The sequence below is a fragment of the Microtus pennsylvanicus genome, chromosome 5 (assembly GCF_037038515.1).
Source record: "Microtus pennsylvanicus isolate mMicPen1 chromosome 5, mMicPen1.hap1, whole genome shotgun sequence".
Lineage (NCBI taxonomy): Eukaryota > Metazoa > Chordata > Mammalia > Rodentia > Cricetidae > Microtus > Microtus pennsylvanicus.
Window position 1 is genome coordinate 70,977,539 of NC_134583.1, and position 71,233 is coordinate 71,048,771.

A 71,233-nucleotide genomic window follows, 5' to 3' on the forward strand; every position below is an offset into this window, starting at 1 on the left:
ACCAAATTAGTGCAGGGTGGGTCTTCCCACTTCAGTTTGCATAATATAGCAAATCCCTTACAGACACACCCTGAGAAGTGCCTCCCAGTGATCTTAGAACCTGTCTTGTTGACAATCTCTGTAAACCATCACTGATTAGCCTAGGTCTGAGTCACACATCCACACGTGGAAATCTGTAAGTTGGAGGTAGGGACCTTGAAGCCTCAAGAAAATAGAGACAATAAGATCCCCGAGATGAACAGTTACCCCAAGATACAAGGGGCGTTCTTACCAAAAGTAGACTGGGATATTCCCAAGGCCAAAGATAACTGACTCCGCACAGCTAGCCCCGTGACCTTGAGTCACTTCTGTGCCTTGGTTTCCTCACCTGTGAAGGGAGAAGAACAGTGGGCCCTGTCTTTTCAGGTTGCTAAGCTGAAGTGAGTTATTATATAAACCACTTGGGACATAGTGAGGCCTGTGTGATGCTAAATACCACGTTGGGCAGCAGCATCTCTTCCTAGATTTCTATAATCAGCCTCCGTTTATGTTAGTTACTTTACTTTGCTTGCTTACTTCCTCATCAGAATGAATCTTCCTTTGGTTCTAAGTCAGGAATTTTGAACGCCTGTTATCAAGACAGCTCTTGTTTTTTTCTGCATAAAGTGACTCTGAAGCCTTCTGCAATTTTTACACAAGAATTTGAAGCAGCAGGGCGGTGGTGGCACACACCTTTAATCCCAGCACTCTGGAGGCAGAGGTAGTTGGATCTCTGTGAGTTTGAGGTCATTTTGGTCTACAAGAGCTAGTTCCAGGACAGGCTCAAAAGCCACAGAGAAACCCTGTCTCAAAAAAAAACTGAGAGAGAGAAAGAGAGAGAGAGAGAATTTGAAGCAATAATAATAACAGTGTTAGGGTAAAACTATTATCCCAGCCAGATTGGCTATCTCCTAAGTATAAACTCTAGCCATTTGTGGTTCTAAACACAGAGTCCAGAACTATGCTGAAGGGGATGAACCATATAAAAGCCTTAGAAGGATGTTCAGTCGGCACGTGTGCCTTCTCTAGGGACTCGTGGTCACCATCTCTGTGACACAGAGGCTGTCTTTAAGTCCTAGATCCCAGAGACCTTTTTCTTGTTTGCATCCTGGCTGCTCCAAGTCACTTTAGGTCACATGGCCATGCTGCCTGTGTGTGTCATGCTTGTGAACACACGGATGATAGCTGAAAGCACACAGATTGGATTTCACACTCGGAGCCCAGATCTAGCTTCACAGTCTCAGAAGCACTGTGCTGCCTATCTTTTCGTCAACTTGTCACAAGCTAGAGTCCTCTGGGAAGAGGAAATGTTGATAAAAAAAATTTGCCTTCACCAGACTGCTGTAGGCAAGTCTGTGGGGAACTTCCTTGTTTAATGATTGATGTGGGAGGGATCAGCCCACTGTGGGTGGTGCCTGCCCCTCCGTGGGCAGGGGATTCTGGCTTGTGTAAGAAAGCAAGCCCGTGAGAAGCAAGCCAGGAGTCACACTCCTCTATAACCCCTGCTTCAGTGCCTGCCTCCAGGTTCCTTTCCCTCTTGAGTTCCTGCCTTGGCTTCCTTTAGTGATGGGCTATGAATTAGACATATAAGCTAAATAAACTCTGTCCTCGACAAATTGCTTAGTCCCAGTCTTGAGAAAGCAAACACAAATATTCTGGGTGATTTTTGTTGTTTGTTTTTTGTTTTTGTAAGAAGAGTTTCAGGTCACGAGTCTATGTGGCTACTTTGGAGGATGGGAAATTGGAAACAGGCTGTCAGCTTTTCCTTAAGGTGACATGAGCAAAATTAGCAACTCTGTGAAGAGAATAGATACAATATTTCTCTCTCTGGCTTAGATTGGGTTAAACTGATGGGAGGCCACATGGGAATTAAAGAAAGCAGACAGGTATCTCCAGAATCAGAATTGTTCTTTAGCCAGAATGATTGAAGGGTCGCAGTCTCTCCCCAGAGTGGGGACTGTGTTTGGTTTGTGGATCCCTGATTAGAAGCTTCCACGGGTGTTGTCGATCAAGTCAACTTTCTTGTCCACAGCTTCTCAGTTCTCCTGAGGCTTTTGGCCATTAACCCTTCACTATGGTCCATGAGAATTCAATGAGGGACGGCAGATATAAAGTGCTGAGCCTTGACTCACGAAAGTTGTCCCCAAGCCATCTTTCCTCCTCCAACACACACACACACACACACACACACACACACACACACACACACGAATATGTGTGAATAATGCCAAGAGACTAGGGGCTGGCTTGATCAGTTCTCATTTGCTTTTTGGCTTTTTAGTTGGCTGCTTTCTGGTTATCTGCATCCCCATAGCAACCCCTGGCTTTGATCACCTAGGAGACAAATCTCTCGGTGTATCTGTGAAGATGTTTCTTGAGAAGTTTAACTGAGCTGAGAAGCCCTCCATGAATGTCAGCATTACCCTTCTAGGGGTTGGAGTCCCAAACAGTAAACAGTATAAAAAGGAAGTGAGAACAGGGTTAAAAAGAAGATGGATCATGGAGGCTAGTGCCTGCCTCTGCTCCAGGCTGGGAATTGCCCAGGCCCCCAGAAAGCCCTCCTCTCCTATATTCCCTGTAATTGGCACCTGTCCTGCTGTCAGGTGTTTGATCATACAGAGCCCCGTGGAATGGAGGGGTCGCCTGACCTCGCACCAGTGAGAGCCCTGTGTAGCTCCAGGTTGGTCTCTAATTTACCTCAGTCTTCCTGCTGCAGCCTCCTTCTAAATGCTAAAGTGAGGGGATTACAAGCCAAGACTCCGACACCCAGTTGCTAATGGCCTCTTCTAAAGGTCAGGCCATCCTCACACAGGCAAGAACGTACTGGTTGGAACTTGAACTGCCAGAGAGGTCCCACCTACTTCCCTGCTGAAACCCTGAGCTGGGGTAGTCACTCTGGCTGTAACTTCATGCTGACTTCCATCAGGAGCTGCTGAGGAATTTCTTAGGTTAGCTGCAAATTCCGAGAGGTGAGGGATGGTAAGTGATCACTAGTACAAAATTCAGCGCGTTGGGGACTCTATCTCCTCCTAGGCCCTCACTCAGCTGCACTTCTTTGGTCTTGTCTATACTCAGAACTTTCTCCTGGTGCTTAAGTCCCCCAACTCTAGGATCAAAATGCTCCCAGACATTTACTGTATTTTTCAAACACATAGGTGGAAAAAAAAAATCAGGTAGTCAGGTTAGAGCAAGGTAAGGAAATCTGTTATAGGCTTCGGATGCCAAGTAGGACATATTGGTAATGTCACTGTGCTATTTTATCATTCTTGGGAAACTGCTTTCTCAAATAATTACCAATTTTAATTGGTAAAGCCGGTGAAACTTTTGGCTCTTAATTGTCCGCTTGCAATTGGTCACCGCTTCTGCCCCTGTTTTCCCTCGCTGGTGTTCTTTTGTTCTTTTCTGCTAATACTTTCAGGGTTCTCCGAGAATCCTGTAACTGCAACTCTAAAATAACTTGATTATTATTCTCCATACACTTTATGAGCGCAAAGGCACTGTCTTCATTTGCATATCCCTACAGGTCTACAACAAACAGAGCCTGGCAATGGTAGTTGCTCCACATTAGCAAATCCGAGTCAGAAAGGTAAACTGGGTCTTCATTGTTTTGTTTTCATGATTTCCAGCAATCTGTCTCCCAAAAGGAAGAAACCGGTACGACTGACAGCAGAACCCTTCTTCCATGCGTAGCTGCAAAGGGCACAAAGCGTGGGACTCACTCGACTCTCGGAACTCTGGAGAGGGAGGAACTTGGAGAGTGAGATCCTAGACAGACACGGACTCTTGGAAGGAGGAACCTTGGATCCCACGGAACCAGACAGCGGCGCTGACGCGGCTACCCGGACTTTGGAACGGAAGGGCTGAGCGTGTCGCTTCCTGCCTGCCGGTGGGGAGGGCCGCTGTGCCGCCGGGATGTTACCCTACACCGTGAACTTCAAGGTGTCGGCGCGCACCCTCACCGGGGTGCTCAACGCGCACAACAAGGCGGCGGTAGACTGGTGAGGGCAGTGTTTCCGGCCGCCGGCCTAGGTCGCAGTTCGCGAGGGGACGGGGAAGAACACGGGGCTTCCGGTCTTCCCCTCCTAGACCGCCTCCGGTCACCCACAGCTCCCAGATTTTCTTTTAGCTGAGATGCTTTTGTTGTCATATAAGTCGCAAACGTCCCGAGTGGGCAATTCCTAGGTGCAAACACGGTTTCATTCCTGTGTTCTTTTCTCCGCTTCTTATTCCTTTGCTGTGCCCGTTTCCTCTTTGCCAATCTGGACCTGCGAGGGCTTCACCCCCTCTACTCCCTGTCACCTTATCTCTTCCCGGTCCTGTCTTTTTCTTAGCCACTCATGCTCCTCTTTTTCACTTACACCCATTCAGCAGTGCCCCAGACTCTGTCCTGTGCACCTGTGAGGTACAGCCCTCTCCACAGCCGGTTCTCTTTCTACAGTAAAATAACACCGAAGCTTTGAGAAGTATTAATAATGTGTGATTCATGGCTGTGATGCTGGGAATGTTGCTATGGAGGCCGAAACGTCTTCTGTTAATTTTTTTTTTTAAATCTGGTTGGAAGGACTAAGACGAGTCACTTATCCTAGGCACACTGCGGATTCTATGTTGTTATAAAAATAAACATTATTGGACACTGAATGAGATAAAGTGTGTACATACAAAGCCAGCACAGATTGGCTTACACATCAAAGCTCAATGTACACATCTTTTAGAACTGTCCGGTTAAGTGGAAACGACTCTTAAATTATTTGTAAGCTTAGCTAGGGCCTTATATAAATGGAAGGATATCATAAACTTTTGATTTTAACTAATACTATTAATGATGGTACATATGAATTAGAGTCATTTATGATAGGCAAGAGGAAAGTTCAGTTGCTTTGTTTTTTAATTACGTTTTAACATTGCTGTTTTGGCAGGGGCTGGCAAGGTTTAATTGCTTATGGATGTCATTCGCTTGTGGTAGTGATTGATTCCAATACTGCCCAAACTCTGCAAGTTCTAGAAAAACATAAAGCTGATATTGTTAAGGTAAGTTCAATCGCACATTAATCCCATAACAGTCTGCCTTAAGTTTATTACATCATCAGGTTCTCATTAAGTCATAGTTATGAATGTCAAACCATCTTTAAATACAGTTTCTAGGGCTGCCTAGCATTTACACATACATGACTTAATGTCCACCCAGAGTGCATTGCCAAGTGCTCGTTCTAGGGCATTTTGAAGAGGTGAGTGAAAACACCAATTCTGTCACTTACCGTCTCACTGACTGGTCCGTTAGTTTTGAACACTGACTGCCATGCGCTGAGCGTATAAACATGAACCTTCTTTGTGGGTGGGAGTGAGTCTCACTGTGGTTTTGATTAGGGTTTTCCCAGTGGATGATCACGAGCATCTTTTCACAGGCTTGTTGGCTGTTTGTGTGCCTTTGTAAAATTGTCTACTTGGATTCTTTTTCCGTTTTGAAATGTATTGTCTTTCTGTTATTAAGTTATAAGCCTTAGCGGTATGTTTTAAGGATGAGCCCCTCATCAGACAAACATGTGATCTGCAGACATTTTCTCTCATTATTGGATCTTCTTTTCACTTCTTTAGATGGTGCCTTTTCAAGAATAAATAGTTTTTTTGTTTTTTGTTTTTTTTGGTTTTTTCGAGACGGGGTTTCTCTGTGGCTTTGGAGCCTGTCCTGGAACTAGCTCTGTTCCAGGCTGGTCTTGAACTACCAGAGATCCGCCTGCCTCTGCCTCCCGAGTGCTGGGATTAAAGGCGTGCACCACCATCGCCCAGCAAGAATAAATAGTTTTAATTTTTATATAATTTATTCTTTCTTTAACATGTACATTTCTGCTATATTCAAGAAACCATGGCTTTCTCCATCATCAAGACAACTTACAATTTTGTTTTTAGCTCTTTATTTAGGTCTTTGATACATTTAAAGTTAATTTTGCCTATGATATGAGATTGAGGAAACCAGTATCAATTGGTTTTTGTATCTTCACTTATGTCCTATGATGTTGATAAACTTACCACCTCTTAAAACTAGTAATTTTGAGCTGGATTTTTATGCATCGATTCATGGTATCTGCTAAGGATCAGAGTTTAATTTGATAGTCTGTATTTGCTTCAGTTTTTTTCTTTCCATATTGTATTGGCCAGGACTCTAACTTCAGTGAATCAGGATACTAAGTGGTTCTTTTATCTCCTTCCTTAGCGTAGGGGAAGGCACCTGGTCCTTCACCATTAAGTATTATGAACTGTAGAGAGGTTTTTGGTTTGAGTCTTTCAGGAATAGAAGTATTGTCATCTCCACTCCTTCCCTTTCCCCTTTTGTCTTCTCTAGAGTTTCATTTATGTGTAGATTCAAGCTTCAGTTTGATAGTCTATTTATTTTGCCTGAAGAAATTATTATAAGTAATTTTTATTTAAAAAATACTCTCAAAGGATGTGGACTGCTGCATTGGTAATTGTATTTTCTAGTAGTAATTTTAGAATATCACTTTCCTGTCTTCTCGCTCACTAATCACTGGTGAAAACTTCTTGTCTTGGTTCTCTGTATGCAGTGTACCTTCCTGTGTTTTCTCTGTTTTAGTAGCTCAGGGTGCATAGTGGAGTTTTCAGAAGTTTATAAACTCCTTGGAATTGTGTAAGTAGCCTGCAGCACTGCACCTGTAAACATGCACACACATTTCTTGTTATTCCAAGTCATTATATTTCATGAAGTCACTTCAGACACTGAGTTAGGGACTACTAATACCTTGTTTCTTCTAAGCAGTCAAAATCCGATGAGCCTTTAAGCACACATTGTATCACCATGTCAGTACACAACCTTTGTGCACTTGTGTTTTTGTTGAAATTGAACTCATTACCAACAACTGTATCTCTGAGCAAGGGCACTTCACACTTTTTATCTGGTTAGGTACATTGTAACCTATTATACTTAGGTACAGTAAGCAGCAGTGGGCTGGGAGCATTTTAGACAATAACATTGCCAAGAAAAAGCCCAAATATGGACAACATAGCAGTAAATAGCTGTAAGTTGGACACTTATTTGCACCATGAGAGCAGAAGTAAGGATGCCTTATTTTCCACAGCTGGTCCCCTGCATGTATCGGTCAACTCTGCTTAGTCACCTGGCTGTCCTTCTCTGCAAATGCCCTCCAAGTATTGGCTTTGCATGATAAACACACATTAGCAAGAAGGGGAGTTCATGTTTGCAAACTGCAGATAGTGGAAGTCCACCAGATGTACCTGTGTGTAGACAGTACACACAATACACATGATGTTCAAAAGCAAATGTATATATACATGCGCAGACACAGACACATTTATTAAAAAGAATTTTACCTGAGGAGTGTAAAGATTAGTAAAATTCATATTCAGAAAACTTATTTCTGCCTTCTCCATAAGTTCTGTTATAATTTATTACTTTTCTACTTTGACATTCATTACACATAACTGTTTATATGTGTAGACATGTGTGCTTACCTATGTTTCTGTGTATATGAAGATTTATGATGTTTATCAGTTAAACACATTGAACAGCAGATTTAGAATCTACACTGAGGTTACGGAATAAAAGCACAAGGCCTCCATGGTGTGCTGTGTAGAGCTGGTAATAACACATCGTCCACTAACAGGGTGCTGAGAGAGAAGAAGGGATGGTTATGAGCACCGGCTAGCCAGGGAATGCTTTGACTTATGGTGACAACTCTAAGATGGACCTCTTACTCTGTGAATAGTCAGTGTTCAAGAATTTGATCAGATTTACTTTAGAGTTCTGGTAGACTTTTAATTTGTGTTTGTGACACTAGGTAGGGCTTGCACATGCTCACCATGCTTACCATGCACATGACCATTGAGCTGCATACCCAGCCCGTATTTCACTTAGTTCCAATTTTGAGACAGGATGCTGCTGCATTCCCAGGCTGGCCTGGAGCTTGTATCCTTCTTCCTCAGCCTCCAGAATATCAGGAATTATTAATGCACCAACAGGCCAAACTTTATTTTTATTTTTATATTTTAATGTACTTTGAGAATTAATGTATGTTGTGTGTGCATATACCCATGTTTGCATGTGTGGACACGCGTGTTTATGGGGCTCTCTTAGTTAGGATTTCTATTGCTGTGATAAAACACAACTAAAAGCAACTTGGGGAGGAAAGGGCTTACTTAGTTCAGCTTCTGGCTTGTAGTTCATCATGCAGGGAATCAGCTCAGGAACAAGAGACAGGAACAGATGCAGAGGCCATGGAAGAACACTACTGGCTTGCTTCTCATGGCTTGCTCAGCCTGCTTTCTTACAGCACTCAATCATCAATCAAGGCCAATCTGAAAGGGGCATTTTCTCAACTGAAATTCCCTCTGCTGAAGTGACTCCAGCTTGTGTCAAGCTGACATAAACTAGCCCGCACAAGAGCTGTGTGTGCCTGCCTAAGTGGTTTCTAGAGGTTGGCCCTGGAGGTGTCTTACTAGTTGGCTGTCCATCTTATGTATTGAGTTGGGGTCTCCTGCTGAACCCAAAGTTCATCAGTTTGAATGAAAAGTGTAGCCAGACAGCTTTCCTCAGACATCCCGGCCTCTTCCTCCCTAGCTCTTGGATTACGTGTTTTTCTAATTAGGATAATAATAAACACAAGGCCTCCATGGCCTTTTAAGAATAGAAAATATTCTTCTTAGTTATTCATGATTTTAGATGTTCTGCCAAAATTAGATTTTCGGAAAACTAAGTTACAAGATGGCTTGGAATTTTACCAAGCACTTGAGAAATTTTGGTTTCATACTTGATGTTAATAAAATATCTAGGCTATCCATCATCATTTTTCACATTTCAAAGGCATTATGAAACTTTTAATCAAATACACCACTTAAAAATAAATAATAAAGATGTCTTCATTTCAAAATTAATGCTAGTTTTCTACTTAGTCATACCAAACTATTTTTATCGTCTGAATGGTTGATGTTTTGGGAGATGATGTCCGATGCTGTATCCGATTTCTCCTCTAAACCAGGTTAAGTGGGCCCGGGAGAACTACCACCATCACATCGGCTCACCGTATTGTCTGCGCCTGGCTTCTGCCGATGTCAACGGCAAGATCATCGTGTGGGATGTAGCAGCAGGCGTTGCTCAGTGTGAGATCCAAGAGCATGCCAAGCCCATCCAAGGTGAGTCCCCAGCTCTGCGGAGCTTGGTGATGCACGCTCTTGGAAGGTCTTGTCGTTAGTTCTCTCCATTTAATTGCTTTTGTTATTTCCAGTCTAACTCTTGGAGGTATTTAGCCTATCTTCTGATAGGAATTTCACATTCCTTTCCCCTGTCAGTACACTTTGGGCATTATTTCCTTAAATTTTAACTGATTCATGCTATAGTAAAACGCATTAGTTTCAGTGTTGGGCTCAGCTATATTGATGAGACTCTTGAGCTATGGCAGCACAAACTGTCAAGTGCACTGTCTGATGACTGCAGTGAAACGGCTTTCAGTACTGATGATAAAGTCTTAGAGATCAACAGACTTTTGCTCATGCTCATAGCAGAGGTGCTTGGTTTTTTTCTTTTAATGTTATTCTTCTAAAACTATTACAGTGTTCTTTAGACTAGTCTTTTAGAATGTCTCCTGCTGGGCTGAAGCACATACACACACACACACACACACACACACACACACACACACACACGCACACACACGCACACGTGTGGGATATGAGGGGATGTGAGGAGGTGGATTTGAGTGCAAAAGTATATCCCAGTGTATGTCCGCAATGTGGAGGACAAAGGACAGTCTCAGGTGCCAGTCCTCAGGTGCCTTCTCCCTTGGGTTTGAGCAGAGTCTCTGGTTGGCCTGGATCTTTATCACACAAGCCAGGTTAGCTGGCCAATGAGCTTCCAGGAGTCATCCTATTTGCCCCCATCTAGCCATAGCAATGCTGCAATTACGGGTATGTGCAACCGTGCCCAGCTTTTTACATAGACTCTAGTGATCTGAACTCGGGTCCCCAAGCATGCAGGGCATGCACTTCAGTTACTGAGCCGTCTCTCTAGCCCTGCATAATTCTTTTGCTTTCTTTTTCTTAATTCTTATCTCATACAATACATCCTGACTGCAGCTTCCCCTTCCCAGTATATCAACCATACATGGCTAAACAAGTTGCAATAAAGACTGGATACAAACCTTCATATCAAGGCTACATGAGACAACTCAGTAGGAGGAAAAGGGTCCAGTGAGCCATCAGCTTCCAGATTTTGGCCATCCAGGCAGTGTCAGGCATGGGCTCCCCTCATGGCTGGGCCCTCAAGTTAGACTAGGTTAATCGAGATGTGAACCAAACAATTCATATTTATATAAAATTAGCCTGATAATGCATGCAGATCACATTTGGGGGGCGGGTATTGGATTTTAAGGGTTATACATTTGGAAAAGTATCAAGAACAAAGTGATCAGACATTTTGAGGTTTTTCTCTCATCTTTCTGGTGCAGATGTGCAGTGGCTGTGGAATCAGGATGCCTCCCGAGACTTGCTGCTTGCTATCCACCCACCAAATTACATCGTGCTCTGGAATGCAGACACTGGCACCAAGCTGTGGAAGAAGAGCTATGCAGATAACATCCTTTCGTTTTCCTTTGACCCTTTCGATCCCTCCCATTTAACTTGTAAGTAATAATTATTTGCAGAAAGTTAGTTTTAGGAAGCATAAAAACGAAATTAGTATTATATACATGGCATGCATTATCTGTCCTCAGTGACTTTTAAAGTGATCACTGGAGAAGCACACCTCCAGATAGCTGCAGTTCCTGATGTACGTAGTGAATTGTATCCCCACACCGTTTGCAGGTACTTTTATTGTTATATACTTATACTAGCAAGCCATTCATGAAGGGGAACTACTGCACAGTAGGGGCTTCCTCCCGGACCCCAGATTAGACACAAACCACACCCAAACACCTGTTTTAAGCAGGGAAGAAAAGTTAAAGTAGCTGCTTTCTGGCTCAGGCAGCAAACAGCAGCAAAGGATTTTGCAAGTGTAACTTAAGAAGAGGGGAAGGGGAATTCTGTGTTAGAGTGGGCTAGACTGTGGTGGTTAAGGAGATAGGAGACGAGGGAGAAAAGGGACAAGGAAAAAGGGGAAGGGGTATTTGTCCCAGAGGGACAAAGGACTATCTCTGGATAGAGAGAAGACAGACGTGGACATAGGCAGTTGGTGGTTTATAAAGGTAAAGGGGGAAACCCTGTGTTAGGATGAGGTGTTTAATTTTAATTAGGTATGTTAATTAGATGAGCCAAAGGGGCTTCTGATAGGTGGACTTTGGTAGTCAGCATCAGGAGGAAAAAGTAGCCAAATGAGGGAATAGACCTTGGTGGCTATTAGGAATGAAATCTAATGGTTTTTTAGCAAGACAGAGGGAATGGAGAGGAAGATCAAGGCCTGCCAAAGTCACATGCTCAAGTGGGCTAGTGTCCCTTCAATACACATGTTGAATTCATGGCTGAATAGTATTGGACTACTTTGGGACAGAGGGCTGCTGTGATCTTAGATCAGACTTAAGTAGACTTTGTTTAAAAAACTTGAGTCAGGAATTTTGTTTCATCTGTAGTCAAAGTTCTTGGTTTTAAAAACATGATTGCAGTCGAGGCTATTTCGTGTAAAAGACAAGCTCATGAGAATTTTTTTTTGTAGAAGTTTTTTGCTAACTTTGTGTTTTGTATATTAAATTATCTAAAGATGAGAATTGTTTTAGATATTTGTGTAGTTTTATTGTTTAAAAATACACTTTTTTCTATGATTCAACAGATACTGCTTTAGCTAGTATTCCTATTCTGGGAACTAAGATGGAGTTTCCCAGCTTCAGACTCTGAACTATGAATGGAGCGAATACATAAGTTCTAGTGTATTAAGAGATATTAAGTGGGGGCTGTAGGAATGACTCAGCAGTTCAGAGGATGGACCATTCTAGCAGAGGACCCTTGTGTGGTTTCTGGCACCCATGTTGATGTTGGATGGCTCACAACCTCCTATAAATCCAGCTTCATGGAATTCAACAACCACATGTATGTGGCACCCCTCCCCCCCACACAAAAAAATAATAAGTCTTTAAAAGGTGATAAATGGTATAAAGAAGATAAAATCCAATGAAGGAGATGGGGGAGGGATGGGAACTAAGGGTTGTAAAGTTACATTAGATTAATGGCCAGAATAAACTTTATTTTAGTAATGATCAGAGGCTTGAAGGAGGCAGAGGAGTTAGTGGATTTCAGTGATTCAAAATTCTGATTTTATCTATCAAAATTTATTGAGAGAGGCAGTGTGTTTTAGTGTGTCTATGTTGAAAGAGAAAGAAAAGTAAAGAGAAAAACTTGGCTATAAAAATAAGATCAGTACATTTTGTTCAGGCCTGTCTGTGTATGTACTTATACATACACACTTACCTATTGGTTTGCTGAAAAATTCAGTAAAAGGAACAATAGGTTCATTATAGTCAGTGTAGTACAATGGCCTGAAAGAAGGCAGCCAGTGAGACCTGGGAGGATGCATTTCAGAACCTGAAAGGTGGTAAGGACTAGGCTGAGTTCATTGTGTTAACCCTGTGTCTCTTATTTGACTTGTAGAGGCACTGTGTGAGTGTGTGTGTGCGCGCACACACACACACACTCATTGCACACATGTATGTGTGTATTATTAGTTTGAGAAAAGATCTCCAGATTGGCTTCAAACCCATGATTCCCTGGTCTCTTGACTGCTGGATTTCAGGTATCCATCACGTGCGTCCTGCCTTCTCTACTTTTCACGTGTCAGCTGCCACTTTGTGTTTACACTTGCACAGAATGTGCCGAACTTGTCATAACATTGCCTGGATCCCTGTGCCTACACATGTGTGGTTCCCTGCCGTATACGCAGTATCAGCCAGGGTGTGAGGGAGATGATTTTTCTAAGTCACAGGAAGGCTTAAGTTGTATTACTAAGTGTGGTGCTGAGATACTTTTGTCTCATGGATAGGAAATTTTGGTTGGCATTCTGCTTTGTGTGCAGGCATGTGTGTGTATGTGTGTGTGTGTGTGTGTTTTATATGTAGACATACAGATACAAACAAATACTTTTATCCTAAGGTTTAGGCTGTTCTTTTTAAAGGAAAAAGATACTTATTAGACTTAGTAGCCCAGAATAATCATAAAAATCTAGTGCCATCAAATCAAATATTTGTGCTTGGCTGAAGGTAACACAAGTTTTCTTTTTCTCTTTTTATCGTTTTTTTTTGGGGGGGAGGGGTTTCTCTGTAGTTTTGGTACGGGTCCTGGAACTAGTTCTTATAGACCAGGCTGGCCTCGAACTCACAGAGAACTGCCTGGCCAACACGAGGTTTCTTACATGTAATAGTCTTCACGTGTGGCTTGTATATTCTAAAAAAATGCTTGAATTATAGGATAAAATGGGAATGGAAGTCTATGCATAGATTTTTTTTTTTCTGAAAGAACCAATGTTCTTGATGCCAAAAATCTTGCAAAATCTTTTTAATATAAAATGTAATTCAGAGCCAGGCAGTGGTGGCGCACGCCTTTAATCCCAGCACTCGGGAGGCAGAGGCAGGCGGATCTATGTGGGTTCGAGACCAGCCTGGTTTACAAGAGCTAGTTCCTAGACAGGCTCCAAAGCTGCAGAGAAACCCTGTCTCGAAAAACCAAAACCAAACCAAACCAAAACAAACAAACAAACAAAAAAGATGTAATTCAGAATCTCAGTTTGGAGGCTTCTGGTGAGCTGTCATGGACTCTTGTTTCTGTGGGACAGCATTCCAAGTGGTCAGTATAGCATTGCCTACTCAAGCCTTAAAGTACCATTATCTTGCTTTCATGGGCTGGAGTAGAGCTGTGTGCTAACCTGGGTTGACCCTTAATCAGAGTTCTGCTTCTCTTGATACAGTACTCACCAGCGAGGGCATTGTTTTTATCTCGGACTTCTCTCCATCCAAGCCTCCCTCAGGCCCTGGGAAGAAAGTGTACATCTCCAGCCCACACTCCAGCCCAGCTCATAACAAGCTGGCCACGGCCACGGGAGCTAAGAAGGCTCTCCATAAAGTAAAGATTTTAATCACTCAGGAGAAACCTAGGTGAGTGCAGGGCAAAGACTGCTGTGAGCTCGCAGCTCTGCCCATTACTTCTGAGAAGGTTAATTTTGCAGCTACATTATGATAAACTTTCTCTTTCACCTCCCCTGGAGAGACTCAGCGTTCACTGTCCTCTTCAGCCCCCTGTTGTGCTAGGACCTCCTCACTGGGTTTATAGGTTAAAATTTAAAAAACATCCTAGTTTTACTTGTGAAAATAGGAAATAATTTTAAAGCCGTGGTCATTGGCCACATGAAGACTGGAGGAAGCTGGATTTTCACACTGATACACTTCCTCACTTACATGCTGGGCCCTCTCCCCGGTCAAGAAGAGGTGGACGTTTGTATGCGAGTGAAGACATTGCCCAGCGTGGCTGAAAGCTGGGGGCCAAGGATACTCTGACTATGAGCACATCTTTAACCTTGTTCAGATGTCACTCTCCCAGTCTGTGCATCAGGGCGTTAGAGCACTTAGAGACTTGTGACAGAGGTAGACAGACACAGTGTAGTGCCAGACCTGTCCCGTGCATTCAGAAAGTGTGAACTGGGACTATGTAAGAAATCGCAGCTGAGTAAAATTACAAGGAACTCTCTGTGTGCATTACAAATAGATTACTGGTGTTTGCTAGAACTACAATTTTATATTTTTTTATAGCTTTGGAAGTTTTCTTGGTATTTGTTTCGAAATCATCTTTAATATGCTAGAATTATTCTGCTTAGATTGTGAATAATTAATTGAATGAATCTGCTAAAAGATTGTGCTATAAATACATTTTGAATTTGTAGATTGATACTGCTTTTGTATATTGAGCCATAGTCTGATTCAATTTACTGGTAATGCATCTCCTATCCTTTGCTGAGATGGTTTAAGATTGCCTTTTTAGTGCCCTAATAGCCCTTTACATTTTTGTGGATTCATTGTCACAAGCAAATAATGTAATCGTTTAGCAGACTACATAGTTTTGTTGTGCTTGCTTTGTTTTCTGTCATGTGATCTTGAGCTTTGGAAAGAGCCTCGTGTCCCATAAGTGAACTGGACTGAATGCTTTCACGTCCGCATTTAGGATAGCATTAAAGTATGAGGACAGAGGAGAGGAGGTGCTGCCCCGTTCACATAGACGGCAGCAGTACTCCCAATTTGGTGGTTCTTGTCACCCTGAATGTTTTATGTTTTAAACCCAAGTCTGTATTTCAGCAATCTAGTGCTTCTAATTGCAAAGGAAAAATAAATCTGTCTTGTGAGTGTCAGTACTGCCACCATCTCATTATAATCAGAATTCTGTACTATTTACTTTATGTCACAGAGATTTAAAAACACGTGTGTCTGCCCAGCCCATTTGAGTTCTAGCAACACGTGAGGTCTATGTTTCAGATGCTAATCCCTTTTGGTCATTTCAGGAACTAGTTCATTCTTGACAGTTTTAATGTGATGGGGTCTTGATGCCGACGTTGATGATTCCTCTTTCATGCTTTTCTCAGTGCTGAATTTGTAGCTCTCAACGACTGCCTCCAGTTGGCCTATCTGCCTTCCAAAAGGAACCACATGCTGTTGCTCTACCCCCGGGAGATTTTAATCCTTGACCTGGAAGTGAATCAAACAGTGGGCGTGATTGCAATAGAAAGAACTGGAGTTCCCTTTCTGCAGGTATCTATCAATTACTATGAACGTTATTTAGCAAGCCCATGACCTTGCCAAAGTTATGTGTCCCCTTCTATCTTCTATTGAGATAGCAGTGATCTTACTCAGTGCCCCTTATTTCCTGCACTTCTAATTGGTTGGACTTAACTAAAAATTGTTCTAATTGGTGCTGAACTATTTACTAAACTAGGTAAGAGCCAAGCATGGTGGTGTATGCTTGTAACCTCATGTCTCAGGAGACTGAGACAGGAGGGTCACCTTTAATTCAAGGCCAGTCTGGGCTCCAAAGTGAGTTCCAGGCTAGCCTAGGAGACCTAGCAAGACTCTGTCTCAAAAATATATACACACACAAAACTGTAATTCAATTTATATAGATGTCAAGGACAAGTTAATTTTAGGTTTCCAAATAGATTTTTGAAATGTTTATTTCATTAAATCTTAGAGAAATATTTGTGTGTGTCTCCTATTTTGTCCATATTCTTCAAATATGAGCTGAGTTTCCTGACATATATTTAATGCTCTGTTGGGTTTTACAAACCAACCTGTTTCTGTTTAAAGGTTATACCCTGCTCTCAGCGCGATGGCCTGTTTTGCCTACATGAAAATGGCTGCATAACCTTGCGTGTCCGGAGGTCTTATAATAGTGTCTTTGCTACTTCAAACGATGAGCCAGGTGAGCACACATCTCACGGTGATATTAATGATATTTTTCTTCAAAATGGTCTTAGAAAGCATCTCATGGAATAGCGTTGATGACATCTCCTTGTCTTGAGAAAGTGCACAGAACGGTGCAAATGCCCAGCTTATCTCTAGACGTTACAGCAGTGCCTCCTTTGTGCAGCAGAGACAGCACTTTGTCATTCCTTCTGGACATGTGTGCAGGCCAAATAGATGTAACCTCTGTGACTGTGTCCTCTGCTGTGTTCCCTCTAGCCTTGCACTCTTGACCTTTGCTCAAGGATAGCGTTCACTGTAAACAGCAAAGGTTAGTTAGTCTCCAAGGCACCCCGTTGTCTGATCTTTCGGGGAGTATAATGTTTTCGTGAAATGATGTGTACACATAGATGGAGGAAATTGTATGGAGTGTGGGTGTTTCCAGACTTTAGAGACTACTGCCAGGTGTGGTCTGTAGTGTGCTCTTTGCTGGTGCTCTTTGCTGGGCTTTAACGTTCTTAGACACAAGTGTGGTGATTGTTGCTATCCTAGGATTACACTTGTACTTCTCATGTGCATTATCTAGAGTCTGAAGGAATTAGTGAGAGTGGACTGTGACACTGGTTTGGGCAGTTTGCACTAGTGACAGAATGATGTCCTTCTGGTTGAGGTTGTTTACACCAAAACAGGTGGTGTTTTGTCTGTGCTTCCTCACTGCCATCTGAAAGAGATGATTTTCCCTTAAGATCCAGATCCCGTTCAGGAGCTTACCTATGACTTGAGAAGCCAGTGCGATGCAATCAGGGTGACGAAAACTGTCCGTCCCTTCAGTATGGTGTGCTGTCCTGTTAATGAGAATGCAGCCGCCCTCATAGTGAGTGACGGCAGGGTCATGATATGGGAACTGAAGTCTGCCGTGTGCAGTCGAAATGCACGGAACAGGTGAGTGAATGCATAGGCTTGTGGCTTGAGCTTTGATTGTTGTCTTCTGTTTCAGTTTTTTATTTTATTTTATTTTATTTTATTTTGGTTTTCGAGACAGGGTTTCTCTGTGGTTTTGGAGCCTGTCCTGGAACTAGCTCTTGTAGACCAGGCTGGTCTCGAACTCCCAGAGATCCGCCTGCCTCTGCCTCTCGAGTGCTGGGATTAAAGGCGTACGCCACCACCGCCCGGCTGTTTCTGTTTTTTAATTACCAGAGTCATATACAAAGAGTTTTGTTTTTATAAAGTCATTATAAAGAACATATGTACTGGCTCACTAGGGTTATGTTCCGACAGTTGCTTCACCTGTGGCCAGGATTAACAACTGCCACTGTAAAAGAAAAATGCCGTGGCCTGGGATTGGTATTTGAGGACCTGATGTGTAATGCTGACTCTAAATGTGTGTAATCCTCTGATCACGGTGTCTCTGCAGCAGTTCCGGAGTGTCTCCTTTATACTCACCAGTGTCCTTCTGTGGGATTCCTGTCGGAACGCTACAGAATAAGCTCCCAGACCTCTCCCTAGATAATATGATTGGTAAGCTTGTTTTCTCCTCTAACTTGCACATAAGATGTTCTTTTGAAGTGCAAAAATTAATAGTGTAACTGACTTGGCAAGTATTGTAAAGTCGAAGTTAATATTCAGGAAAACTCAAAATGTGGAGATGTTTTTATGTTTTCCGTAAGTAAACCAGTGGAGTCTAAACTATTTAAGCATGAAGATATCTGGTGTGGCTTGGTTGGGCTCCGCAGTTGGAATCAGAAAGCCTGATCCTTGAGAGCCTCTGATCTAGATGAAAGAGACTGAAAGAGAGGATCACAGATGTCTGGATTCTGGGTGGAGAGCCCTGCTTTGCAGACCTCCCTCCTCGGGGCCTGCATGCTCCCTGAGCCACAGCTTAGCATTCATTGCTTGCCTCTTTCCCCTTTTTCTGTTGCTTGTAATTTAAAATTCAGCCAGTGTTGTTCTTGATCTAGCTCATTTAGGTGCTCTTTCTTTATAGTCCCTAGTAATGACCCACAGTGGTGTTTACTGTGGGTTTATCTCTCTCTTCTAGTAGGTCTTAATTCTACAGGAACAGTTCAGTGATTCAGTTCTGTATCCCCAGGACTGTGCTTTGTAGATGTGCAATCAAGATTCACCGAAAGAATAAATTAGCTGAACAGTATTAGAAAAGATAACACTTTTTTGATGTTTCTCTTCTGAAAATTCTTACTTTCAGCAGATACTTATAAATAAAATATTCAGTCATTGCATGATCCTGGGGCTAGGATATGAAAGGAAGAATAGGGACTTAACAGTGTCAAATGTTGTGACATTTGGAATTGTAAGACTTTATAATATGCCAAGCAATGTTGACATTTAATTCTTTCCAAATTATCAACATGGTTTATAAAGGATTTTCTGCATTGAATTTTACATAATGTAATGAGAATGGATATTACCTAGTGACTCATTTTGTTTATATGCCAGGTCACATACTACAAAGAACATTACCTTATTGATCATAGTAATCAAGTGATACTTTCTGTGTGCTTAGTACTGCACTAGTCAGCCCTGCAGCATAGTTAATATGCCTTCATGTATGTAGGGATGAGTCCCAGAGAAGTTTGCAAACATGACCTCACCCGCACAGCAGTAGATGGAAAACACCACATGTAAACCCTATCTTCCTGGCTCTGGGAAGGCACTTAAAAGTGGTCTCCAGTCCTATGTGTTCCATGGTTATCTGGGGCAAGACCCCAACCTTGAAGACCTTACTTGTGTCCTGATTCATCCTGTTGTAGAGCCCCTTGTTTAGTTACACCATCTTTTAGTTCTGTCTATTCTTCCAGACAAATCCTTATGAGGAAGTTTGAACACACTGACAAGTTTTGCAAAATTATTTGGTCATTAACAATTTTCTGAGTTAATTGAATTTATTTTTAGCATAAAACATTAAAGTAAAAAGAATTATGTATGCAAATGAACAAAACTAATCAGCACCATGAAGCCCACACTCAGGTGAATTTTTATGTTGTTTAGGTGTCTAAGTGATACAAATTAGCGTATTTAAAATGAAAGATAGAGACTGTCAAGCAGTTCCTTACAATGGAGTTTAAATGTTAAATAAATGAAGCTTTGTCACTTGCAAGCATTTTAATTAAAACTTTTAATTAAACTTATAATTTGAAACTCACTGTTTTCTAGGCCATAATGGAAAGCAATTCTGTGAGATATGGAGAGTGGCTTATATTTACTAAGTAAAGGCTGCTGCTCATTGAGGCCTAAGCTCATTTTCTTAGGGAAAATGCAAGAAACGCGACAGTTCCCAGGAGTCTGGTGTCCGTGCTATACCTCTCAAACCTGTTTTCCCAGTATCCCCCTGGTTGGTATCAATTGCGTGGCCAATCCCAAGGAATTGTTTTAACTGGATTAAACTAATGATTTTTTTTTCCTATGACTTCTGTAGACTTCAGAATGGTAGTACTAAAAAAGTTTATAACTTCAGTAGATTATACTCACCCACTCTCAGTAATTTAACCTCACAGTGTATGTGTGTATTCTTTGTTGTGTGCTTTTGGCAAATCCAGTGTTCAGTAGTGGTTTACAGAAAGAAGTTTGTGTGTTTTTAGCAGACAGTCTTGACTTTATTGTACTTAAATTCTGTTAGGATAGTTTTTAACTGGAGTCATTGTTTAATTTGTACATATAATGCATATGTAAATAATGTAACTTAACCTGTCAAGTTTGTAATTTCAGACATGTCAAGCATGTCCTAGAGGTGGGGCCACAGAATCAGTTCAAGGTTGTCCTGGGCTATACGAGTCAAGTCAGTCAGAGTACAGTCTCAAAAGGAAAAGGATAACTATCTATCTACAATGGTTTTTGTATGTGGCATATATTCTTTATTAATATGTTGGTTTATTTTACATACTTAAATATGAAGTATTTCATATAAACTATAGTTTTTGTAGCTATGATATATAGCTTCTTATTTTATTATTATATATAATTATTATTTATTATACTATTATTATAGCTTCTTATTAGAAATCACGAGTCCTTTGAGTGTTTGTGTTTACTAGTTTAATGTGTCTTACAAAGTCCCTCTGATTGAAAGCAGCCCCACAGGAAGGAAAGGTAGTGAGGTGGTGATGCATGCGCTCCACAGACAGTGCTCTCAGCCAGGCCTCCTGCTCTCCTCCTGCGGCCTCTTCTCTCCCAGGAGCCCTGTCTGAAGCAGTGTTTCTCTGAAGACACAGGTCCCTGAATTCTGGGTAGCAAGACCTACTCTTAAGCTGTTAGTGATGTGACTTATGATCCATGGGCAGCTCTGGGCTGTTGTGAGCTTGTTAGCAGAGCCCCTAGAGCAGTGGTTTTCAGCCTTCCTAGTGCTGCGGCCCCTTAATGCAGTCCCTCGTGTTGTGGTGTCACCCAACCATAAGATTATTTTTGTTGCTACTTCATAACTGTAATTTTGCTACTGTTATAATCATAATGTAAATATCTGTATTCCTGTGGTCTTCGGTGACCCCTGTGAAAGGGTCGGGGGTTGTGACCCACAGATTGAGAACTGCTGCCCTAGAGAGAGCCCTCACACGTTTGTTTCTAGGCCAGGTGAGCATATGTAGGTTTTTAAGGTCAGCATATTTATAATTAATCATTTATACTTTCCATTACATTTCAGGGCAAAGTGCAATTGCTGGGGAAGAGCATCCCAAAGGCTCCATTCTGCAGGAAGTGCACCTCAAATTCCTGCTGACAGGACTGCTCTCAGGACTCCCATCTCCTCAGTTTGCCATCCGGATGTGCCCACCACTGACCACGAAAAACATAAAGATGTATCAGCCCCTCCTTGCTGTTGGTGGGTACTTGGCCTGTTCTTTTGTTAAACTCATTTTATAAGATGCTTAGGTTTCTGGATTTCTAGAAAGTCCTTTATTCTCTTTGGGGATTTTTTTTTTTTTTTTTTTTTTTTTTTTTGGTTTTTCGAGACAGGGTTTCTCTGTGGCTTTGGAGCCTGTCCTGGAACTAGCTCTGTAGACCAGGCTGGTCTCGAACTCACAGAGATCCGCCTGCCTCTGCCTCCCGAGTGCTGGGATTAAAGGCGTGCGCCACCACCGCCCGGCTCTTTGGGGATGTTTTAAAAGAAGAAACAGGTTGGGGAAAAATGTATAAATATTTCCCTTGAAATATTTTTCTAGTTTTTTCATTTTAATTGCACGGAGCTCATGAGCGTGAGATGATCTCTGTCAATGCATTTCTGAACTATCAGGAGCTCTGTGGGACAGACAGCAAGCTTTAGGAGTGGCAATGGCTGTGAGCTGTTGTTCAGTGTGGTGGTGGTGGAAATGCTGATTAACCAAGCTGACACCAGTGACCAAGGCTGTGCTCCACACTTTATGTACATTTTCCCATCTAATCTCTGAAAGTTAGATTTTCTGTTTTCCTAGCCTAAGAGGTAAAAATGTAGGTTTGGTGTTGGGTAAGCAGTTCATCGAAGGCGTGAATCAAAGTTTCTTTAACTTCAGAAATTCCATTTAACAATCATAATACATTATCTTGTCGAGACTTGTTTAAAAGAACAATCCAGTTAATGAGCTCATGTTAGCTGCGTTTATAAAAACCGTTGAGTCTCAAAAATATAAACTTTCATGTATAGAAAAGTTTAAATTAAATTATTATAAATATTGATTTATATTTAAAAATCTTTCAGAGAAAATATGTCCCTGAAGTTAAGTAAGGTTTCCGAGTGATGCCATTAGACCTCCTTTTGACATGAAAGGAAATAGATTTTCCTACCTGTTCACTTGTTTTTTAAGTATGTAGTTTGGATCCTTTTGTAGAAGGTAAATTTAACAAAAGACTTCGGTGGAATTGATTCTCCTGCTAAATTAGCACTTGTCTCTCCTGTCGTTTTGATAGGTACAAGCAACGGTTCTGTCCTGGTGTACCACCTCACCAGCGGTCTGCTGCACAAGGAGCTGAGTGTCCACTCGTGTGAAGTCAAGTGAGTATGGCTTTGTGTCATTGAGATTACAGACATATGTGGTATCAGAACAGTTCTCCTCATTGAGTCTCGTAGACTTTTCTTCATTGAGTGGTCTGTTCTGGTGTGTGCGGTGGTTCATCAGAAATGGGCACGCATTGTCTGCTTTTTTAGGGCATTGTGCTTGAGGATTTCTCCTGATTCCAGGTTATTGTCTCACTGGAAATCACTCTGTTGCCAGGTTTGTACAGTTTATTCCTCAGTTTGATTAAGATCTGTCAAGACCGCTCATGGCAAATTGGAATAGTTTAGTTGTTAGTTTGAATATCACCAGGAGAGATACAAACTCAGAAGCATCTGTTTATTTTGAGATGCAGTCTGCGTGTGAGTGCAGAGGCTTCTGAAAGAAGGCTAAATCGGGAGTAGACAGCCTCTGCATCTGCTGTAGTGTGCTGCTCAGACCTGCTCCTGCAATACTGTAGTGTGCTGCTTTAGACCTGCTCCTGCAATACTGTAGTGTGCTGCTCAGACCTGCTCCTGCAATACTGTAGTGTGCTGCTCAGACCTGCTCCTGCAATACTGTAGTGTGCTGCTTTAGACCTGCTCCTGCAATACTGTAGTGTGCTGCTCAGACCTGCTCCTGCAATACTGTAGTGTGCTGTCTCAGACCTGCTCCTGCAATACTGTAGTGTGCTGTCTCAGACCTGCTCCTGCAATACTGTAGTGTGCTGTCTCAGACCTGCTCCTGCAATACTGTAGTGTGCTGTCTCAGACCTGCTCCTGCAATACTGTAGTGTGCTGTCTCAGACCTGCACCTGTAATACTGTAGTGTGCTGTCTCAGACCTGCTCCTGTAATACTGTAGTGTGCTGTCTCAGACCTGCTCCTGTAATACTGTAGTGTGCTGTCTCAGACCTGCTCCTGTAATACTGTAGTGTGCTGCTTTAGACCTGCTCCTGCAATACTGTAGTGTGCTGCTCAGACCTGCTCCTGCAATACTGTAGTGTGCTGTCTCAGACCTGCTCCTGCAATACTGTAGTGTGCTGTCTCAGACCTGCTCCTGCAATACTGTAGTGTGCTGTCTCACACCTGCTCCTGCAATACTGTAGTGTGCTGTCTCAGACCTGCTCCTGCAATACTGTAGTGTGCTGTCTCAGACCTGCTCCTGCAATACTGTAGTGTGCTGCTCAGACCTGCTCCTGTAATACTGTAGTGTGCTGTCTCAGACCTGCTCCTGCAATACTGTAGTGTGCTGTCTCAGACCTGCTCCTGCAATACTGTAGTGTGCTGTCTCAGACCTGCTCCTGCAATACTGTAGTGTGCTGCTCAGACCTGCTCCTGCAATACTGTAGTGTGCTGTCTCACACCTGCTCCTGCAATACTGTAGTGTGCTGTCTCAGACCTGCTCCTGCAATACTGTAGTGTGCTGCTCAGACCTGCTCCTGCAATACTGTAGTGTGCTGTCTCACACCTGCTCCTGCAATACTGTAGTGTGCTGTCTCAGACCTGCTCCTGCAATACTGTAGTGTGCTGTCTCAGACCTGCTCCTGCAATACTGTAGTGTGCTGTCTCACACCTGCTCCTGCAATACTGTAGTGTGCTGTCTCACACCTGCTCCTGCAATACTGTAGTGTGCTGTCTCAGACCTGCTCCTGCAATACTGTAGTGTGCTGCTCAGACCTGCTCCTGTAATACTGTAGTGTGCTGCTTTAGACCTGCTCCTGCAATACTGTAGTGTGCTGTCTCACACCTGCTCCTGCAATACTGTAGTGTGCTGTCTCAGACCTGCTCCTGCAATACTGTAGTGTGCTGTCTCAGACCTGCTCCTGCAATACTGTAGTGTGCTGTCTCAGACCTGCTCCTGTAATACTGTAGTGTGCTGTCTCAGACCTGCTCCTGCAATACTGTAGTGTGCTGCTCAGACCTGCTCCTGCAATACTGTAGTGTGCTGTCTCAGACCTGCTCCTGCAATACTGTAGTGTGCTGTCTCACACCTGCTCCTGCAATACTGTAGTGTGCTGTCTCACACCTGCTCCTGCAGTGCTGTAGTGTGCTGTCTCAGACCTGCTCCTGCAATACTGTAGTGTGCTGCTCAGACCTGCTCCTGCAATACTGTAGTGTGCTGTCTCAGACCTGCTCCTGTAATACTGTAGTGTGCTGTCTCAGACCTGCTCCTGCAATACTGTAGTGTGCTGTCTCAGACCTGCTCCTGCAATACTGTAGTGTGCTGTCTCAGACCTGCTCCTGCAATACTGTAGTGTGCTGTCTCAGACCTGCTCCTGCAATACTGTAGTGTGCTGTCTCACACCTGCTCCTGTAATACTGTAGTGTGCTGTCTCACACCTGCTCCTGCAATACTGTAGTGTGCTGTCTCAGACCTGCTCCTGCAGTGCTGTAGTGTGCTGTCTCACACCTGCTCCTGTAATACTGTAGTGTGCTGTCTCACACCTGCTCCTGTAATACTGTAGTGTGCTGTCTCAGACCTGCTCCTGTAATACTGTAGTGTGCTGTCTCAGACCTGCTCCTGTAATACTGTAGTGTGCTGCTCACACCTGCTCCTGTAATACTGTAGTGTGCTGTCTCAGACCTGCTCCTGTAATACTGTAGTGTGCTGTCTCAGACCTGCTCCTGTAATACTGTAGTGTGCTGCTCAGACCTGCTCCTGTAATACTGTAGTGTGCTGTCTCAGACCTGCTCCTGTAATACTGTAGTGTGCTGCTCAGACCTGCTCCTGTAATACTGTAGTGTGCTGTCTCAGACCTGCTCCTGCAATACTGTAGTGTGCTGTCTCAGACCTGCTCCTGCAATACTGTAGTGTGCTGTCTCACACCTGCTCCTGCAATACTGTAGTGTGCTGTCTCAGACCTGCTCCTGCAATACTGTAGTGTGCTGTCTCAGACCTGCTCCTGCAATACTGTAGTGTGCTGTCTCAGACCTGCTCCTGCAATACTGTAGTGTGCTGCTTTAGACCTGCTCCTGCAATACTGTAGTGTGCTGTCTCAGACCTGCTCCTGCAATACTGTAGTGTGCTGTCTCAGACCTGCTCCTGCAATACTGTAGTGTGCTGTCTCACACCTGCTCCTGCAATACTGTAGTGTGCTGCTTTAGACCTGCTCCTGCAATACTGTAGTGTGCTGTCTCAGACCTGCTCCTGCAATACTGTAGTGTGCTGTCTCAGACCTGCTCCTGCAATACTGTAGTGTGCTGTCTCAGACCAGCTCCTGTAATACTGTAGTGTGCTGTCTCAGACCTGCTCCTGCAATACTGTAGTGTGCTGTCTCAGACCTGCTCCTGCAATACTGTAGTGTGCTGTCTCAGACCTGCTCCTGCAATACTGTAGTGTGCTGTCTCAGACCTGCTCCTGTAATACTGTAGTGTGCTGTCTCAGACCTGCTCCTGCAATACTGTAGTGTGCTGTCTCAGACCTGCTCCTGCAATACTGTAGTGTGCTGTCTCAGACCTGCACCTGTAATACTGTAGTGTGCTGTCTCAGACCTGCTCCTGCAATACTGTAGTGTGCTGTCTCAGACCTGCTCCTGTAATACTGTAGTGTGCTGTCTCAGACCTGCTCCTGCAATACTGTAGTGTGCTGTCTCAGACCTGCTCCTGCAATACTGTAGTGTGCTGTCTCAGACCTGCTCCTGCAATACTGTAGTGTGCTGTCTCAGACCTGCTCCTGCAATACTGTAGTGTGCTGTCTCAGACCTGCTCCTGTAATACTGTAGTGTGCTGTCTCAGACCTGCTCCTGCAATACTGTAGTGTGCTGTCTCACACCTGCTCCTGCAATACTGTAGTGTGCTGCTTTAGACCTGCTCCTGTAATACTGTAGTGTGCTGTCTCAGACCTGCTCCTGTAATACTGTAGTGTGCTGTCTCAGACCTGCTCCTGCAATACTGTAGTGTGCTGTCTCACACCTGCTCCTGCAATACTGTAGTGTGCTGTCTCAGACCTGCTCCTGCAATACTGTAGTGTGCTGTCTCACACCTGCTCCTGCAGTGCTGTAGTGTGCTGTCTCAGACCTGCTCCTGCAATACTGTAGTGTGCTGTCTCAGACCTGCTCCTGCAGTGCTGTAGTGTGCTGCTTTAGACATACCCTACAGCTTTCATTTGCTGAATGCAGAACTGTTTTTTTTCCCATGAGTGATACACTATGAAAATATGTGTGTGTATGTAAAATGACCATTGCTTTAGTGATCTGTAATTAAATGTAAGAAAGGTTCTGGTTTTTGTATGGTTTATAATTTAGTCTCTTGTGTACATTGAAAGTCTTAGTGAATCTAATGGACATATTTCAGTATAAATCTGTGTTCTAGATGGAGCAAGGTTAACCTTTTGAGTATCACAACTTGAGGTTATAATAGAAATCTCTTTTAAGGGCACTGTCCAGGTTGCTGTTTTTTATCATCTTATGTTGTGCCCCTCCAGTGTCTCTGCAAATACGTTTACATGGAATAGTAGTGTCTTCAAGACATAGAACTTAGGGTACAGCAACACTGAACCTCTTTGGTCTCCAGCTCTGACCATTCTGACACTTCTTCCAGTGGTCTCTGCTGGCACTGTCTTTTGTATCTTCTCTGTCCCTTCCTTTCCTGTCTCTGTTTCCCTTTACTCTTATCTTGTGTACATAGGAGTTCCTTTTATGGCTGACACCAACCAGTCAGAACTCTGCAGTGCTAACTGGCACTGCTCTAAGATTTTGTTTTGTGTGAGTTTGTTGTGCCCATCATTTCACTGACCCCACCTTAACCATAAAGAGTGGGCGCTGTCTCCTTCCCAACTGACAGACAGAGAAACTGAGTAATGCAGCACCTGAGGGACAGAGGGTGGGATTCCCTCGGTGGGATTCCCTCCCGGCTCTCAGGCGTCAGAGCCTGAGCTCTGTACTTGTATCTGTATGGTCTGTGTGCAGGTTTCCTGCTAAGGACGTCCATGGATTGGGACTCGGGGATGGCAGTAAAAATAAATGTTGACTGAGCCAAAAATCTTACTGAGAATTTGACATGAGCTTCCAGAAGATCAAGCATGTTGTCATTAGTTCTGAACCTCAGTAACCGGCTTATTGCAAAGTTCTTACCTGGATCAGTCAGAGTGTGCATATTGCCACGTACTCGCACATTCTGTGGTATTTACGGCTGAGTCATCCTGACGCTGTGGTCTGGACAGCGAATATTATGGGGGAGGTGTGACTCACACAGAGGAGCTCAGGGATGATCATATGCAGATGCCCACCTTTCATACGACTTTCCCTCTTTGCTGACATTTTGAAGGTAATTCACTTTATAGTCAGAGATGTTGCCCTTGAGGATGCTAAAATCCTGCTGTCTTTGTGTTGAGTTTAGTATTACAATTAAAACCGTTATGAAAATTTCACAGATGTGCTAGAAAAAATCTGAAGCAGTTAGTAGTAAACCCAAAGTATTCTTGATTTTTCACATGCAAATTAAGACTAACTTTTGTACTTGAATCTTAATGCAGACATGCGGCCAGGGACTATATAATGACATAGTTGTAGGGGTGCAAGGTTGGGATAGGGGACATACGTTTCAATGTTTTACAAGGGGTGGTTCACAGATACCTAGTGAACATTTTCTGTAAAACTATAATGGGAGAAGTTGGTGCTGACAATCCAGTGGCAGATACAGAAGTTACACAGTGGAAGGGTTGACTCTGTTAGATCATGAGTTTCTATCATTGTCCGGTGGCCCGAGTTTAAAACAGTCTGGTACTCTGAAGAATTTACAGATAATAACTTACATAGGCATGGCTTGACTCAGTATTGCTTTGCTTACATTAAATTGTTTGTGGAAAGTGAATGGTCTCTCTTAATTACCTAGAGATTCACAGGAGAATTTTAGGATGAAGGTCTTCAGCATTATGTGCTCTCAACCCCTGTTGAGAAGTAGCTTCTGTGTTCCCCTTAGATAGATGCTCAGCATGCTCAGCTTGTGAACCCATGACAACCTATGATAAATCCTAAGATTACAGTTGTTCAGTGGCCAGGGATTTTACCAAAAAAGATTAGAGAGCTCCTGGATCAGGAATGAGCTGCTGTTCTTAGTCCTTCAGCTCCTCCGTGTAGAGGAAAGCCCGGATAACTGTTCTAATCCCAGCGGTAGCGTGAAGCTCAGCTGTGTCTGACAAGAGTTTTTCTTCTCTTCCAACAGATAGCCCCTTCCATATCTAATCCACTTTGAAATCCAGTTTGATTTTATTTTATTTAAGAAGGTATACGCTGCTGTTGTATTCTCTTCAAAGGCAAACTTGGTCACACTGCCAGATTACAAATGAGCAGCCTCTGCAGGTTCCGCTACAGCTCCTGGACTGGGACTGCTTATGAACAGGGGAACACTTCATGAATCTCTGTCACACTGCTCAACAGAAGAGGGGTGCTAGGCAAGATGCAAAAGACAGTCCAGGGTGCTAGGAGTGTCTGTCCATGAACACTGGTGAGGCCTTGGGTTCAATCCCCAGCAATACTCACAACTAGCTTATTGCCTCTTATACTGTTGCCTTGGTTGGTCAGCCTGAGATCAAATGGCACAGTTTCACAGTCCTCTTGGGAAACTGGCCTGGCCCTGAGGTCAGAGTGTGTGGCTCAAGCCGCTCTTGTTGAGCTCTGCATCATCTCTTTTTTTTCTTAACCTCTGAGCCATTGCTCCAGGCCCTCAAAAGAATTTTACTTAATGCATGCACAAAAATTTTAAATGTTAAACATTTTAAATGAATATTATTGTCCATTTAGAAGTATTAATCAGACAGGAGAAAAAGAACATACATTTGCATTCATACATATCCTCCAGGGCTGTTGCTATGAAAAAGTACTGGTGAGAGGATGCACCCCTGCAACACTCCTTGACTGTCTTAGACTGATCACTTAGTTCTCCACAGACTGACTGATGCAAAGGTGTCTTTTTCTTTTTCTTTTGGGAGGGGTGGGTTCGAGACAGGGTTTCTCTGTAGCTTTAGAGGTTGTCCTGGAACTAGCTCTTGTAGACCAGGCTAGCCTTGAACTCACAGAGATCCACCTACCTCTGCCTCCCAAGTGCTGGGATTAAAGGCGTGCGCCACCACCGCCCGGCTAAGGTGTCCTTTTCTATTGATTTTTATTGAGCTCTACATTTTTCTCTGTTCCCCTCCCTGCCTCTCCCCTCAACCCTTCAACCCTCCCCCAAGGTCCCCATGCTCCCAATTTACTCAGGAGATCTTGTCTTTTTCTACTTCCCAGCATCATCTCTTTTGTAATAGATATTACAAAATACACTTGCACATGTCCCTTTTCTGCCGGGATATAAGCTCCAGATGGGCAGCAGCTATGTCTGTCTCATTCACAGCGCCTCACATAGCCGCTGGCACATGTTAGCTACTTAATGGATTCATTTTAACCCAGTGGATGAGAGGTAGGAGGGCGGTTGCCAGTCCCCAGAGCTACGGACACCACTATACCAAGTGTGGTAACAAACTAGTGAGTTGATACTGCCAGCAACAGGACTTGGGAATGCTCTTAGGGAATCTGTAGGCGGACATCTGCTTGAACACGGCCTGGCTTATAGACCCGTAGATCAAATACAGTGATTCCTTCCATTTACTCTAGAAAAGTTGAAGGCTTCCCTGCTAGGGGGACAAAAACAGAAAGAGGAGACTAGAGGACTTTTCTAGTGGTTAACCCAGTTAGATGATCATCTCTGTGGGTCTGTGTATTTAAGACAGGCCTGAGGAAGAAAGCACAGCTTTAGTTAGTTCCTGAGTCACTGTGCTAACCGTGAGTGTGTTATGGCCAGCCCGTCCATGTGTAGTCAGTAGTGTTTCCAGTGCTGTAACAAATAAAACTGAGACGCAGAGACCCAAGTAAGCAAGCACTAGAGTCAGTGTGTTCCAGTTGTATCTAAAGAAGGATGGAGAGGTGGTGTCTGGAGTGGAAGTTGAAACTGTACTCATTTCAAGCAACCATTAGTCTGAGTGTGTCAGTACAGCTTTACTCTGAAATGGTTGTAATCCTAGCTATCACAGCTATTGCTACTGCTTCAACTGCTATTTTTAGCTCTCTGTGGATTCTGTTGTCCTTCTACCAAAAGAGAAGTTACACAGGAACCAGTGAGGAAAATCCTTGTAGTTAACATAGCAGATACAGAGTTGACTGGGGTGTCTTACTCCAGTAATCTCACAGTTGAGAGGCTGAGGCACGAGTATTCTCATGGACCTCACAGTATGCTTGAGTTCAACCTGGGGTACAGAGAAAGACTGTCTCAGAAAGAAAATAAATGGCAGCAGCTAAGGTTCTGAAGGTAGAGCGGTAAGCGTGGACGAGGCAATGTCTGATGGTCTCAAAAGCTGCAAACGGGCTTACATTGGCACAGGATTCACCTGTACTGCTTGGGCAAAAAAGCAAAATGGAAAAAAAAAACCCTACCTCATGCAAATCTAGTGCAGGTTGCTGTAGATCAGAGGTCAATAAACATTTCTTTTAAAGGATCAGTAATAAAGTGTTGAGGCTGAAGAGTTTAGATCTGAAGCCTCTCACAACTGCTCAAGTCCGCCATTGTGTTATGAGAGCAGCCTTAGGCACCAATGGCTGACCTCCGAATCCTGATGAACAACTGTAAGTGGGACCCAGATGGAGACTTTTGTCCTAAGCAGCCTTACTACAGGGAAGAAACTGTGTCACCATTGCCTGTCAGGACAGCCCTGTTGAGGCCTTGCTTTCTCTGTGTGATGGAACTCTCGGGACTTCTGTCTCCTCCTCCTTCTCAAAGCTGGAGGCAGATGATTTGCCCAGTCAAGCTTTGCTCCTGTTTTGCAGCTGGGAGTTTTGATAGCATCCCTCGTAGTCACTTTAAGAATTCTTCTCTGAGTGTTTCTGCGCTGCTTGTTTTAAACACTTAGATTCTTGAAAATTGCTCTGAAGTGTTTCTCCCCAGCTGAATTTTAGTATCCATTTTAATGATGATTTAGATTCCAGTAACTATCTTGTCATTACACTTGGAGATAAAATTTCAATTTGAACAAATTTCATATATGTCATAGTATTCAGTGACGTTGCGGAAAAGGGTAAGAATAACATTTTAATTACATTATTAATAAAATGAGGTCTTAGGAAAACCTTATTTTTCAAATAAACATTTTAAATGAGAAAAAAAAGGTACAAGACTGAAATTTGTTTGCTTTCTAGGGGTATTGAGTGGACGAGCTTGACCAGTTTCCTTTCTTTCGCTGCTTCGACCCCAAACAACATGGGATTAGTGAGAAATGAGCTCCAGCTGGTTGATCTCCCAACAGGTCTGTGTCGGCCGACAGAAAGCCTGGGGTGGTCTATCCTGCCCATGGAAGACACTGTTTTTGTAAAACATGCTCAGAACATTTTCTCTCACCTGGTGTGTGTTCTTACACCCTGTTGTTACACATTCTTTGGGTCAGTAGTAATTGCCCTAGAAAAGCCATAGCATTCCTTCCGTGTACATACTAGTAATGTAGAAAACCATCAGCCTGAATGCGCAGGTGCCTAACAAAAGGGGGACCCAGTCTTCGTTTGCACTCAGTGCTTAATGTGTGACAGTGTTCATGTAGAGGTCAGAGGACAACCTGTGCGAGTCAGTTCTTTTTAACCTCTTGGCTCCTGGGGTTGAACTCAATTGCAGTGATTTTACTCACTGAGCCACTGAGTCATCTCACTGGCCCTCTGAAAGATCAGTTTTTAAGCCATCTCCCTAGGGCTTCTGCTTTGAGTTTGGACCATTGTAGGAAACCTTCAAAAGTTTTATAGGTTAGTAATGGTTTTTAAAAGCTCAAATTTAAAACTTTGATAGCTACAGGCTGACTGGATTATGGAGGCTTGATTTTAGGAAGTCTTTGCAATAGAAAACATTTCAGGGCTAGGGATGTAGCCCCATTCTTCAGTGCTTGCCTAGCATGTTGGAGCCCTAAGTTCTTGCTCAGCACCACATAACCAGGAGTGACCGCAGAAGTTAGGAGGAACATTATCCTCAGCTATCTTTTTTGGCACTAATATAGTGTATAGTTATAAGTCCCAAATTTCACTTAGAGAGGCATTTTGGTAGGAATATGCTCAGATATTTCACTTAATACTTTGCATATAGCATAAGAAATCTTAAATACTCATTTCAGAAGATTTTTTTTTCTTCACAACTAATTGGTACTTGAACACACGAGTATGTCTTCTAAGACTTTAAGTACACAGCAATTGCTGCCAGTCCACAGATAAGCCTAAACTTTTAGACAGTGGTAGGTATCTCCAAGTTTCTAAAAAAAAAAATTAAGGGGGCTGGAGAGATGGCTTAGTGGTTAAGAGCATTGCCTGCTCTTCCAAAGGTCCTGAGTTCAATTCCCAGCAACCACATGGTGGCTCACAGCCATCTGTAATGAGGTCTGGTGCCCTCTTCTGGCCTACAGACATACACACAGACAGAATATTGTATACATAATAAATAAATAAATAAATTTAAAAAATAAATAAAAAAAATAAAAAAATAAAAAAAATTAAATTTAAAAAGCTGTACAACATTAAAATATTTTTTATAAAATAAATATTTAAATGTAAGAAATATAGTTTTGTTTCCTTTTCACATTTTAGGAGTATTTTAAAATTCAGCTATTAGTCCTGGCTTTGAAGCAAAGTAATGAACGAACAGGAGGGAGAGGGCGTGGCTGCATGGCCGACCACGTCAGGCAGTACAGCGTCTTGTTTTCGTATGGTGCGTGCTGTTCACCTTTTTGTTTTTCAATTAAAGGGAGGAGCACTGCTTTTCGTGGTGACCGAGGCAATGATGAATCGCCCATTGAAATGATCAAAGTATCTCATCTGAAGTAAGTGTCAGCTGCACCGTCTACAGTTCTGGCTCAGTGGTGGAACCTCACAATTGGTTTTCACTTTTAAGAAAGTAGGGATGTGTTAATATTTCTAGAATTTGTCAGAAATAGCAAATAGTTATGTGTGGCCACATGAAAAGCATATTTGACCACAGGCGTGGAGACAGCCTTGAGATGCTCTGTCCCTTCTGCTTTCCTCCCCACCTCCCTTTCTTTGTTTTTAGCAATCCTGCTTTATATGTATTTTTCCTTGTATCAAAAATTCAAAAGACTATTAGAAATAAAACGAACCTAAATTGTACGTAGAGAAAATGAGATCTTTTGTAATAATCCCATGCTCAAAAGGGCATAAGACTTAAAAGGCAACAATCAGGAAAATTGCATTTTGTCATTTCATAAAACTGGATCAAGCTAGGGTCATCTGAAAAGAGGGATGAACCACAATTGAGAAAATACTTCCATAAGATCCAGCTGAAAGGCATCCCTTAGTTAGTGATTGATGGGAGAGTACCCAAACCGCTGTGTGTGGGGCCATCCCTGCGCTGATGGTCCTGAGCTCTATAAGAAAGCAGGCTGAGCAAGCCATAGGGAGCAGGCCAGTAAGCAGCACCCTCCATGGCCTCTGCATCAGCTCCTGCTCCAGGCTCCTGCCCTGTTTGAGTTTCTGTCTTGACTTCCTCCAATAATAAACAGAACTGTGGAAGTGTAAGCTAAATAAACCCTTTCCTGCCCAGCTTGCTTTTGGTCATGGTGTTTCATTGTAGCCATAGACACTCTGACTAGGACAGCTGGCTTTATTAATCTCATGACATATAATATTCACTCCAATGTCATATTGTTTTAGAAAACAGTTAAAGTGATAGCAATGTATTCTGGGATTTCTGTGTGAAGTTTATAACCAGCTTGTCAGGTCTACCCAAAATACCTTCGGGTTTTGATCTATGAATCAGAGCTGGGAAGAATGGACATCTTAACAAATTTTACAATTCATGAATGTGGCTTGTAACACCACCCATTTAGCTCATCTTTGTCCAGAAATATTACAGACTTTTCAGTATGGTATTACATGCAGCATTGTACATCAATCGATATTTAAGTCTTTATATATCATTTAATATTTTGTATCTTTTATGGCTGTTATAAATGAATTTTTAGTCTCAATTTCCAATTATTATAATTGAAATACAGTTATATATAATTTATATTATAATTGAAATACAATTAAGTTTGTGATGGTTACCTTGACTCTTGTAATCATGCTAAGCTGAGTTACTAGTTCTAGTAATATTTTTGTTGATTTTTTTTAGAAGACTTTGTAGACAGTTTTGGTTGCTCATAAAGACTCTGCTGATCTTTCTTTTTCTTCTCTAGCCCTTTTTGTTGTTGTTGTTGTTGTTGCTGTTGTTGCACTGAGTAGGGCTGCCAGTAAATGTTGCATGCAAGTGGCAAGAGTGCACAATTACCATGTGTCAGGATCTTGAGCCCTGGCCCTTTAACATAAATATTTTCCTATTGTATGGCACTATTTTAACATGACCTATTCTTTTTGATATGGTATATTTTATTTTATTTCATGTCATACTATCTTAACATTCCCACAGCATATTTATACATTTGGGGGTTTTCCACAGATACATCTTTCTGTTATTTTCTAGTTCTGTTGTAGTCAGTACATTTTATCTTATTTCAGACTCCTTAGATTTAATGTGATTTGTCACATGTCTCAGTATCAGGTCTGTCTTAATGAATGTCCCCGTGACTTGAAAAGCTGTTGTTCTTACAACATTCTGCGAGTTTGGTTCTCCATACTTACGCAAGGCTGCTGTGTTCATGTTAGTTTTCTGTGTATTGCTGAGAGGTTATTGCTGAGTTCCCTACATTAGTTCTGGGCTCATTTACTTTTCTCTTGAAGAGCTCAAGATCTTATGGGTTGTTCTGTGCTCTAATCAGGCACACATTTAAGATCGGTGTTGTTGATCGCTTTTTATTACAAGAAAGGATCCTTTCTCTTGAGTATTCTACATTTGGAAATAAGTCTGGATAGTCTGGTACTGGAGCGGCCAGTACAGTTTTGTTTGGATTGGTATTTATATTTGTTTATCCTTCTGAGTACACCCTGTCAGGTTTTCTTCTAGACGGTGGATGCTAGAAGCTTACTCCTAGACTTGTCTGCTTAGGGTGTATGGGATCCTCTAGCATCCTTTTTACATCTCAGCCCACTCAGCTCTCCTGTCTTCATCTCCACTGCAGACTCTCTGAAAATGCCTTCATTTGTAACTTCTCCTTCCCTGAAAGTGATTTTGCTATTTCAGTAGTGTTGGCAGTTTCCTGTATTGGTTGTATTTCTGATCATTTTCACTAAAACTGCATCCAAGTCTCTGTCTTAGTTATGTTTCCTCTTGCGTGGACCAGTCAGTGCTAATCTTCTCTCTGCCCACTGTGACTCGGCTTCTCAGTGATACTCAGTCTAACTTTGAACGTGATTTCTTATGGGGTCTGAATGTCATTGCCTATGCATGGGACATGCCATCTGAGGTTTTTTTTTCTTTCTTGGTTTATTAACTAATTCATGATGTTTTGTTGTTGTCGTAAAAAGGGATCTTTTTTGATAAATTTTATTTTCTGTTGTTTAATTTAGGCAGTATTTAGCAGTCATTTTCAAAGATAAGCCCCTGGAATTATGGGATATTAGAACTTGCACCCTTCTTAGAGAAATGTCTAAAAGCTTTCCTGCCATAACTGCACTGGTAAGTCACAGCCTGACGGCTGAGTTTCGAGGGCACAAACCTGTGTGGTAGCTGCCTTTCTGTAGCTTGAGTTCACATCAAATACGTTAACATTTGAATATCTTGAGGAACATAATAGACATAGTTATGAAAGAAGATGGTCCTTAAATGGTTGTCATTCTTGACATAAAAACATATAAAGTTGGCCCTGATATCTGGTATTAGTACTTTTTAAAAGCCATAGAAATAAAACTGGTGCCTTATTGACATAAGAAGAGGAAATGGATCAGTATCAGAAAGAGTTCAGAAACAACCCCGTTGGTATTTGGGGTCCAAATACACAGTATAGCCATATGCAAATCAGAGAGGGTAGTCAGACTGTTCAGCAGTGTAAGAAAAGAATTTCCCCTTTTATTTTTAAGTTGTCATGCAAATATACATTGTATGTTAAGCACCCCCAACTCTCCCTTTTCTCCACTCTCAGACCGCTCACTTGTACCCTGTGTCCCTCTAGACAAAAACTTTCCCACTTAAATGGAAGAAAATAAAAAAGAGTAAGAAACAGGTGGTATTAACACAGCACTGCGTACGTAAATTAGATTCTCATGTATGTGAGAATTGGTCATGGGAACACACCCTGAAATCCCAGCACTGGAGAGGCAGAAGAGGGAGGGCAGCTCATTTCGTACAGCCTGAGCTGGACAGCAGAAGGAAGGAAGACTGTCTTACAAATACACATGTGTACAATAACTGCATGTTAAGACTTCTGTATAACAGGGCTGGAGACAGTTCAGTGGTTAAGAGCACGCACTGCTTTTTCAGAAGACTGGGTTCAATTTCCAGCACCCATGTGGTGGCTCACAACTGTCGATGAGCATGTGGCGCACAGACATATATACGAACAAAACACACACACACACACACACACACACCTATAAAATAAACTTTTTTTAATGTTGGTCCTGTAGAGCTGTCACAGGAACATGGGGCGATTGTGGACTAAGCTTTTTAAAGTAGGTAGAGGTATAGCATAAACATGTAAATGAGCAACTGTGTGAGCACCTATACCTGAGGGTGGTCTGATGGGAGACCATAGTTCTCTAGTCCTGGATGGGCGGGAATGCACAGGACTTTAGTGGAATTCATTTCAGCTTGTGAAAAAGAAAGCATGAAAATCTACTTTTAGAAGTTTGCCATTAAACGATGTCTTTACTGGGAAACCAGCTGTGTGCTGATAGAAAGTAGCCCTGCCTGGCTGCTCTAAGCAGTCTTTGATAGAAGGGAGTCTGGCATGTCTGTCATCTCTGCTGTACAGGAGTGGTCGCCATCTCACAACTTGAAGAGCCTAAGAAAGAAACAACTTGCCACCCGGGAGGCCATGGCCCGCCAGACTGTTGTCTCGGATGCAGAGCTGGGTGCCGTGGAGTCATCTGTGATCAGGTACTATGTGCTGCTTTCTGTCGGTGTACCTTTGTGCTGCCCACATCCTGGCAGAGTGCCTGGCAGACACCATACAGGGCGTCTGTGTAACGTGATCACTGAGATTCGTTCAGTGCAGACCCAGGTGACTGACTGAAGTTGAGCTTTGCTCTTGTGCTCAGTGTTGTCAGCAACACACAGTGCTGCTAACCTGTCGGCACCTTTCTATCCCTCAAAAGTTGAAAATGCAAAATGAACACTGATATGCCTAGAGATAGAATTACCATCTCATAAAATGTCCTGGGGATCCTCCATTGTTGTACTAAACTTAAGAAGTTTGTAAATGGTCTTGGACCTCCTGTAAATGCATCTATACAGTGAGTATCTGTGGGTATCACTTTAGGAAGAAAAAAATGATCTTTTTCCTCTATCTTAAAGCTTATTACAGGAGGCAGAAAGTAAGTCTGAACTCAGTCAGAACATCTCAGCTCGGGAGCACTTTGTGTTTACTGACGCCGATGGCCAAGTTTATCATCTCACTGTTGAAGGGAACTCTGTGAAGGACAGTGCTCGGATTCCGCCAGACGTGAGTGTCATCCTCAAGTACATCTCTGTGAGGAGTGTGGTCAGGGGTCTCATTTATTCATATTCAGTGAAGACGTAGTTAAGGAAAACATCTTGAGAAAAGCCTAAGAAAATTAATGTTGCTATTTGAGAAGTCATCTCTGGTTGAACTTGGTCCATACCTCTGCAAAGAAACATAGCCTCGTGATTCTAGATCACATCATCATGTGCCATGTACCGTGATGGTGGTCCACAGGAACTGTCTCTGTTTGCTTATGAAGCTGAGGACAGGAAGGGACTTTCTAGGGTTCATGGCCGAGTCATGACAGAGCCATGTTTGGAACTCATCCCTGTCTGACATCAGCAGCCATCCTGTTTCCATCCCATAGATTCTTATTAAAAACTTGGTTAGTTTGGGATAATGATAATCAGATTGTGAGTTTAGTGGCATTAATATTTACGTATTCGTAGCTATCTTTTTTGGCCTTGTGGATTCAATTATAGTAAATAATTGGCATCGGCATACATCTTACAGATTTCTTTTAATAGATGAGTTAATAAACTGTTAACCAGTACAGATTATAATTAAATGGAGACATGAGGAGGGATTTCATACAATGTGCATTTAATTAAAATTCCTGCCTAAGAATAGATGTCCTCGCAGAAAGCTGACTCCCATATTTAAAGTGGCTCAGTAAGGATCTTGACTAGCTGCAGTCATTAAAGTTAAATGAGGCAAAGGGACAGATCAGTTGGGGTCTCTGTTGCTGTGATGAATACCGTGGCTATAGCTATGGGAAGAAAGGGCTCATTTCATCCTACGTTTCTCAGGTCACATGCTGTCACTGAGGGGAGTCAAGGCAGGAACCGAAACAGGCCATGGAGGAATGCGCTTACTGGCATGCTTGCCGTGACTTGCTCTACCTGCACAGGGATGGCATTGCCCACAGTGAGCTGGGCCATACCATATCAATCATCAATCAAGAAAATGCCCCACAGGCCAATCTGCTGGAGCCATTGTCTCAGTTGAGCTTACCTTTTCCCAGATGACCCTCCTGTGTAAAGCTGACATAAAAAACCAGCCAACATGGTATCCACTCCAAAATGGTGCCATCACATGGCTTTTAAAGTTAAAGCTGCTGGTAGCAAGAGCCAAGTGCTTCTCCAGGCTCCCCAGAACTTCTGTGTCACCTCGAATCCTGGCAGCTGGCTTCTCCTCAAGTGAATGAGTCAAGAGAACCAAGTCATATGTCCTGCTTTCAGAAGTGACATGGTGTTTGTCCTTGGATCAGTCCTACTTATTGTAGGGAGTAACTACTGAGGCCCTTGAATGGATGGAGTCCTCTAGAGGCTAGCTACCAAGTCTCCTCTATTAACCAGCAAATAATTGAAGGCATTGCCCTAAAACCATTATCCCCAAATTAAAGTTAATGTAAGAATCTTTTCATATTATAGCATACATTTGATTATTACATAGACTAAGTCATATATAAGACTTAGTAGTATCTGTTTTTAAGTACATCTGATATTGTCACATTTTTAGAATTTTGGAAGGATGGTATGGTGATATGAATGTGAAAAGTTGACATTTGGTGATTATAATAGGAAAGTAACGTAACTGTTTGCAGAGAAAAGCTGTTGTAGCTAAGGCTGCTAGAAGGTGGGAGAGCGCACCGTGCTCCTTTAGCCTCCACAGAGCTCCTTTTTAGAAGCCCAGGAAAGGTGTCATGTGGGCTCTCACAGAGCTCCCACCAATAGAAAGTCTCCACTTTGCAGTTGCTTCACATGAAGGTTAGTGTGTAACGAGGCCAGAAACTCAAAATACCAGTCCTTCTGACTAATCCAGAGAAAAAGCCATGAACTTTGGAAATGAGTGTTTATTTTTTAATTTATTACATTATTATTTACAGTGTACACATGGCAGTCACAGGACAACTTGTAGCAGTCAGTCCTGTCTTCCTACCGCATAGATTCCAGGCCTCAACTCTGGTGGCCAGGCTTGGAGACTACCATCTAAGCACTGGTCCTGTAAATGCCTTTTTCAAGGTAGTCATGCCACACAGCTTACAAGGGGTCACCTCTATTTTGTGGTCTCTTTATTCTGCCGAATCCTTTTATTTCAAATGAATGGCATTCTCTGAAGGAACGGCTGTAAGCATGGAGTCCCCAGTGAGATTGGCATGCATTTCAGAAGAAGCACATTATGTCAGGAAGGAACTGATAATCTATATACTATGTGGGAATTGGTTTTGGTTTGTAAGTTTTTTGAAGCTGAATTTCTTTCAAGCGACTATAATGTAGTATGTAGAAAAAGATTTTTCTTATTGTTCTTTCAAATGTAAAGTTCTAAGCATTGATTTTTGAATTGAAAATTTCCCTCTGGACTTTGGCCCCCAAACTATGAAGTACATAAAATGGTAAAAGAAGAGAGAGCGCCTGGCTATTTTAAATTGTACGTATGTGTAATCCTCAATGACTTCCTTTATCTTGAAAATGGAAAGAGTGAGACAGTGAGTGTTGCTCGTTGTGCATCTGCCTGGCATGTGGGCAGGGCAGCAGCAGGACAGTGAGCTCTGCACAGGGCATTGAGAGCCATGGTCCTCAGAAGCACCTCTGATGCTCCCCTCAGCACTGTAGGAGAGGGTCCACGTGTCTGCACAGTTGAATTAACACAGCTACGCTAATTTGTGGGCTAGTTTAACCTATAATCTCATTTTTAAATATGAAAGGGAAAGTAAGATTTAAAATGTGAAAGTATCCACGACAAAGTAAACTGAAGGCAAAGTCAAACATTCCATTCGGATTCCAGAGAACTGGAAATAAGATCTGAGAACATAGCTTCATATTACACAGACTCTCATGTACTTAATGTAAGTTGTTTTTGTTACTAAGCTCATTGCAAAACTGATTTTTAATTTCTGGGATATTACTAGGATTTATGTAATATTTAGGGAGGCAGTCGGTCATTTTGCCAAACATTGGCACGTTTCTGACCTAACCATAGAGGCCCCTCTGAATGCTTTTATTGTTCTGTAAGTGCAAAGCGAGTTTTCTTTTAATGAGTGGAGAAGCAGCAAGTAACCACATTGTTTACTACTAACTTGAACTGCGTATTTCCAGTGTGGCAGACATTGCTTTCAGGGCTTTAACTTTATAGATTTACCAGCAGCACCTGACTCCACCAACAATAACAGGCCCAAGGCACAGCAAGGTTAAATAAGCACTCCCAACCCCGTGCCACCTTAAGAGGTAAAGCAGGGGCCCGGCAGGGCAGTCTGATGCCAGAGCACTGGTGCTGGGGCCTCCGCTCTACCCTGTGCCTCTGCTGGGTCTCCCGTTACGCTCACCTCTTACAGTAATGTGTCAGCAAAGTACCAGGACTTCTCTTCCAGTGTACTACACAGAGAGTGGCTGAGTCTCCCTTGGTATGTTTAGATAACCTTTAGTAATGAGACAAATCAGAGGTGGCTCTCTAGACTGCAATTTAGGTTTTTCTTCTTGGGATTTTTTCCCCTAAAGTATTTCTTCCTAAATACACATCTTCTCTATAGATGAAGTTTGGACAACTATATCCAGTGTTCATTTGAATGGACAATTTGGTTGTTCTTCAGATTGTAGTGTCCTGTTTCAGCACAGTTGAAGTTGGTATGCAGTGGCTCTTTCAGTGTTCAGAGTTTTAGGATTTGATGGCATTCATAGTAAGTAAATGCTTTATAAGTAATGCATTTCTTATTTCATTGTTATCGCTACAGGGAAATACTTTATTCTGATGGTGACTCAGTAGAGAAGTTCACGTGTGGTTTTATTGCTTCTAGGGTAGTATGGGCAGCATTACCTGCATCGCTTGGAAAGGGGATACCTTAGTGCTCGGAGATATGGATGGAAATCTAAACTTCTGGGATTTGAAAGGCAGAGTATCCAGGTAGGAGCCAAGGAAACTTTCTTCAAATGGAAACTTACTGATAATAGGACTGATAAACTTGAGTGTAAATTGGAGCTTTGAATCCTGTACTGTCTAGACTTTGGAAGAAGAGCGGTCATGAGCCAGGCTCTGATCTGCAGGCAGCCATGCAGAAGCCCTGGGACCTCGTTCCAACAATATTAATGGGCAGACCCCCTGTCCAGTGTGTTTCCTATTCTCTCACTCCTGATTAGGATAGTGGACACACTGACCGACAGTGTTCAATTTTGTATTATGTTGGTGTTTTTATTTCTTTGTCCTTAGAGGAATACCCACACATAGAAGTTGGGTGAGGAAGATTCGTTTCGCCCCTGGCAAAGGAAACCAGAAGCTGATAGCAATGTATAATGATGGCGCTGAAGTGTGGGACACTAAAGAGGTAGGCCCAGCCCTATAGTCTGCCGGTGAAGCCGGGGAAGCTATTGATATGGGAACTGGTTCTCTTTTCCACTTTTTCTGAAAATGGAATATTCAATAAGTATGTCCAGCCTCTATAAGAAATTGTTAGAGAAGTGAGACAGCGGGACAGATTGATTGATGGGCTTTTAGTGCCATCACTGTGCCTGACTGCGGTGGGAGGTGGGCTGCCGGAGGCTCTTCATCTGCAGACATATTCTGGGCCTCTGCCACACAGCCTCTGACCGTTTGATCCAGAATGGTAAACAACTTTATTTTCTGTCAATCACTCTTACAGGTGCAGATGGTGAGCAGTTTAAGAAGTGGAAGAAATGTGACCTTTCGGATTTTGGATGTGGATTGGTGCACATCAGATAAGGTGATCTTGGCATCTGATGACGGGTGCATCAGAGTCCTGGAGATGTCGATGAAGTCTACGTGTTTTAGGATGGATGAGCAGGAGTTAACAGGTAAGGCGCACTCCTGAGAGGGTGCTTGCTGCCATAGGCTATGGCTATCTAATGGAGGGCACCTGCTGCCTCATTTCAGAGAGCTCTTGGGAAACTGTGACTCTGATGACTTCAGGAGTAAGCTTTATGTGTCCTGCATTTTGTATCAGTGCAGATCCACTCTGGTGCATGGTTCTGTGTGTCATGATGTTTCTGTCCTGTCTATGATCAACCAAAGCTAAACTAGGTGATTGCACTATCCTGCTCCTTTTTTGTGTGGTTGTTTTGAGTTTTTTTTTTTTTAGATGTATTTACTTATTATGTGTACAGTGCTCTGCCTGCTTGTATGCCTGCAGGCCAGAAGAGGGCATCAGGTCTCATTACAGATGGTTGTGAACCACCATGTGGTTGCTGGGAATTGAACTCAGGACCTTTGGAAGAGCAGCCAGTGCTCTTAACCACTGAGCCATCTCTCCAGCCCCTTGAGTTTGTTCTTTTACAAAAATTAAAAGAGTAGTAAAAAAACTAAACATAACAAAAACTGCATTTGTGACTTGTTTTTCCTAAAGAAAAGATAAGAAAATTGCAAGCATATCCATCTAACTGTTTAAAAGGCGGTTTTTGACTTTCAGAGTGGAATCCTCCTTAGAATGCACTTTCAAAGGGCAACAGTGGCCGGGCGGTGGTGGCGCACGCCTTTAATCCCAGCACTCGGGAGGCAGAGGCAGGTGGATCTCTGTGAGTTCGAGACCAGCCTGGTCTACAGAGCTAGTTCCAGGACAGGCTCCAAAACCACAGAGAAACCCTGTCTCAAAAAACCAAAAAAAGAAAAAAAAGAAAACAAAGGGCAACAGTGTTTCTGGTCCTAACTGGGGTAGCCAGGAACGTCCAGCTCCAGGTACCCTCTTGTCATCCTCCGTGTGCACTCCTGGCTGTCTGTTTTAGAGAAATTCCTTAGAGCCTTGGTCATTCGTTCACTGACTCGGCTCAGAGCTGCCTGTGCTTTGTCGAGCCAGCTCCTCTTTGGGACTTGGGAGACTGAGGCTTTGTGACAGTGCTCGTGGTGTCACTGACATGTGCTGTGCATTGCCTGTCACCCCAACCCCTGCCCACTGTATTGGGGCACTAGCTCTTCTTTCTTTGTAGCTGGGACTGCCATCAGGTAAAGGGAAAGCCACTTGTTGCATTCCCATGCTTGATCTTGAGTCATTTGTCAGCTCCGCAGAGGTGTGAGGGCCTCCTCGCCAAGGGAGACGAACACAAGCGAACACTTCACAGCTGAAGAGCCAAGGAAATTGAGGGAACACCAAGGGTGATGTTTAAAAAACAAAACAGTTGCTAGTTCTAAGCTGAGAAGTAGGTAAATAAAATCTAAGTATTTAGAACTTTTTTTTTACTTTTGATTTAAAATTTAAATCTCAAGGCTCCGTCATCACTCTAATGTGCGCTACAGAACTGGAGTCCGTCATATTCACCGTGTAGACTGTATTTAAACATCTGGCTGGGAACCAGGGTTTACATCATCATACTCTAAACTTGACTAAATTAAAAAGAAAAATATTACTCCCGTTCAATCTCTAGTGGTATAGCCTCAGCCAGAAAGGTGGATTTTAACATAGTGATGGGGAAGGGTCACTGCTGGGCACTAGCTTCCCAGGGAGGGTAAAAAAGCAGCCTTTATTGGGCTCCAAGTCCTTTGTCTTTTCTTCACCCTGGTTCTCAGGGTTGACTCCAGAGCCTTGGACTTGCTAAGTGCGTACACTATGGTGTCCCTAGCTCCCAGACTCTAGGTTTTTTGTTTGTTTGTTTGTTTGTTTTATTTTTTATTGAAAATTTCCACCTCCTCCCACTTCCCTCCCCTCCCCCTCCCTCTCCAGTCCAAGGAGCAGTCAGGGTTCCCTACCCTATGGGAAGTCCAAGGTCCTCCCTGCTCCCCCCAGGTCCAGGAAGGTGAGCATCCAAATAGACTCTAGGTTTTTAAAAATAATATAATTATCAAGATGTTTGGGGAATAACTAACAGCCTTTCAATGTGGATAGTATTTTAGGTGCTTTTACAGAATCAGCAGTAAAAGTCTCAGGTGTGAAAACATTTCTCACCTTTTCTGACTCTCGAGTTGGAAAGCCTGTGCAAAGTATTCGTCGCCAGTTTAATTTTGATGTGGCATATAGAATGCTTGCTAAAGCAGCATTGCTTCCTAGAAGCATGAGTCAGATGGGTTGCTTGAAATTTTCCTTAAGAACTAAAAAGAAAGAGATAAAGTTGATCTTAATAAAGATTTTATTAACTTAAATATATAAAAAATTATCATTTCAAGTATAATCTTTATTAATAATTACTTATGATATTTTACCTTTTTAAAGCACTAAGTCTTTGAGATTTTGTTGATATTTTATCTGTGTTGCCACCTAAATTGGGTTAGCTGTATAATTCTGAGGACAAGTTTTCAGCAGAAATATTCGAGTCCTGTTTGAATTTTATAATATTTCTTGTAAGCAGTAGCTACATATTCAAGTCACTTCAGATCTGCTTAGAAGTTACATAATGACTGAGCCAAGTATCAGGATGTATTAAATTATTCTCTCTCCTTCATGCTAGCCATCTTTCAGGTGCTCAGTAGGTTTCTTTCATATTGATGGCACAGTCTGTCATACGTTTGGCCATTTTAACTGATCGTTTCTGTTCAAGAGACCAGGGAAGAAAGGCTCCACGGGAGCTGGAGGAAACTGGGTAGCGAAAGCCTGTGGGCCCCTGGGCAGTGGGTCAAAGGTGGGGAGCCAGTGGAGGGAGATGCTGTGTGTAGCTGCTAAGTTTCTTTCCATTGGAATGTGCTGAAAACAGCCAGCTCTTATTTGCTTTGTATTGTCCTAATAAGTAGCTGCTGCATGTTGGGGGCTGTAGAAAATTATCCCTGTGTGCAAAAGACTTCATAAAGGACTCATGGGAACAACAGAGATCAGAGGTCACCCAGTTCCTTCACAACAAACTCCTGATGGATGGGTAGACCATGTTAGTTTAATAGTCTCAGAAAAAAACCTATCTGGTGATACAGACAATGCAGGTAAATGTAGTTGTTTTTAATGTTTTTTAAAATGAGCTTTATTGTTATGAATTGAGTTAATAACATTGAATCTTTTTTTCAGTAGTACAGAGCTTTGTATCATTCCAGATATTGAAACTTTAAAAAGAAGAAGAATTACTAATCAAACTTGATGCAGAGAACCCCTCCTCTGGAATAAAGTCGCAGGTGCACCAGGTGTAGGCATTGGTCTTCTGACTGCCCTATAAATGGTCCATAGCTGAGACTCTTTTGAGGGATAAAAGTTCATTTCATTGAGAAGCACTCTTTTGCTGCCTAGAGCCTGTGTGGTGCCCATACCTCCTTGTTCCAAGGGCCGCCCTTGCCTTGAAAGCCTTCTTACTACACCAGCCTTGGAATGGCCGATATTCTTTGGACATTTCTCACATGTAAGTTATTTCCTTTTGTTTTCTGTACATAATTTACTTGGGGTTGAGGGTCACTCATGAAAAATAGCCATGGCTTATAGTCCAAAACTTAGAAGGAATGAAGCCCTAGCACCAATCCAAGAAAAGGCAGAGGGACTGCACATATTGTAAAGAGGCCGCTTGTTTGTCCCAGCTGCCCAGAACAGAAATAATCACACAGAAACTATATTATTTAAATCACTGTTTGGCCCATTTGCTCTGGCTCCTTATTTGCTAACTCTTACATCTTAATTTAACCCATCTCCATTAATGTATGCATCACCACGAGGTCGTGGCCTACCAGCAAAGTTTCAGCATGTCTGTCTCTAGCAGTGGTGCCATGGCTTCTCTCTACTCCACCTTCCTTCTCCCAGCGTTCAGTTTAGTTTTCCCTGCCTAGCTAAGTTCTGCCCTGCTGTAGGTCCAAAGCAGTTTCTTTATGGTAATCACAGCACACAGAGAGAAATACCACATCACTACACGGATTCCTCTTCTACCTGTTCACTGCTGTGGGGCCGTGGCAGAAGAGTGGGTCAGTATGGAGAGGAGGTGCTGGTGCCTAGGATGCTCTCAGGGCTGGGTGATCATCACACAGGGCTGCATCAGGACAGAGGGGAAAGATGACTGTGAAGAGGGCCAAGAGTTGCTGGAGGTTTGGGGCCAGGCCTAATTCTTTTTTTTTTTTTTTTTTTTTTTTTTGGTTTTTTCGAGACAGGGTTTCTCTGTGGTTTTGGAGCCTGTCCTGGAACTAGCTCTTGTAGACCAGGCTGGTCTCGAACTCACAGAGATCCGCCTGCCTCTGCCTCCCGAGTGCTGGGATTAAAGGCGTGCGCCACCACCGCCCGGCCTAATTCTTTATAAAGTAGAATCAGAAGGGTGTTTATAAATCAGTGTCTACCTCACTGCAAAAAGTCTTCATAGGAACAAACCAGAAATTATTTACTACAGTTTACTGAACTTATTGTATGTGGATGGCACAGGGTAGTGTGATATGAGGGTTTTGTTGTTTTTAAGGCAATGAGTCTCTGTTGCTTAAGAACTATCTACTTAGAGAAACAAATGCCATCCTACAGGGCAGAGGGAGCAAATCACGTTAGTCATCGTTCATTGTAGGTTCTTTACTGAAAGGAATCTAGACCTGGTCGTTCTGTGAGCCAGCCAACCAGTTTTCTCCTCTTTGGAAACCTGTGGTTTTCTTTATTCATTTCCTTGTTTCTTCTGTTCAGTAAGACAGAGACAGCCATAAAAATGGTCAGTGGGTCCCAGGCCCTTTGTTACTACTTTATCCTGTAGCCAAGTTTTTAACAAGAGGTTATAAAAAGGTTATTTCTATGTTAATACAACCCTTTTTTTTAGTAAAGAAATACATGGTAGTAAATGCAGAGATAATGAATGATTCAAACTTTTTTTCTGCACAGTGATTATCCAGAAAATGAAGAAATAAAGACTCTCCTTCAAGAACAGTTGAATGCGCTGTCTAAGTAAGCACTGTATTTCATAGCAGATAAGAACACTGGAAAGTAACACACGTTAATTTGACTTTTTAAAACCCAAGCAGTTTTTTTCCTAAGTGTTAATGGCCCACAGAGAGACAGTTTGTTGACATGGGTTTGTTCCTCTTTGCAGCTCTGTTTGCTAGAAGGACTAACTTAGTAACTGCAGGGAGAGAGTGTCCGTCTCTCCCAGTTCCCAGCTCTCAAACTGCTGTGCTCTATCAGGAGTTCCATGCCCGTGAACGCCTCATGGAGCTGTGTTAGAGAATGCGGGCAGGTGACTCTGAGACAGCCTGTGCCAGGTGCTGTCAGTGCACAATTCGGGCTAAGAAACTGGTGCTCCTTAGAGCCATGAGCAATTAAAAGTAAATATTGAGAATTATTTTGCAAAAGGAGGAGACAAAATAAAGGTTCACATGAAGTTCTTGGTAAAATAGAGCGGTTTTTTTGCAGTCTAGAATCTTCCATATGTAATAATAATCTTTAACAAGTACTTGATTAATGCAAATTTCAAAATAATTACTTACTTGTCTTCAGTTTCCTAAGATTAACATTTGTGTTTAATTGGGAAACTGTAGACTTTAAGAACAATGTCAGCAATGACATCCTCATTCTTGCAGTCAAGTAAACTGTTGCAAGACTACAAAGCAGAGTCCTGGCCCTAGTGCTCAGGGTGATTGACAGCATCTTTCCACTTGTGTAAGTTGGGAGCCAAGACAGTAACTGCTCTTAGAAATCCTGAACATGTGTTGATACATCTCTTTGCTTTTGTTTGGTTGGAAATGTTTGCCCTACCTCTCTCTGGATTCCTGTTGCAGCGACATAAAGAAACTCCTGCTTGATCCCGAATTCACTCTCTTGCAGAGGTGCCTCCTTGTTTCCAGGTAATGCTCTCTGATGTGTTGTGTAAGAGATAATTTCAAGTTAACTTATTTCTTTTATTGAGGCTTAGTACATTACAACCGAACTCTGACATGTTTTCAAAATCCAAGCACCTCCTTTAGATTTGACTTACAACCCATTTAAGCGTGCTGACACAAACCTGAAGTCTGGTGACATCTTGAATGAGGCCTGGGCTTGCTGTGCTCAAGGACTTCCACATATGGGCAGCTTTAAAAATGTCAGCTAAAACTGTGCATCTAAGTGTATTGATAAACATACCTATGAGTTACTATCGAAAGCAATTACTTGCGCTTTCCTAGTGTTTAGCAGAGTCACTTACAATGCGGGCATTTCCCTCCGTGTTCCAGAGAACAAGTGGCAGATTGTTTTGACACTTTATCCAGAAGCTTTTCCTGTGGAGCTGATGCCCAAACACAGAGAGCAGACCTGGGGAGCTGTTGAATGTGAAGGGCTCTGTGTGGTCAGGCCTTGTGCTGTTGGGAACCCAGTAACCAGGCTCGAGGACCCACTGCTTAGCGCTTTCCCTGGTGGACTCGGGACTTGAGGACACTCGAGGGAGCCTGATCCGACCCTGGAGTGTAAATTCATGGAGGCCTCGTTTTCCTCCTTCCAGGCTCTACGGTGATGAGTCAGAGCTGCACTTCTGGACAGTGGCAGCCCACTACCTGCACAGCTTGTCCCAAGCCAAGTCTGGAGACGCAGTGGTAACCAAGGAAGGCGCTCCTCAGGACAGGCTGAATAACCCTCTGGATATCTGCTATGACGTGCTCTGTGAGAACGCCTACTTCCAGGTGCTGCCGCTGCCTGAGCAAAGCCTTAGTCACAGATACCTTCTTCCTTGTTGACCTTTTCCTGAGTATCCTAAACTTGGGGAACTTTCGAGCCCTTCCTAGAAATAAGTGTTGTGGCACGTTGTATGAAAAGCCTGATTCTCTGAAAGCTTATAAACACTAAGTTTTTTTTTTTTTTTTTTTTTTTTTTTTGTTTTGTTTTGTTTTTTAATTTATTTATTTATTAAAGATTTCTGTCTCTTCCCCGCCACCGCCTCCCATTTCCCTCCCCCTCCCCCAATTAAGTCTCCCCCCCAGCCCGAAAAGCAATCAGGGTTCCCTGTCCTGTGGGAAGTCCAAGGAACCCCCACCTCCATCCAGGTCTAGTAAGTTGAGCATCCAAACTGCCTAGGCTCCCACAAAGCCAGTGCGTGCAGTAGGATCAGAAACCCATTGCCATTGTTCTTGAGTTCTCAGTAGTCCTCATTGTCCGCTATGTTCAGAGAGTCCGGTTTTATCCCAGGCTTTTCCAGACCCAGGCCAGCTGGCCTTGGTGAGTTCCCAATAGAACATCCCCATTGTCTCAATGTGTGGGTGCACCCCTCGCGGTCCTGAGTTCCATGCTCGTGCTCTCTCTCTTTCTGCTCCTGATTTGGACCTTGAGATTTCAGTCCTGTGCTCCAATTTAGGTCTCTGTCTCTGTCTCCTTTCATCGCTTGCTGAAGGTTAATATTCAGGAGGATGCCTATATGTTTTTCTTTGGGTTCTCCTTATTTAGCTTCTCTAGGATCACTAATTATAAGCTCAATGTCCTTGGTTTATGGCTAGAAACCAAATATGAGTGAGTACATCCCATGTTCCTCTTTTTGGGTCTGGCTTACCTCACTCAGGATAGTGTTTTCTATTTCCATCCATTTGTATGCAAAATTCATGAAGTCCTTGTTTTTTATTGCTGAGTAGTACTCTAATATGTATAAATTCCATACTTTCTTCATCCATTCTTCCATTGAAGGGCATCTAGGTTGTTTCCAGGTTCTGGCTATCACAAACAATGCTGCTATGAACATTGTAGAGCATATACTTTTGTTGTATGATAAGGCCTCTCTTGGGTATATTCCCAAGAGTGGTATTGCTGGGTCCAGGGGTAAGTTGATCCCGAATTTCCTGAGAAACCGCCATACTGCCTTCCAAAGTGGTTGCACAAGTTTGCATTCCCACCAGCAATGGATGAGTGTACCCCTTTCTCCACAACCTCTCCAACAAAGGCTATCATTGGTATTTTTGATTTTAGCCATTCTGACAGGTAAACACTAAGTTTTAATGCATACTCACACACAAAAGGTTGATTTTTGTCTTCAATTTTTTAACTTGGAAAGTTGAATTTGCTCACTTCAATTTTCAATAAATCTCAGTGTTTACTTGACTTTAAAAGTTTGATAGCCCAAACTAAACTAACTTCCTTTCTTCCTTCTTTCCTTCCTTCCTCCTTTCTCCTTCCTTCTTTTATTCCTTCCTTTTTCTTCTTCCCTCTCTTCCTTTCTCTCTCTTCTTATTCCTCCTTTCTTGCTCCTCCTTCTTCTTTCCTACTTTAGAAGTTTCAACTAGAAAGAGTTAATCTACAGGAAGGAAAACGGTCAACTTATGATCACACAAGGAAATGCACAGACCAGCTGCTGCTCTTGGGTCAGGTATGTCAGTTCTGATGCTTCGTGGAGTTGCTGGTTGATGGACATTTCAGAGCGTTGCTGTGCATGCATATTCTCACTTGTGCATCCATATGCATATAGCCACTTGAACGCGCGTCCTTCTCTGTACACACTTAAGCTTTCTTTAGCAGTTCCACCAGCACACATTGTGAGGCCGCAGAGCCGTGTGGTTAGCCCACTGCAGCTTTAGCTTCTGTGACAGACAGCACCTGTTTGCTTTGCTGCACCTAGTGGTGCACAGCTGAAGTGGACGCTCCTAGCAGCTCTGCTCCAGGCCAGTCTTTATGCTTGCCTTAGAGCCAACGTGCAGGACTTTCACCAGCCTTGTATGTGTTGCTAAGGCATCCAGGAGTGTTTGCAAGTGAACATTACCTCTATGCTGCAGACTTAGACGGTCCAGCTTATGGTTCTAATAGGCTCTGTTGGAAGAGAATTCCCCGTAACTAGAGGAGGTGTTTCTCTTACCAGACAGACAGAGCTGTGCAGCTGCTGTTGGAAACGAGTGCAGATAACCAGCACTATTACTGTGACTCACTGAAAGCTTGTTTGGTCACCACTGTCACCTCCTCAGGCCCTTCTCAGAGCACCATCAAGCTGGTGGCAACCAATATGATTGCCAATGGCAAGCTGGCAGGTAAGGCACACTTTTATTGCATCTGTCGGTGCTGGGTTGGGCTGCTGAAGACACGTCTCTATAGATGCTAAACTATAGATGGAAAACTAGTGCTGTGTATTGAATGACTGCAGTCACATGAGCCGAGCTTATTTTAAGGAGTATTAATGATTGCAGTGACAGTAAGCAAGGGTCCCATGACCCTGCTTCACCCCAATTCATGCTTTAGAATGTGCTCGTGCTTACTACCCTGGGTGCTTGAGAGGTAACATTGTAGAGGTAACTCTGTACTAATAGTTTATTTTAAAATTCAGTTTGACAACTTCCCATTATTCCCAGGTAAAATACTCCTTATCTGAAACAATTAAGTGTACTTACCTTGTATAAAATGTACAAGACTTAAATCAAATGTAGTTTTGCTTTTTAATAATTTGTTAAAGAAAGCACTGCAGGATCAGTTGAGGGGACAGTTCTTCTGTCTTCCAGAGGGCGTTCAGTTACTCTGCCTGATAGACAAGGCTGCGGATGCCTGCCGCTACCTGCAGACATACGGCGAGTGGAATCGAGCTGCATGGCTTGCAAAGGTAGGTATCCCAGTAGGTGTCCTGAGAAGTGACAGAGAACTCAGCTCTTTTGCTGCGAAGCTGTTCACCTCCGGTTGAGTAGTATTAGCTGGCTGCTTTTATTGAAAACACCTTTCATTGACAACAGTCAGGTGAAACAGTTGATTCCTGCCTGTTGGCATCTGATGCAGCCAGGCCTCCAGCGCTGAACCCTGCAGTTTGTGATAAACTGTTTCAGTGAAGCACAGTTCGCTTCTCCACAGCGTGCGGTTCTGCTTCTTCCTTGGGAGATGGCTTCAGTAAATCAGCTCAGCTTGATTCTAGAGTATAGGAAATGCATAGGATTGGGGGTTGTAGTGGCAAACCTAATTTGCATTAAGCGTTCTTCTCCTTTCATAAGGCTGGGTTAGTGGCAGCAGATGGTATAGCAAAGCTCCTAGTACAAGTCTTAGATACCGTATGTGTGGCAGGGGTGGCTTCTAGCAGGGAGCCGTGTCAAGGGTCATGTTAAATATAAATCGGGCATCCGGCTTAGAGACAGCTTTCAGATAAGTCCTCCTGGCCCAGGGACATTCTCCAGATAATGTAGAGACAGGTAGAGAGCAGGAAGTTTCACTGGGAGAGAGTCCCCATGTCGCCAAGCTTTGAGAAAAGCTGCCAGGCCATGATAGACTACGGCCTCTCACCAGCAAGGCCTTCTCACATAGCAGAAGGATGTTTCTGTTCTAACGTGGACCTTTTTCTCAGGTGCGGTTAAATTCTGAAGAATGTGCAGATGTTCTGAAGCGGTGGGTTGACCACCTGTGTTCTCCGCAAGTCAATCAGAAGTCCAAGGCCCTCCTGGTTCTTCTTTCTCTGGGTTGCTTTGTCAGTGTGGCAGAGACACTTCACAGGTATGACTGGTGAGCCCTGGCCACTCAGACTGGGTGGCCACTTCTCCGTGTTCTCGGTTCTAGTGGTGGAGCTAGTTCTTGGCTGTGATGTGAAAGGAGAATGGTACAGCTAAGGTTGTGTGGCACCTAGTGGGGATAGGGCAGCTCTGTTGATTAGTTATTTGTTCTAGAGCTGTAATAGTTTCCAACATGTTTGCCAAGCCTGAATGACACATTTTAAGACTATAGAAGTCTTTAGACAGTTGGGGAGGGTTCAGGCTTGAGAGAGTAGCTGAGAAGAAGCCCCAAGAACTGTAAGAGGTGGGAGAGTACGGTAAGGTGGGGTGTCCCCATGACCATCTCACTCTGATAGGAGATTGACTTATTGAAAACTAGAGGCAATAGATTGAGACAAACTTGAGAGATTACTGGGCAATGGGTACAGAATTTAGAAGAATTTGTGGTCCTGGATCACAGTGGTTTAAACTGCTTAGCACAGTGGTCTGCAGTGTCCACCATGAAGAATTTGTGGTCCTGGATCACAGTGGTTTAAACTGCTTAGCACAGTGGTCTGCAGTGTCCACCATGAAGAATTTGTGGTCCTGGATCACAGTGGTTTAAACTGCTTAGCACAGTGGTCTGCAGTGTCCACCATGAAGAATTTGTGGTCCTGGATCACAGTGGTTTAAACTGCTTAGCACAGTGGTCTGCAGTGTCCACCATGAAGAATTTGTGGTCCTGGATCACAGTGGTTTAAACTGCTTAGCACAGTGGTCTGCAGTGTCCACCATGAAGCCTGTACTTGGAGACGTGTGCTTCATAAATCAGGCCTAGAAGTGTGTTGGCGTGACTTAGAGAACATTCCATTTCCACGGGAAATGTGTGCAAATCGTCAGATGCTTGGGTGGCTCCGCCCACCTAGGACAGATCTTGAGAACTGACTTGTTTCTGTTCCGCTGAGCAGCATGAGGTACTTCGATAGAGCGGCCTTGTTTGTGGAAGCCTGTCTCAAGTATGGCGCGTTTGAAGTCAGCGAGGACACAGATATCCTTTGTGCTAAGAGGAGAGGAGGTAACATGAGTGGGATTTACAACTATATCATATGGAGAAAGGGCCACGTCGTGAGTCAGCACACCCAGAGGAGAAAGCGGGGAAAGAATCTGAATGGCTTGCTGCACTGCAGGCTGGTTAGAGGAGAGGCGAGGACTGCGCTCTCCAGTGTGTGCTTGAACTTAAGCGAAGGGAAAGTGAATAATTTAGAAAAGCATGTGGTACTAGTACTCTAAAATAGTATTCAGAATGACGTGCTTTGTGGAACATGTTTTGTATGTTTACCCAGGAAACAGAGATTAAAAAATTTGAAAACCTCCCACTGTACCCAAGTAAGCCTCTGATATTTAATAGGATAGAACATTTGAGTTGTGCCATGCAGGCAGGCTGCTGGGAGCTGCCCACACCAGGGACACTATTTCTTCTAACCAGCTCCTGGGGTGCTTTCTTGGGAGGCTGGGAGAAGGTGGAAATTTGGTTTTTTTTTTATTCTCCTTTTATCAATAAAAAAAAGTTAAAAAAAAAAAAAAAGAATGGGCTTGTGAATATAGCTCCCAGGTCCTTGTGTTTGCAAAACTACCTTTTCTCTTATAGTTTTTCTTGAGTTTCTGCATTTGACCTAATTTCTCTATGTTGGTTGTTATTTAGCCCTGCACATACTCATCTTTTTAAAGCTAAACTAAAGCAAAATTTTTGAAAAGGTAACTAAAGCCTAAGGTTAGGCAAAGCCATGGCCCCAGTCACTGGTGCACTTGGTCTGGTATCAAGTTTTTCAAAACACAATAGAACAGGGCTGTCTATCTCAAAACCCAGCGCCCAGCTGTTTAGAGCCTCTTCCCTAACTAAGTGTTCTGCTCCGACTGCCAGGCTCTGAGAAACTTCCACATGGAGTGGGGGTATGTGGGGTTCTCTCCTGTCCTCTGCCATTCTCCGGTCCTCAGTGGAGCACGGGGGTAGGAGCATCTGAGGACGCTGGCTGGGGTCTTCTACAAGGAACACGGGACTCAGCTGGTGCAGAGCGCAGCATGGTTAGACCGAGGCACTTCCCCCTCATAAAGAAATGCCTACACTCGTGACATGCTGCTCCCCATGGCCACCAGCCCCGTCTCCCCCACCCCCGAGCACCTGGGCAGAGCTGCCGTTCTACTTTGGCATCTGTGCTCTTGGCTTCCTTAACTGAGGTCTACAGAAGCTCGTCACTGCCATCTATGCAGACTATGCCCGAAGCCTGAAGAGCCTCGGTTTTAAACAGGGAGCGGTGCATTTTGCTTCAAAAGCTGGAGTAGCTGGCAGAGAGTTACTGAGTGAGCTTGGATCCCCCAAGGAAGAACTAACAGAAGGGTGACATGTTCTGTGCAGGGAATCCGATGTTGGAAGGAAGGTGCGAGGGGCACTGGCCTGACTGCTCACGGTCGCAGTCAAGGTCAGTCCAGACTGATGTGAAGACCTGGTCCCTGTTAGTTGTGTCACCGCCTTCTGAAGGCTGCAGGTCCCGGCAGCACTGGAGCCAGGTCTGTGTCCCGTGTGAGCTCAGAACAGTGGGACCCACAGTAGGAAAGTGTATAGTGTTCATTCTTTTGGAAAGTGCTTTTAAGATCCCTGTGACTACTTTTCAATATTTGTAACTTAAAAACTCGAGAGAATGGATTGCTTTCCTTTCTCGTTTGTTAATTTAAAGATTTTAAGAATCTGTAACAAGAGATTGTGCAACTGATGGATTCTCAGACACGTGCTGTGTGTGCCTGTGTTGATAGGCATTTGTTTAGGACCCAGCAGGACAGAGCATTTGAAGACACCTTGAGAACACAGTGGATTCATTGCTTTAGGCATTGGTGAGTTTTGTATTTGGGACTCAGTCTTCATGGAACATGTCTAAGCTTCACATTTAGTGTTAGTGGTCTTGGATGGTCTAAATTTTAACTCCTAGGATACATTCCAGTAACCTCATTTCTAAAGCCTCTTTTGTACATTTTTCTGCCTTTGTTTTCTTCAAATAGATGTAATTATTATAAATTATTGCTCAGAATTTAAACATCTGTGACTATTAAAATGATAAATAAAGGAAAATCCCAGCCAAGACTTTGTTGTTTTGAGATTTTTCTTTTTGAGATGGGTTCTTTTGGCCCCAAATAGCCAGATGAACAACACCTTCACCCCTACTTTATTTTTCCAGGGACATTGAGAAATACAACTTCAGGTCAAAGTTTCAGTCCCTGATTCCCAGCAACTTGGGGGCAGTTTCTAGACCCCCGTCTTCCATTTTTGAAGTTAGCTGCATCAGGGGTACTTGAGGAAGATGGCTTATTCCAGATCAATGTGGCACCTTGGTGAAAAGACTGGGTTTGCCCAATGGCTATACATCTGAGCTGAGATAAAAAGACTGTCCCTGGAGGTGCCAGTTTTCTTCCTGCAGCTCCAGCATTTGAAGAAATAAAGCCACTGGTTGGCTGGGAGAGAGGCTGGAGAGGAGGGCTGGAGAGGGAGAAAATGCTGCTGCAGCTCCACGCCCACACCTGCTGGTCGCTGTCATGCTGGTAGATGGTCACTGCCTTTGGTTGTTCTTGTTGGAAGGCTGATGGGGGTACGTGTGACCAAAGGCAGGTGACTTGAAAGACCTAAAATGTTACTGCCCTATCCTTGACAGAATACTTTTATGACTCCCATTCAGGAGTCAAATTGTTGCCTCGTGAAGTCTCACTGGTGACAGATCGGCATGAGGTCCCCCGGTACCCACTGTGAGTGTAGACTCTTCCCTACTCCCTGTGCTAATAAGAACACCAGAAAGTTCATCTCATCTGGCACTTCCCAGCCTCAGGTTCTCACTAGAGAAGCTTCAGACTGACTTGTGACAGTTGTCATTTGTGACAGTTCTGAGGCAGAAGGCGTCGGATGATGGAAACAAAGGCTCAGGTTTCAGGAGCCGTGTTAGGAGCACGTGGAGCATTTGAAGCACACCTGTCTCATTTCAGACACAGTCTGCCTCGAGGCCTGCCTTCGTTCCAGTCACTTGTCACTCTCCCGTCATGTTAAACCAGAACAGCGAGGGCCAGAAAACAAAACTGAGTTGTGTTGGACACCAGTGGTATGCATACCTGTTCAGAAAATAATTCACTAAGGAGCAGAAGAGTGTGTGTCCTGATTGTGGAGAGATCCCAGACCAAGGAGTCCTCAAGCGCTTGATCACCAGGGCCCCATGCAGTCCCATGGAGTCGAGCCAGCAAGCAGAACAGCGAGCACTAAGTTTGCAGTCAAATCAGCGGGCTGAGGTCAAGGGGAAACTGCACCACACTGCAAGGACACCTGGGAGGGAAGAGGCCGACTTCTGAGGCTGATGGGGAAGGGACTCACATGGGTTTCTCAAGAAGTGCTGGGTTAATGTTCAAGTGCTGCTCATTAGCTGTGGTGTACGATTATTGTTCTTTTCATCTGTCTCTAATCACCCCGAAGCAGAAGGCATCTGACTTCCAGTATTTAGGAACTAACGTGATGATTCGTGATGTCCAACCCCCCCAGGGTCCTTCTCCCCGCCCTGGCAGCTCTGCACTCCACCAAACACTAAGCAAAGACTGTGTTCTTGCTTCTTTTTGGAAATGAGCTAGGCTGTGGCAGCTTTCTCAGCAGTGCACCCGGCCTCTCATCTGCCAGCTGCAAGAACTTGAGTGAGCCACCACTTCAGAGCTTGACTCTTAGCACATTTGTTTGGCACAGCTCTGGAGTGGGCGTCTAGTTTTCCAAAACCTCACTGAGCCCAAGAAATCCAAGTCCACGCAGATGTGGCAGAGGTACAGTTCTGTGATTTCATTTTATTTATTTTTTTATGTTATTTGTGCTGCGTCTTAGGGTTTGTTTCGGTGGTGAAACACCATGAGCAAAAAAAGCCTGCTGCGAGGAAAGGATCTGTTTGACTTATACTTCCGCATCAGTGGAAAGTCAGGAAGTCAGGAACTCAAAATGGCAGGATCCCGGAGGCAGGAGCTGATGCAGAGGCCATGGAGGGGAGCTGCTAACTGCCTTTCTTCTTATGGCTTGCTCAGCCTGCTTTCTTATAGAACTCAGGAACACCAGCCCAGGGATGGAACTACCCACAGTAGGCTGGACCTTCCCACGTCAATAACTAATTAGGAAAATGTCTTACAGCCAGATCTTAGGAAGGGATTTTCTCAATTAAAGTTTGCTTCCAGATAACTCTAGTTTGTGTGTCAAGCTGACATGAGACTAGAAAAACTATGAACTACCTTTCAACACACACAGAAAAGGAGGTTAACTGTTCAACAGAACTTGAGGCCTGTTGATTTCTCCTTCCCGATGCCCTTTGGGAATGTTCCTCCACCCAGTGTAATTGAATGGCAATGCCTTGTCTGAGGTTGCTCATCTTTGCCAGGGGTCTAGGGACCGTATACCTTATCACATTGGGCAGCTTGGATAGCATCCTGGAAACACCCCATCTAGGTGTGTTGAAATGGTGGTGAGAAGCTCGGCCTACCTGGCCAAGGAGAAGCCAGTTCACCTTGGACAGTGCCTGCGGAGCCTCTATGTCTTGTGGCCACTGCGGGCTGCACCTTGGGGGTTGATTTTTTGTTACTAGCAGATCTACTCAGGAACAGTTCTAAGTACCAGGGCCGCAGAAGGGACAGTGGAAAAGGGAGTAGAGCTTGAACTGCCTGGCCAGTTGTCATCTGGGCCTCCTTTGCAAGTGCTGGTAGTATGCTCTACCTAGGTGGTGGAAAGAGCGGACAGCTGCTCACCGTGGCGATCAATATAGAGAGTGCGTCAGTCACTACAGTTAGTTAAGGGTGCGTGCTGTCTGTAAGCCTGGCTGGTGGGGAATATGGGAAGAACTGCCCCCCTTGTTACAGAGCCTTCCTGGAGTGGCATGGACAAGCAGGAGGTCCTCAGGATTGGGTGTGACTTGGGATGGGGGAAGATGGGCTCCTGGAATCCAGACCCCTGCTCCCTCCACCCCGTAACTGCAAAAGGCTTGCTTAGGGCAGAACTTCATCTGGGGCCTGGTAGGTAACCATCTCCCCAGAGACAGATTCCTGAGCTTCTAACCTTTACCCCTCACATCCCCCATGCCCAGCAGCCTGTTCCCGCCTGAGATTCAGACTCATCCCAAGCCTTTGGCCGCCTCAGCCCTGACCACCCCCCACCTTCATCCCCCACCAGTTCTTGGGAACTAGCAAGCTTCACGTGTTTACTGAGCCTAATACACTGTCCAGAGCTCCACACCGTGGAAAGTTTCCAGACAGTCCCTGGCTGCCTTGCTTAAACTGCATGGGGAAGTGGAAGAGGGTAGTAGGGAGTGGTCCTGAGAGAGAAACCAGAGCCTTCCAGGCAAGATGGAAGGCCTGTGGAGCCAGTGTGAACCCGGTGAGCCTGGCCCCAAGACTAAGGGAAATGATGGTGAGGAGGCTTAGGGAGGGGCCTCCCCTAGAACATGGAAACCATTCCCCAAGTCTACGCCAAGACAGTGCAGGTGCAGATGGAGGGTGTCCTTCCAGGCCTGCCCTCACGTCCTTCCCTCCCTAGCAGCTCCACTGCACTGAAATCAATCAACCCGAAGCCATTAGCGCCATGGCCCATCTACAGGAGGGCTTTGCAGGATCTCTTCTGGTTCCAGGGCTCCCTCCATATGGGTCGTCTTCTCCTGTGTGAGCCTTGAACATCCTCGCCCCACCTCACAGCCTTTATGTGTGCCCCTGCCCCTCCCTCAGCCATTCACGTCGCTCCACTCCCCCTAACTTCTCCAGAGTCACTTGTTTCTTAGCTGCACCCCACTTCAGATGGTCTCTAGAACCCCTGACCTCACTCAGTCCATGTTCTTGTTGCCTGGTTTCCTGACAAGATCATAAGTTCCACGAAGGTGGAGCTTCTTTTGCCTTGTCCCTTCATGGGGCCTCAGCTCCCAGAAGAAGGTCTAGCCCAAGGAAAGCATTGGTCAGTGTATGAGGGGATGATTGCAATAAAGGAGGGCCTAGCCTGGGGATGGGACAGGAAGGAGTACCAGCTGGTGCTGTCCCCCCAGAACAGAGGGCAGTGCATGTGTGTCCCCTCACCAGGTTCCGATAGCCCTGCTGTCACAGTTCTGTGTTAAGAGAGTTACTTTTTCATCTTCCCCCAGGAGGGAATGGAGAGTAGCTGATAGAGGCTAGTGTGTGGGCTAGACTAGGTAGCTGATCTCTGGATAGCAGCTGAGTCTTTAGAACATTCTAGAAGGCTAACTAGATGGACCCCGCCATCTGTCCTGCCCTTCTGGAGCTGGTGTTATTCATACCCTGTGTGCTTTCCCTTTTAAGGACTCTCAGATTCCATCACATACTTGGTGTGATTGGGTTTGTGAGGAGTAGGGCTGAACTTTGAATTGGGACACTCTCAACTGACAGGCGAGAGGCCTCTGGTAGGGCTGTGCACTTTTCTCTGTTGTACACAGTGCTGAAAGTGGGGCATCAGAAAAGCCGGGGCACACCTGAGACCAGCCAGCATCAGGACCAGTTCTTACACAAAGTAACAGAGCCTCTCTGTTTGACTGGACTTCGGTCTGTGTGCTCTGTCTCTGCAGAGTATTCTAGAAAGTCTACTGACAGATGTATAAGCATATTGCAGAAGCTCCCTTTTCTCCCAACTGGTAACTGTCCCTTTCTCATTATTTTTCACTCCTTTTAGCAGATGTGCACAGTATTCTATGTGTATCTCAGAAATTCTCAGTGCAGTTCTCAGAAAATGTTGTGCCCGGGCTATTAAGTTTAGCAGCGCACCATTGACGAATGCAGGAATAGGTGCACACTTTCCACACAAGGAAGTGGTCTGCCATTTCATGCTTGCTGTTGTGGAATATTATTTAAGGTAGGTTATATTTGTTTGTGCTGTGGAATATTTGTTTAATGGTGCAAAGATGTGTTGCATTCTTTTATGTTGCATTTGTTTAACTCTGTGAATCTGTGTCACTGCGCCAGTCTAAAATACCTGATTGGTCTGATAAAGAGCTGGACAGCCAATAGCAAGGCAGGAGAAAGAATAGTCAGGGATAGCCGGCCCAGAGAATAAATAAGAGCAGAGAGAAGAGGGAGGAATGAGAAAAGGAGATGGAGAGGAGGTCGCCGGGGGTCAGCCACAGAATAAGAAGGAAAGAAAAGATATACAGAAATAGAGAAAGGTAAAAGCCCATAGGCCAAAGGTAGATGAAATAATTTAAGAAAAGTTGGCTAGAAATAAGGCAAGCTAAGGCTGGGCAGTCAGTAAGAATAATTCTTCATGTATTTATTTGGGTGGTGAGCCCCCAAGGAGAAAAATAACCAGCCACAGCTTGCTTTCCTGGGATCTCTAAACAAGCACTATATATGTTCTTGTCTCATCTCTGTGACAAAACCGTGATTAACACAGCTTATGGGAGGGAGGGCTTGTTTGAGTTCACCATTTAGGAGCACAAAGGCATGAGGCAGGAAGTCACACTGCTGATGTAGGAAATCTCAGTGTAGACAGGAAATAGGGCCCGGTTCTAAAATTTCAAGGACTTCCCCAGTGACCTACTTCCTCCCATGAGTGTCTACCTCCTAAAAGTTACACAGCCTTCGTTGGGAAATATTATTTTCAGGTGTGTGACTTTTTTTTATGCTGCATTTGTTTAACTCTGTAAAGCTGTGTTACTGTGCCTGCCTAAAACATCTGATTGGTCTAATAAAGAGCTGAGCAGCCAATAGCAAGGATAGGCAAGGCTGGCAGGCAGGGAATAAACAGGAGGAGAGCCGAGGAAGAAGGAGCAAGAAAACAAGGAGAGGAGGGCACTAGGGGCCAGCCTCCACCCAGCTACACAGTAAGCCATGGAGAAAGAAGTACAGTAAGATATACAGAATTAAGAAAGATAAAAGCCCAGAAGTAAAAGATAGTAGGGATAATTTAAGAAAAACTGGCAAGAAACAAGACAAGCCAAGGCCGGGTGTTCATAACAATGCATAAGCCTCCATGTGTGATTTATTTGGGAGCTTGGTGGTGTGTCCCTCAAGCCAAAAGAGTAAAAACTACTTCAACAAACCTTCCTGCTACCTGAGCCACAACAAGGAACCACATCTCCCAACACACTTCATAGTCAGAACAAAACATCAACTACATTTTATTTTTCCCAAGAGTCTAGCCAGTCCTGAATCTGCCCCAGGAAGTCCCACAGAACATTCTCAATACTTCTTGTTTGAGACAGCCCTGCAGATGTCAGAGTAGCATCCACTTTGTCCGGCCCTGATCTTCAGGCTTAGTTTCCTAGGTAACATTGCACCTGGACCCTGCTAGGAATGTGCCCAGGATCTAGGGGCCCCTCTTAAAGCAACTAGAGAATAGATGGGGTGCAGGGCCATGGCCGGATATCAGGACAGGCAAGGGGATAAGCATATGTGAACGCATCCTGCCTGACTCCTAACCTCAGCCTCTGAGAGGCAAAGCCTGCCCTGCTCTGCTACCCGACACACAGCACTGTTGAGTGACGAGAGGCAGGTGACACACTGCCCTGAAATCCTCATGTTGAGTTTCTTGGGACACCAGGCTTCCAATCTTAAAATTCAAATATTCTTTTGCAAACAGGAGTGGCCAGTCACCCTACTGGTAATGGACAAAAGGGAATGCAAGACCTGGTACACTCAACACCCAGCCCCATCTCCATTCTCGCTAATTCTCCAAAGCAGGTTTACGGGACCTGAATTGGTGCCCTCCTTTGGGGAGTCAGTTGTGGAGGAGGCAAGTGGATGCACTCTGAAGCTAGCTAGGCCGGGATGGAGGACTGCTGGTGGGAAAGAAGGGCTTGCAAAACATTTCTCCTACCTTTGTGTGGCAGTTTGGACATTCCAAGACCTATTTGCGAAGCGGAACAACTGAGACCACTGTGGTTTGGGTGTTCTCCTGTGCAGAAACCCCCACACGCCCTCGCTCTATCTTGGTCCTTATTTTTCTTTTAGATGAGTACCAGATGTTGAGGGAGAGCTGAAAACACTACCTGTTGGTTTATAAACCACAGTATTGCTCCTCAGGGTCAGCTCTGTTCCTTGGTCACGGGTTTTGGAACCTCAGTTCTGTCTCTGCTGCTGCCGAGTGCCTCTGTTTTCAATTATGAAGTCTGTGAAGGATGGCAAAGAGGTAGCCTGGGCCATTTTCCTCTTGGGTGGGGCCACAGTGGCTGCCAGTCATTCAAATCCTGGTCTCAGAGGTTCTCAGGCCCAGGGCTAACTTCCATGGATAGGTCTACTTGGGACTCATGGTAGATACATATTCTGTGGACAACCTTAGCCTCACAAGCCAGAGCTTAACCGACAAAGATGACCATATCCCATTGGATGGTGTCCTTATGAGGAGAGACGAGAACATGGAGATTGTGACTGGAGGCCGTGCGGTGACAGAGCAGGACTCGTGGTATGCTGTCCCGAGCCAAGCAGCACCAAGGACCCCATAAGCATCCAGGGAGAAATGAGGAAGCCCCCTCCCCAGAAGCCTCATCAGGGAGCCAGGTTCTGTCCACTCCAGCTTCAGACGTCTAGCTGCAGAATGGTGAGGTAAGGTCAGTGCTCTGATGCCGGTGGTCCTTCGTGAGTCCACTTGAAAACCAGTCTGCCTCCATTGACCCACAGTGGCTACCTGGAATTCCTCAGTGTCTTCGAATGCGCTCATCCTTGGTGGAAGAGGGCCAGTTGTAACACTTCTGTTCTCTCCTGGCTGAGGGCGAGAGGAGGCCTCTGCTTGCCCTTGTCATGGTCAGTGGGATTTCTCCAGCAAGGACATACTTTTTTTGTTGTTGTTGGAAGAGGGTGCCAGATTAGAGCCCAGAGCCTGTGTGTGTCAGATAAAGGCTCTACCACTGAATTACTGTCCCAAATACACTATTAAGAGAAAATTGTATGTGTGTACATATGTGTGCAGGTGGCCAGAAGGGGATGTTGGAACCCCTGGCCAGTTGGAGTCACAGGTGGTTTTGAGTCACGTGATGCAGGTGCTGTGAGCTGAACTCTGGACTTCTGCAATAGCAGTACATGCTCTTAACTCCAAACCATCTTTCCAGCCCCTGTGTGTCTTATTTGAGACAGTTTTGCTGCATGTTCCTGGCTGGTTCCAAACTCAGGGCAGTTCATCTCTTTCAACATCCTAAGGGCTGAGACTACAGGCATGTGCCTCCTGGGGCTACCCAGGAGGACACATTTTTTTGACAATGAGATAGGTGGCCTGGAAAGCTGCCATTCAGAGCTCAGCATCCCAGAGGAGTGAGATGTCTGTCAGCAGAGAGGCTGCAGGAGAGGAGCCGCGCTGAATGAGCATCTGTGGTGGATGGCCTGCCTGTGTGCTCCCTACAAACATGGCAACCCGTGTGTGGCATTCACCCCATGGTGAACCTCTGTGGCATCAGCTTGTACCGAAACCTGGAGAGAGTCCTAGATGCTGCTCCCTTCAGGCCTTCTGTAGACATGCCCACCCTCCTTCTTCCTCCCTCCTCTGGTAGTCTGTATTTGTCTGACAGATGGGAGGGAGAGCAGAAAGAACTGAGGAAGCCGCCGAGAGGCCAACTTGGTTGTTTCTGAGGTGCTGGGGTTTGAACTCAGGACTTCTTACATGGGATACCAACTGTTTACCACTGAGCTGGAGCTGAAATCCCAGCCTCATCCTTTTGTGGGGGGTGGGAGCAGGGTCTCCTGGCTGGCTGGCCTGGAACTCTATATATATCAAGCTTCAACCCATACTTTTTTAAGAAGGAAAGAATGGCTTCCTGGTGGCCCTTTGATGAACCAGGCTCTGCCCCCCAACTCTCCACCTTCTTTTCCGCTGTGGTTCACAGCAGCCCCACTGTGCTCCTGCCAGCGTTTCTCCTGCTGCCTCTGCTGACCAGAGACTCATGGAAACCGACTGTTCCAGATACCCCAGGGTCCAGTTTGTCAAAACCTCTGGAGCCATAGCAGTGGCTAAGAAGAATCCAGTCTCCGCTTTTATGCTTTCCCAACTTCTGGATCCAAGAATGCCTTTTGCCAATGTGTATATCCCAATCTGTGTTCCTTGGGATCGTGACTTCCTGGGAGGTATTAGCAAACATTCTAAAAGTATCATGGCCAAATAAAGTTAGGAAATGCCAAAGTAGAATTTAGTCAGTTTCTTTCCAGAAGGCCCTCTCAGTGCCTTTATCATGCAAATTCAGATGCCCCACCCCCCCCCCCAAAAAAAAGAAAGCACAACACATTAGATATGCTGAGACTCTTGGTCCATTGGATAGTTTTTATTTTTGCACCCCCTCCCCATTCTGCCCACTTCTGTCTGTGATTGTCTGGACTTCCTCAGTAAAGTTGTTTCTTCCTTCCTTTTCTCCTAAGTGTTAGGAAAATCGCCTGCTCCTCCTGTCTGTCCTCTCTCAGTGGAACGATGCAGCCTCCTCAGCCAGCATCAGCCCCAGCAGCAAGCCCAGTGGTTTTTGTTTGTTTTGTTTTGAGGCAGGGTCTCCTGTATCCCAGGTTGTCTTCAGACTCGCTATGTAGAAGGTTGTGAACCACCATGTCTGTGCTGGGAATCGAACCTAGGTCCTCTGGGAGAACAGCAAGTGCTCTTAATTAACCACTGAGCCATCTCTCCAACCTTATAAGTTTACTCTATAGAGGCATAAAAGGCTTCTGTTTTTCAGGGCCAGGCCAGTCCTCCCTTAGATGCTGTCGTATGCTCCCCCACCCCCACCTAGTCCATGATGGGGTCAGCCGGAAACACCGTGGTTCTGAGTATGCAGTAGTCACGTGTTGCTCTCACTGTTTGGAACAACTTTCCCTCTGAGTTCTGAAAGCTGGCACCTATGCCCCCAGCTCCTCACACCCCCAAGCCCTCCCTGCTTCTAGACCAGGAGCACACTGTTGACCAAAACCACAGTAAAGGACAAGTTGATGGGCTCCAAGCCCTGCAGCATCTTTGGCTCTTTTCCCCAGGCACCTCATCCTGATTCTGTGAGCTGAGTGCAGGCCACGCCCAGACCGTGATGAGCTAGAGCCTGAGACTGATCCAGAGCTGAGATTCCCAGGCCTAGGCACAACTGACTTCCTGCTCTGCTGAATTAGCCTGGGGAATAGTTGCTCTCCCATTTGCTCATGTTGTTTATGCTTCTCCTTTTTCTTCATGGAGGTGATGTGTCTTCTACTTACCATCTAGCTAGGTCCCTCCGTTTTCCCTTCAGGCCTTTTATAAGCTTTGGTGCCATGTATGGTTCAGTTTGGATCTGTGACTTAGTCTTTGCCTTCTGTTTCACCCTCCTTTCCAATCCCTTTAGATTCGCATCTTTATTGTCCAAATTCCCTCCTTACTGTGTTGTTTATAGTATCCTTTTCTACCTCTGTCCCCATTATCTGTAAGTTTACCCCATTTGTCCTTGACTTGTCACACCGTAAGGTAAATTTGTGCTTTGGCCATTTTACAGAGAGCAAAAAGGCCCTTAGAGTATCCTACCCCTGTTATCCCTTTTGGTTAATACACCATTTCCATGTATGTCCCCTCTCAGCCTCCGTGAGGACATCTGCCAGGCTGCCAATATCCATTCAAACCCACCCGTGTTGGTCAGTGCCTGCATCCATCCCCTGGCTTTCAGATGTGAAACACTGGGACCACTTGGACTTCATTTCGTGCTTGACCTTGAAGATATGACCTTCCAGTTCCCTGCTTCTGCTACCGTTCCTGCTATGCCCCCTGCCGTGGTGGACTCTTCTCCCTCTGGAGCCTTAAGCCCAAATAGACTCCTTACATCATGGGATGTAATATTACACTAATATTTCCTAAGCAGCTTTGGACCACCGCTAGCTCTCTATTGCCTTTGGAAGGGTCCGCTTCAGGGTTCAGCCTCTCTGTCATCACTTTCAAACCTAATAAAAACCACCTGACCACTTCCTGCTGCAGGAGTCAAGACAGCAGAGGCCCTGCGCTCACCTGCCAACCCGAGACTGTGCTGTGCTCTTTGGACCTGCCAAATGAGCCTCGTCCTCCAAGCTGAGCAAAGACAGCAAGGCTTCCACAGGCACACCAGAGGTTTCCACACTTCTCTAGTGAACACTTGAAGACAGACAATGGTGTTGAGGCCAGCAGTTAGTTTTATCTTTCTAGATCCGTCTAATGGCTAGAGTGGCTGTGGAAATCAAAGCATACAGGTGTCCCTGTAGCTTAGCTGGTGGCTGCTGTGGCTTGGCTGACTCCCGGGATAGAAGGAGGGCACCGTCAGTTCTCATACCTGCTGATTCTGAATCTGGCGATACTGACCACAGAAGGGAAATACTGGAAAGCAACGGCGTGCTGTTGCTTGGCTTGTGCCGATTTAGTCAGGCCCATGATGACTGAGCCTGCACCGAGCATGGGAGCCTGCACTGACTTCCTTGTCCAGGAACACAGGCTGTGGATGCTTGCACTTCATTCACAGTGTATTGGGTATTGTAAGGACTGTAGAGGGGATTTAAGAGTCTTCAGGGGTGGGATCCAGAAATGACTCAGTGTAAAGTATTTGTGGGACAAGTATGAGCACCTGAGTTAGGGCACGAGTATCTACGCTTTTAAAAAAGCAGGTGCACAGCAGGGCACACCTACAATCCAAGCACTGGAGAGTTGGAGACAAGAGGATCTCCAGCATGCTGGCCAGCCAGTCAAGCTGAATGAGTAAGCTCCAAGTTCAGTGAGAACACTGTGCAAAGAAAGACATGCTGGGGATCATTTGAAGAAGATACCTAGCATCCACCTCTGGCCTCCACATGCATGCACATATGTGTGCACATGTACCTATTCCTGTGGCCTCCGCGTGCATGCACATATATGTGCACATGTACCTATTCCTCTGGCCTCTGCATGCATGCACATATGTGTGCACGTGTACCTATTCCTGTGGCTTCCGCGTGCATGCACATATATGTGCACATGTACCTATTCCTCTGGCCTCTGCATGCATGTGCATATATGTACACATGTACCTATTCCTCTGGCCTCCGCGTGCATGCACATATATGTGCACATGTACCTATTCCTCTGGCCTCTGCATATATATACATACACACACAAAAAAGAAAAAAGAAAAAGAAAGAAAGGAAGGAAAGAAAGAAAAAAAGCAAAGCAAAGAAAATCCGTGGGAGGAAGCGGAGGAGTTGTATGCAAATATCCCGCCATGTTCTGACTGTGACATTCATGACTTCTCTGTCTTGGAATCTGTAGGCGGAGTTTTCCTGTGCCAGCAGCCGCTTCACAAATAACCACTCAGAGTCTTAATATTAATTATAAAAACTCAGCCAATAACTCAGGCTTGCTACTAACTAGCTCTTACAACTTAACCCCCTCTTATTAATCTGTGTGCTGCCCCAGGCTCGTGGCTTTTACCTCTATCCCGTTTTGTGTGTCCGACTAGTTCTCAGTCTGGCTGGTGACTCCTTAGACTCCGCCCTTCCTCATCCCATCATTCTCAGTTGGGCTTTCCCGCCTAACTTTATCCTGTTCGGCTATTGGCCAGTCCGTTTCTTCATTAAACCAATCATGGTGGCATAGAGTCACACAGTGTTTGGGAGGATTATTCCACCGCAGGATCATTCTCTTTGAAGCCTGGGGTTTGTACCTCTGTTGTCACACTGAACAGTGAACTCGATTTCTGCTGCTGATTAAGGTGAGCGCAAGGTTCCAATGGATCCAAACTGTTCCTTTTATAGACAACGATTACCCGAAGGTTCTAGAGTCAATGAGAAAATCAAGGGCTTGCAGAGGGAGAGCAGCCCCAGTGTGCGGGACATGGCAAAAGTGTGGCTCCTCTCCCTTCCTGAGTGAAGGAGGATTCCTGGGCTCTGGAAGGAAGGTTGGCACCAGCCACTCTGCTCCAGCTGACAGCACAGAAAAATTGGAGACCCCTGGTGTCAGATCTTTTGATCTTTCAAAGGGGGCTGGAAGTTCAAAGAACGATGCACCATATCAGATTTTTAAATACTGGCTTGACTAAAAAGAATCCGGTGCAAGCCAAACAAAATACATCTCCGAGCCAAGATCAGCCTTGCGTGGACAATTTGTGCCTTCTGTGATCATAAAAGTCAGAAAGCAGAGACACCAGGCTTCATCTTGCATCCCTATGCTGCTAGACACAGAGAAGCAAAGCATGCTAACACTCGGCAACTTGCTGTCCCTGTACATTCTGGGCACGTGTGGGCTTCTACTCCTGGCCACCTGATCTGTACCAGGTTTTATTTGCTCAGCTAAAATCATGAGGGCTACAGCTTAGTTTTCTGGGGTTTATGTAATTCCTTCATCAAGTTATCTTCATATGTTGCCAAGATGAAGGTTTTGTTTGTTTTCTTGTGACGATGACCAACGGCTGGTGTATCCCTGGTGACTGCCTCAGTAGTCAAAGGCCACAGTGGTTTAGAGAAGGCCTTCTTCCTTGCAAGAGGTCTGCAGACATCCAGAATCACACTTAGACCCGTCTCAGGGACAAGAGGTAGGGCAGCTATCTGGCATCAAGTTTTCTTCCTGTCCCTTGCTGACTAGGCTGGACATTTCCCAACTTGAGCCGTACCTCTGCATCTTCTCACAGAATGAAAAGCAAAATCCTACAAGCAGATTGTCTTGGTTTTTGTCACAGGATACCTGATCAAAGCAACTTGAGGAAGGGAGTTTTGAGGATACTGTCCATCACGGTGGGGAGTTTTAGTAGCAGGAGCCTGAGGCAGCTGGTCACATTGCATTTGCAGTCGTCGGGAGCAGAGGTGAATGCTAGGGCTTAGCTCATATATTTTTATTCAGTTCCAAAGCCCTCCCCCTCCGCCCCACGGAATGGTGTTGCTTATAGTCTGGGTCTTTCCATCTGAATTAGCCCTCACAGACATGTCCAGAAATTTTTCTTCTAGTGGTTCTAGATCCTGTCTAGCTGCCAATCAATGCTAGCCACCACACAACTAATAAAACACCGCTTTCTGCTTGTTCTTGGTGTCCACATCTCTGTGAGTGCTTAAAGGTATCTCTTGCTCCTCCAGAAAATATTGGCCCCATCTGATTCAAGTAGCCCCGGCACTGGACTGCTCAGCCTTAGGGCAGGCTCTCTCCTTACCTCTTTCCCTTCTCTGTGTCACCATTAACCCCCCAGTGCTGAGCCCTGGGGCCAGGTTTATCTTAGAACACAGAGCTAACACATAACTCTGAGGTGCTTACTACCATAGTGTCCATAGAGTGTGGAGTGGATTCTCTGAAGCCCAGCATGGTGCTTATACCAGCAACTCCTTTGGAAGGCTGAGGCTGGAGGGTTATTGTGAATTTGAAGCCATCCTAGACTATAGAGTGAGTTCCAGTCCAACCCAGGCCATTGAGTGGAATACTGTCTCATTGAAAAAAAAAAAGTAATTGGTCTTTGCTGTTGATGTCAACCCCTTTTATGCATCTAGTCCAACAGGCAGCAAGAGCCACACCCCAGGCCTGTTGCTGTCTTTCAGGGCTCCAGCTGGCTCTGGCCCAGCCAGTGTTCACACTCACGATTCTCCTTGCTTCCCTTGTGTCAGGCTCCGCCCACATAGGAACCCTTGTCTCCCTCCTGCCCTGAGTGTCCAAGTTCCAAGGTGATGCCATCCTGGTCCTTGGGACTTCACAAATGCACAATCTGTGATGGCTAGTCTTCATGTCAGCTGACTGGACGGAGACACTTGGGGATTAGTGAACTGTGTTCCTGGATGTGTCTATTGGTGTTTCTAGAGGATTAATGAAGGCTGGAAGGTGAGCCCTGAATGCAGGCAGCACCATCATGCAGGCAGGGGACCAGTAGAAATAAAGGGGAAAGAGGAAGGCTCTAGGACCATATCTTTCTCTGCTTCCTGAGCACTAGGAGGTGAGCAGCCCCTGCCATAGTCTCCGCTGCCCTAATAGTCTGCTTCACCTCCTGCCTAAGCAATGGACCTAGCTAACTGTGGACCCTGTGGGCCAGAAGAAACTCTTCCTTAACCTGTTTATGTCAGGAATTTTTTTTCATAGTGACAAAAATGCCAAAATAAAGTTTAAGAATTTGCTACTGTCTTCTTAAATCAGCCATATTATTATTAAGAAAAGTCCCTCCCTGGGATTGTCTAGACCACAGAGGACACTTAAGGGCCTGGAACAGCCCAA

The 71,233-nt window shown here is 44.4% G+C and overlaps 1 protein-coding gene across 1 annotated transcript; it reads left to right on the forward strand.

Annotated features, from left to right (window-relative positions):
• The first annotated feature begins 2,922 nt into the window (after positions 1–2,922).
• Positions 2,923–56,218, forward strand: Wdr11 (WD repeat domain 11). Its single transcript, XM_075972463.1, has 30 exons — positions 2,923–2,997; positions 3,645–4,016; positions 4,935–5,046; positions 9,024–9,177; positions 10,488–10,661; positions 13,925–14,111; positions 15,587–15,752; positions 16,305–16,419; positions 17,147–17,342; positions 17,815–17,918; positions 21,052–21,228; positions 22,290–22,374; positions 31,520–31,626; positions 33,096–33,171; positions 35,813–35,921; positions 37,216–37,340; positions 37,758–37,905; positions 41,699–41,805; positions 42,109–42,223; positions 42,539–42,710; positions 46,049–46,157; positions 47,594–47,656; positions 48,487–48,552; positions 49,185–49,362; positions 50,934–51,029; positions 51,516–51,681; positions 52,147–52,244; positions 52,971–53,116; positions 54,060–54,139; positions 55,333–56,218. Exons 2-30 carry the CDS (start codon positions 3,931–3,933, stop codon positions 55,488–55,490), a joined length of 3,675 nt encoding a protein of 1,224 aa, XP_075828578.1. The 5' UTR covers positions 2,923–2,997; positions 3,645–3,930; the 3' UTR covers positions 55,491–56,218.
• The last annotated feature ends 15,015 nt before the right edge of the window (positions 56,219–71,233 follow it).

What these genes read in the sequence shown, in the direction of transcription:
- Wdr11 (XM_075972463.1), top strand. Translation starts at nt 3,931, where the DNA reads ATGTTACCCTACACCGTGAACTTCAAGGTGTCGGCGCGCACCCTCACC. An exon ending in AACAAGGCGGCGGTAGACTG is followed by an intron (nt 4,017 to 4,934) that starts GTGAGGGCAGTG and finishes CTGTTTTGGCAG; the next exon opens with GGGCTGGCAAGGTTTAATTG. An exon ending in TCAGCCCCTCCTTGCTGTTG is followed by an intron (nt 21,229 to 22,289) that starts GTGGGTACTTGG and finishes TCGTTTTGATAG; the next exon opens with GTACAAGCAACGGTTCTGTC.